This window comes from Gastrolobium bilobum, unplaced genomic scaffold (assembly GCF_033153095.1).
Source record: "Gastrolobium bilobum isolate Gb01-03AN ecotype WA unplaced genomic scaffold, APGP_CSIRO_Gbil_v1 utg232898, whole genome shotgun sequence".
In the NCBI taxonomy this organism is placed as follows: domain Eukaryota; kingdom Viridiplantae; phylum Streptophyta; class Magnoliopsida; order Fabales; family Fabaceae; genus Gastrolobium; species Gastrolobium bilobum.
The window spans coordinates 1-55,261 of NW_026898675.1; the positions used below are offsets into that span (position 1 = coordinate 1).

At 37.1% G+C, this 55,261-nt stretch overlaps 2 protein-coding genes across 2 annotated transcripts; both read right to left on the reverse strand.

Annotated features, from left to right (window-relative positions):
• Positions 1 to 11,437: 11,437 nt before the first annotated feature.
• Positions 11,438 to 28,489, reverse strand: LOC133318235 (receptor-like protein EIX2). Its single transcript, XM_061520225.1, has 10 exons — positions 27,912 to 28,489; positions 27,343 to 27,587; positions 25,807 to 26,136; positions 25,026 to 25,189; positions 24,642 to 24,801; positions 14,253 to 14,506; positions 13,672 to 14,062; positions 13,385 to 13,452; positions 12,058 to 13,153; positions 11,438 to 11,958 (listed from the first exon to the last, which is right to left on the reverse strand). The coding sequence occupies exons 1-10, from the start codon at positions 28,487 to 28,489 to the stop codon at positions 11,438 to 11,440; spliced, it is 3,807 nt and encodes a 1,268-aa protein (XP_061376209.1).
• Positions 28,490 to 47,187: 18,698 nt separating this feature from the next.
• On the reverse strand, positions 47,188 to 50,943 carry LOC133318236 (receptor-like protein EIX1). Its single transcript, XM_061520226.1, has 2 exons — positions 50,911 to 50,943; positions 47,188 to 48,780 (listed from the first exon to the last, which is right to left on the reverse strand). The coding sequence occupies exons 1-2, from the start codon at positions 50,941 to 50,943 to the stop codon at positions 47,188 to 47,190; spliced, it is 1,626 nt and encodes a 541-aa protein (XP_061376210.1).
• Between the last annotated feature and the right edge of the window lie 4,318 nt (positions 50,944 to 55,261).

A 55,261-nucleotide genomic window follows, 5' to 3' on the forward strand; every position in this document is an offset into this window, starting at 1 on the left:
GATCAATGCCTCCTTTATAATTTGGTGGTGCATGTTTTCGGAAGGCATTTAGCATTCTTTCTCTTTGCTCTCTATTAGTGGCTGGCTGTGCCACACCACCCCTGTGACTAGATTCTTCATTCACATCATTATTTCCTTCACCCTCCACAACAATGGGATTATGAGGAGGAGGAACAGGCTGTTGTGGTTGTGGCTCAGGCTGTGGCTGTTGCAAAGGTTGTGGCTGTGGACCTTGCCCACCCGCCCTCACCTCAACCAAGAGTAATCTCATCATTTCAATATTCGCCATTCTGCTTGCTGCCATCATTTCTTGATTGGCCAACCTATTAGCCTCTAACAGATCTTGATTTGCTTTCATCATCACTTCTAGCTCTCGCTGCCTAGCTGCAGCCATATTTTGTTGCATCTCAGTTAAGGCCATTATCATTGGATCTGGCTGTGAAGTATTTCCCCGCTGGTTTAGTCGGGGTCTAGCCAAATCTGCTAATATTGGATCGGTCGGGTCAATAGGAGGATCAGAAGTCCTTCTTGGGCGAACCATAATTCTGCATATTTCACACAAAGGAATGAGTTAGCTACGCTCACACTCGGTGATCAGACATGCATATCATAGTATTCCAAGAAAAACTCAAGAATATAACAACCCGAACAGTTCATGCAATATTTCACAGGCTCTTCTAGAGAAACTGCTCTGATACCATAAATGTAACATCCCCGTCTCGAGCCGGTTCAATTAACATACATATGATAAAACAGAAAACAGCGGAAGACTTAACTTCTGAAAATACGAGCTAACTTTTTCTTTTTCTTTTTAAATTCTCATTCGTCGTAAACGAAAATCGGGCAGAGTTTCCTCTATAAATCGGACAACTGGGGATTTTCCAATCCCCCTCACAGAAGCATTTCCTGATAAACAGTTTATACAAATATAATCAAATGCCCATCCATGGGCGCATGCATAACTTGGCTCAGTGCCACTATATCTAACAGCATGCAATCCAACACGTAAACATATCTGAATACTACATCATCATATAACGTGCCTGAATACCCAAATGTACATGCATCAAAGCGACAGACATGTACAAAACATATACAGGCCATATACACAATAAAGGATCAATATCATGATCCATCAAATGCGAAAATACTAAAATACATCAAACACTCCAAAAAGGTAGTAGCCTACAGCCACTCAAAATCCAATCTGTCAACTGCCTCAGCCACGTGTCGTGTCCCTGCCTAGTGAGGACTCACCGGGAATCTGGGCACCTGAAAATATGTCCCCAAAGAGGGGTGAGATTACAAATCTCAATAAGCTCCAGGTTTATAGAGAATTCTCCATACCCCTGGCTCACTCCTGCATGAAAGTCAGATACAGAGTATACAAATACAACATATAACAGATATCATAACAGAACAGAGCATATATCCATATCATATCAGAGATGTGCGCCGTCATTCCCAAGGGAGGACCCCAAGCGGAAATCAACGCACGTGTTCCCGAGGGAGGACCCCAAAGCGGAACCAGACATATCAGAGGCGTACACCATCAGTCCCGAGGGAGGACCCCAAAGCGGACATCCGGGTACTATACAATCAATGGCCAGAGATTGTTACAGAAATCATATTACAGAAGTCATATCAGAGCAAAACATATCATGTTATCAAATAACTCTATATGAATGCATCTATACAAAGCATCTAAATCACAGTCATACAGTCCAACCATAGTTCACTAACCATGGTGGAGCACTCAAGCAGGAAAAGACTCCTTAAACATAGAGCTTACCTCTTGAAGCTTTACCAATACGCTTACTTGTGGAACAAGTTACTTTTATCGCTTCAAGAGATTTCCGATCCTTCTCAATCCCTAGGCACACCTAGAGAATAATTTACAATGCATCAATAAAATGATGCAATACCATAATTATTTCATAAGCATACATTTTATCGCTTATTTTCCTTTCTTTGCATTTTTGCCAATCCTATGCCAATACACAAGTCTAGACCTCTTTATAACCGTTGGTGTTCTTTAATTTAATCAACCATTCCCTTAGGAATTTTCAACATAAATCATGCTATTTTTCTTCAAAACTCATCACCTTTATACAATTTATTACAACACATTTTATTTAAAATAAAATGTACAAAATATATCCCTAAATACCCTATAGGTCGAATCCTACAAGGGGAATTTCCAAAGATCCTTCTCTTTTACAATACATTTTCGTTACTTCATTACAACTTGCAAACACCTAGGAATGCTTCCACTAAATTCCTATTTTGAGTTTAGACACCAAGTCCTTTTTACTTAGGCATTCTTACTAACTCATCCATTTTCCACTTAATTCCTACACATTAAACCTTCCAATACATAAGATAAAATTGTGCACAACATCCTACTCTTCACCTATGATGGCCGAACATGTAGAGGAAAGCATAGCATTTTTTTCTAATTTTTTTACATACACACAAATGCTTATTTTCATTTCTTAAATCCAAAACATCAAAATTCATCATTAATTTCAAATTTTAAACACAATGCTTTCCTACAAAACATGCTCATAATTTTATAACTTAAATCATCAAAATAATACCATGGAAATAGAGGTTTGTTACCTCAAATCAACTACCCAAAGCCTAGAAGACCTACACCAAGAGAATCTCCATCAAAAACTTCATTTTGCCCTCTTGATGAATAGTGCACGAATTTGGGGTGAGGAATATCTCCCTCCACAAACGAAATCAGCTCAAATGGAGGGTGGAATGGCTTCCTTGGTGATTTCCTATGAATTGGTATAATGGGTGAAAGATTTGGTTGCTTAATCATGGAGAAATCAAAGAAAAAAAAAACAAACCCTATCCTTTTGCCATGGCTGTCATCCTTGGGGAAGAGAGAGGGAGAGAGAAAGTTTAATGTGAATAGTGACTTTTGTAAGTGACTTAGGGGTTTTATAAGCACATGTGGCTTTTTAACCGGATGTTTTTCTATCGCGTATTTTAACTTAACGGACCCGGAACTAACTTATATCTACGGAAATATTTTTATTTTTCTAAAATCATTTACATTAATTTTAATTTGTTACTAAACAATATTCATAATTCACAGTATGGTTTTTGCACCGTTTTAACGAAATGCACTGTGAATCACTAACTGTACTTCATTCACTTCTGAACTTAAAACTTATAAACTTATCATTTTCTTGGGCCTATATTGACTTGCTTGGCATATATTGGACTTTCTTATTCTTATTTCATCAATTATTTATTTCTGGACTCTACCGGTTGCTTAAACAGCAGTACAAAATACCCGGTAGAAACACTATTCACGAGATTTTCACGGAAAGTGCCAGACTATACAATTTTTCGTTCTGAACTCATATTTGTCGTCAGAATTATCAAATTATGTCTCTAAAATTATTTTGCTCTTTTTAAGCTCTACCGGTTAATTCACAAAACTGTAAATTCTCCGGCAGAACGCACTGTTCATAACATAGTCATGATTACAGTCAAAATACTCGAAATCGCTCACTGAATCTAATTATGGCATTTAAATCCTTAAATTAAATCTCTAACTAAGATTTACCAGTTAGGGTCATTATATTCACCCCACCTTTTAAGGATTTTGCCCACAAAATCAAATATCAAATATACATATACCTGACATCAAACTCAGGATATCGCTGGAGAATTTCATTCTCCCGCTCCCAAGTGGCGTCCTCAGGAGTCAATCCTTCCCATTGTACCTTGATCATGGGAATAGTCCTGTTTCTCAACACTTTTTCATCACGTGCTAGAACCTTAAACGGTCCCACAACAAACTTCAAGTCTTTTCTTACTTCGATATTGTCCGGCTGTACAATGTGGGATTCATCCGGCACGTATTTTCGAAGTTGACTGATGTGAAAAACACTATGCAAATTTGACAGATGTGGAGGTAAGGCAAGCTGATAAGCCACAGGTCCGACCCTTTTCATAATCTGGTAGGGCCCAATGAACCTAGGACTCAACTTCCTCACTCCTAGAGCACGCCCAACACCCGTAGTCGGAGACAAACGGATAAATACATGATCCCCTTCTGAAAATTCAAGGGGTCTATGCTTTGCATCATAATAACTCTTTTGGCGACTCTGTGCTTTCTTCAATCGATCCTTAATCATCATAATTTGATCGGTAGTCTCTTGGACCATATCAGGCCCAAATAACTGCCTCTCTCCAATTTCTGACCAACAAGTAGGCGCCCTGCACCTACGGCCATACAAAGCTTCATAGGGAGCCATGCCCAAACTGGCATGATAACTATTATTGTAGGAAAATTCCACCAGAGGAAGATATTTATCCCATGCATTTCCCTGCTCTAAGGCACAAGCCCTCAACATGTCCTCCAGGGTCTGAATAGTCCTCTCAGTCTGACCATCAGTCTGGGGATGATAAGCCGTGCTCAGCCTCAACTGTGTACCGAAGGCCTGTTGCACTGCATCCCAAAGTCTAGAAGTAAATTTAGGGTCCCGATCACTAATGATACTTTCAGGAACACCATGAAGTTTCACAATCTCTCTTACATATATCCGAGCCAACTGCTCTGTGGAGAAACTCGTTTTAACTGGTATGAAATGTGCAGACTTTGTCAATCTGTCAACAACTACCCAGATGGAATCAAAACCAGCCTGAGTTCTCGGTAATGCCACTACAAAATCCATAGAAATACTGACCCATTTCCATTCCGGAATATCCAAGGGCTGCAGTAATCCAGAAGGTCTCTGATGTTCAATCTTAACTTTCTGACATGTCAAACACTTACTCACAAATAGAGCAATGTCTTTCTTCATTCCCGACCACCAGAAATTTTGTTTCAAGTCTTGGTACATCTTGGTAGCACCAGGATGGATAGTGTACTTACCCATGTGACCCTCAGTCAATACCTCATCTACCATCTGACCTTTTGGAACAATGATCCGATCCTTGTAAAACTTAAGACCGAACCTATCAGTGGACACAAAGTCCTGCTCTTTCATAGACTGAATCTCTTCATCAAGCAATTGAGCTTCTTTAATCCGCTCAACTAATGAATTCAGGACTACCGTAGTAGTCAATAAATGCGGACTATCTTCTATATTCACAGGAATGTGGAGATCCCTGAATTTCTCAATCAAATTATACTCGGAAATCATCAAATTGGCCATACCAAGCGTCTTTCTGCTTAAAGCATCAGCTACTACATTGGCTTTACCAGGGTGATATTGCAATTCAAAATCATAATCCTTCAGAAATTCCACCCATCGGCGTTGCCTCATATTTAGCTCCTTCTGATCAAACAGATACTTTAGACTTTTGTGGTCACTGTAGACAATAAAATCGGCCCCGTATAGAAAGTGTCGCCAAATTTTCAATGCGAACACTACGGCTGCCAACTCAAGATCATGTGTCGGATAATTCTCCTCATGCGGTTTCAACTGCCGAGAAGCATAAGCGACCACCTGACGGAACTGCATTAACACACAGCCTAACCCAAACTTAGAAGCATCACAATACACCACAAACTTACTTGTAGGATCCGGCAATATCAATACCGGAGCTGTAGTCAACTTCCTTTTTAACTCTTGAAAGCTCACTTCACATTCTTGGGTCCACACAAATGGGTTCCCTTTACGGGTTAACCGTGTCAAAGGTAAAACCATCCGTGAGAATCCCTCAATAAAACGCCTATAATATCCAGCCAAACCAAGAAAACTCCTGATCTCTGTAACATTTTTAGGACGTTCCCATTCTACCACTGCTTCAATCTTGCTCGGGTCCACTGCCACTCCTTCAGATGAGATGACATGGCCCAGAAATTGTATCTCAGAAAGCCAGAATTCACATTTTGATGGTTTAGCATACAACTGATGCTCTCTCAGAATCTGCAAAACAACCTTTAGATGCTCAGAATGCTCTTCTTTACTCTTTGAATATATCAGTATGTCATCTATAAAGACCACCACAAACTGATCCAGATAGGCTTTAAAGATCCGATTCATATAACCCATGAAAACGGCTGGTGCATTTGTAAGCCCAAAAGGAATAACCAGATACTCATAGTGCCCATAACGGGACCTGAAAGCTGTCTTCGGAACGTCATCCGGCTTTACCCGGATCTGATGATACCCGGACCGGAGATCAATCTTAGAAAATACAGTCGCACCCCGCAACTGATCCAACAAATCATCTATCCGCGGCAAAGGATACTTATTCTTAACAGTAACCTTGTTCAACTGCCGGTAGTCTGTACATAATCTCATAGACCCATCCTTCTTCTTAACAAAGATCACCGGGGCTCCCCAAGGAGACACACTCGGCCTAATAAAATTTTTTCTGGATAAGTCTTCAATCTGCTTCTTCAATTCAGATAATTCTAGAGGTGACATCCGGTATGGGGCAAGAGATATAGGTCCCACACCAGGCAATAAGTCAATTGCAAATTCAATTTCCCTCTGGAGGAAAGTGCGGAATTTCATCCGGAAAGACATCCTCAAATTCAGAGACAATCGGAATAACAGAAATTGGCTCCTTGTTGACGCCAACCAGACCTCCCAATAAAACATACCCGGAATCTCCTTCCTTCAAGGCCTTTACCACCCGAAGTACAGACAAATAAGGAGACTCCCTTTCTTCATCATGAGATGAGACAGAAATGGTTTTACTGCAGCAGTCAATCTTCACACAGTACTTGGACAACCAATCCATCCCCAGAATTAAATTCACAGAAGCAAGGTGCAAGACAATAAAGTCGGCAGAATATTCCCTGCCTTCATACTTGAATTTCACATTTTCACAAACATAGTCTTCATTAAAAACTCTTCCCACAGCCGTAACAATACGCATAGGAGTTTTCATTTTTATCACATGCAGACCAAATGCTTCAGCTACATAATCAGCAATAAAAGAATGCGTGGCACCAGAATCAAACAAAACACTAAGCATTTCATCACGAATAGAAATCATACCTCGCACCAAACTAGCTGACCTCTCAGCCTCTTGCTGAGTCACTGCATATACTCGGGCAACTGGAGGTGGGAGAGGTAGAGATGGTTCCTCAACCACAATAGGAGCCGGAGTGGCCTGAATAGTAGAAACCTGTCCCCCATTAAAGGGGCAGTCCCTAATAAAATGCCCAGGTTGGCCACATTTGTAACACAGTCTTTGCTCTTTTCTGCAAACCCCTGCATGAACTTTACCACATGTAGCACATAGAGAAGCAGGCTTAATATTTCCAGGCTTAGAATTTCCCGCCTTTTTGAACTTACCATCAGACTGTCTAACCTGCAACCCTTTTCCTTTAGAATTCCCAGAGGTGTTTTTAGGACCAGAATTAGGAGCAGATTGGTCCTTATGCTTCCTTCTGTAATATTCTTGAATATTTTTACACTTTTTAACAAGTGCAGCAAAAGTATCAAATGAGTCACCTGCAAGTTTTTCAGAGATGTTATCATGTAATCCTCTATGAAATTTAAAAATCAAGTCATCTTCTGTAGGTGGAGCTCTCTGGAAATGAGAGTATTTGGCCAGCTTATTGAACTTATTCAAGTATTCATCAATAGACATCTGACCCTGCTTTAGTTCTTCAAATTCACCCTTCTTCCTTATCCGGGCTTCAGCCGGAAAGTATTTCAGCAAGAATTGCCTTTCAAATAAAGGCCAGGTAATAGCATAACCCTGACATTCCAAGGGCAGACGGGTATTTCTCCACCAATCAGCTGCATCATTCTGCAACATATAAGAAGCATACAACAATTTCTGCTGATCATCACACTCCATGACAGTAAAAATGCGATCCAATTCTTCTAACCACTGAATTGCAGCAATAGGATCAATGCCTCCTTTATAATTTGGTGGTGCATGTTTTCGGAAGGCATTTAGCATTCTTTCTCTTTGCTCTCTATTAGTGGCTGGCTGTGCCACACCACCCCTGTGACTAGATTCTTCATTCACATCATTATTTCCTTCACCCTCCACAACAATGGGATTATGAGGAGGAGGAACAGGCTGTTGTGGTTGTGGCTCAGGCTGTGGCTGTTGCAAAGGCTGTGGCTGTGGACCTTGCCCACCCGCCCTCACCTCAACCAAGAGTAATCTCATCATTTCAATATTCGCCATTCTGCTTGCTGCCATCATTTCTTGATTGGCCAACCTATTAGCCTCTAACAGATCTTGATTTGCTTTCATCATCACTTCTAGCTCTCGCTGCCTAGCTGCAGCCATATTTTGTTGCATCTCAGTTAAGGCCATTATCATTGGATCTGGCTGTGAAGTATTTCCCCGCTGGTTTAGTCGGGGTCTAGCCAAATCTGCTAATATTGGATCGGTCGGGTCAATAGGAGGATCAGAAGTCCTTCTTGGGCGAACCATAATTCTGCATATTTCACACAAAGGAATGAGTTAGCTACGCTCACACTCGGTGATCAGACATGCATATCATAGTATTCCAAGAAAACTCAAGAATATAACAACCCAACAACAGTTCATGCAATATTTCACAGGCTCTTCTAGAGAAACTGCTCTGATACCATAAATGTAACATCCCCGTCTCGAGCCGGTTCAATTAACATACATATGATAAAACAGAAAACAGCGGAAGACTTAACTTCTGAAAATACGAGCTAACTTTTTCTTTTTCTTTTTAAATTCTCATTCGTCGTAAACGAAAATCGGGCAGAGTTTCCTCTATAAATCGGACAACTGGGGATTTTCCAATCCCTCACAGAAGCATTTCCTGATAAACAGTTTATACAAATATAATCAAATGCCCATCCATGGGCGCATGCATAACTTGGCTCAGTGCCACTATATCTAACAGCATGCAATCCAACACGTAAACATATCTGAATACTACCTCATCATATAACGTGCCTGAATACCCAAATGTACATGCATCAAAGCGACAGACATGTACAAAACATATACAGGCCATATACACAATAAAGGATCAATATCATGATCCATCAAATGCGAAAATACTAAAATACATCAAACACTCCAAAAAGGTAGTAGCCTACAGCCACTCAAAATCCAATCTGTCAACTGCCTCAGCCACGTGTCGTGTCCCTGCCTAGTGAGGACTCACCGGGAATCTGGGCACCTGAAAATATGTCCCCAAAGAGGGGTGAGATTACAAATCTCAATAAGCTCCAGGTTTATAGAGAATTCTCCATACCCCTGGCTCACTCCTGCATGAAAGTCAGATACAGAGTATACAAATACAACATATAACAGATATCATAACAGAACAGAGCATATATCCATATCATATCAGAGATGTGCGCCGTCATTCCCAAGGGAGGACCCCAAGCGGAAATCAACGCACGTGTTCCCGAGGGAGGACCCCAAAGCGGAACCAGACATATCAGAGGCGTACACCATCAGTCCCGAGGGAGGACCCCAAAGCGGACATCCGGGTACTATACAATCAATGGCCAGAGATTGTTACAGAAATCATATTACAGAAGTCATATCAGAGCAAAACATATCATGTTATCAAATAACTCTATATGAATGCATCTATACAAAGCATCTAAATCACAGTCATACAGTCCAACCATAGTTCACTAACCATGGTGGAGCACTCAAGCAGGAAAAGACTCCTTAAACATAGAGCTTACCTCTTGAAGCTTTACCAATACGCTTACTTGTGGAACAAGTTACTTTTATCGCTTCAAGAGATTTCCGATCCTTCTCAATCCCTAGGCACACCTAGAGAATAATTTACAATGCATCAATAAAATGATGCAATACCATAATTATTTCATAAGCATACATTTTATCGCTTATTTTCCTTTCTTTGCATTTTTGCCAATCCTATGCCAATACACAAGTCTAGACCTCTTTATAACCGTTGGTGTTCTTTAATTTAATCAACCATTCCCTTAGGAATTTTCAACATAAATCATGCTATTTTTCTTCAAAACTCATCACCTTTATACAATTTATTACAACACATTTTATTTAAAATAAAATGTACAAAATATATCCCTAAATACCCTATAGGTCGAATCCTACAAGGCGAATTTCCAAAGATCCTTCTCTTTTACAATACATTTTCGTTACTTCATTACAACTTGCAAACACCTAGGAATGCTTCCACTAAATTCCTATTTTGAGTTTAGACACCAAGTCCTTTTTACTTAGGCATTCTTACTAACTCATCCATTTTCACTCATTTCCCACACACTATACCTTCACAATACATAATATAATTTTTTCCACAATAACTCCTACTCACTCCATGATGGCCGAAACCTAGGAGGAAGATGCAATAGGGCTTTTAAATTTTTATATCACATGTGGATGCTTACTCAACACTATAACTTCCTAAACAACAATAATCCCTCATAAATTTCACATTCTAACATCAATTATTTCCCAACAAAATATGCTCATCATTAACAAGACTCAAATCACCAAAAATATAACCATAGGGTTAGAGGTTTCTTACCTATAGTTGCCAACCCAAGCTCCAAGGAACAAAACCCAAGCTTTTCTCACTCAAAAACCCCACTTTTCCACAATGATGAATAGTGTCACGAATTGGGGGTGAGGAATATTTCTCTCTACAAGCAAAACCAGCCCAAACAAAGCGGTGGAATGGATTCCTTGGTTGATTTCCTATGGATTTCGTGTATGGACTTAAGGATTTGGTTGAGTGTGGAGGGAGAAATCAAAGGAGAAAGAAAACTTGAAAACCTAGCCTTCCATGGAGGAGAGACTCGGCCTTGAGGAGAGAGAGGGAAGGTGAGCTGATGTGAATAGTAACTTTTGGAAGGAAACTTAAGTTATAAGCACATGTGGCTTTCTCAATCGAATGTTTTTTTATCGCGTATTTTAACTTAACGGACCCGGAACTAACTTATATCTACGGAGATATTTTTATTTTTCTAAAATCCTTTACATTAATTTTAATTTGTTACTAAACAATATTCATAATTCACAGTATGGTTTTTGCACCGTTTTAACGAAATGCACTGTGAATCACTAACTGTACTTCGCTCACTTCTGAACTCAACTTATAAACTTATCATTTTCTTGGGCCTATATTGACTTGCTTGGCATATATTGGACTTTCTTATTCTTATTTCATCAATTATTTATTTCTGGACTCTACCGGTTGCTTAAACAGCAGTACAAAATACCCGGTAGAAACACTATTCACGAGATTTTCACGGAAAGTGCCAGACTATACAATTTTTCGTTCTGAACTCATATTTGTCGTCAGAATTATCAAATTATGTCTCTAAAATTATTTTGCTCTTTTTAAGCTCTACCGGTTAATTCACAAAACTGTAAATTCTCCGGCAGAACGCACTGTTCATAACATAGTCATGATTACAGTCAAAATACTCGGAATCACAGACTAAATCTAATTATGGCATTTAAATCCTTAAATTAAATCTCTAATTAAGATTTACCATTTAGGGTCATTATAAAATCCAAATGTCATACTCACAAAAAACCCATTCACATTATGACCATCATTCTTTTTGCCTTTGTGATCATCATCAGGAATTTGCCGATTGGAACTACAGTTGATGGGCAGTGGCGGACCACACAGATTGTTGTCAACAAAGTTAGATGCTTCAAAGCTTTGCAATTGAGTGCCTATTGGAATTTCCCCCCTCAAGTGATTATAAGACAAGTCAAGCTTGCTAAGAAAGCTTAAGTTTGACATGGTCGAAGGGATTTCTCCTGAAAGTCGATTCCTTGAGAAATCAATGGATTCTAATGATCTCATATTGCCAATGCTTTGTGGAATTTGGCCAGTCAACTGATTCTTGGACAAGTTCAAATAAATTAATCCATCTAGACTTGTAATTTCTCTGGGTATCCCTCCAGATAAATTATTATTAGAAAGATCAACATTTGTCACCATGCCAAGAAGATTCCTGTACTCTATACCTCTTCCTTTTGCCCATATGAGTGTAGTAACCACACTGCTTATTCCCATCGAGCTGCTTTCTCTATTGCTAAGAATGAATCCATCCATACTCCTGCTGTCTACATCGGTATGGATGAATGAATTCATACTCCTGTTCTTTAGCAACATGGCATTTAAGTGGTTGAAACATTTTGGTATATTTCCAGACAAATTATTTTGGGCAAGGTCCAAATCCTGAAGAAAAATCATATCACATATTTGATTTGGAATATGACCCAAAAATCTATTTGACCGAAGGCGAAGAATTTTCAAATTTATGAGCCTTTTTCCAACCCATGCTGGAATAATTCCTGTAAGTTTATTTTCCCCAAGGTCCAAGGAAATCAACTTTGTAGTGTTCTTCAAAATGGGAGGAAATATTCCAGATAGTGAGTTGTTATGGATGTTCAAAGAGTCTAGCTTAGCTAAGGAACCCATGGATGGGGGCAAGTACCCAACAAAACGATTTCTTTGTAAATTCACGTCCATGAGATCTGGCCATATTATCCAACAATTAGGTATTTCCCCTGATAAATTATTTGCTCCAAGATTGAAAAATTCTAAAAGCATTGGCTCATCTTGTTTTTGACATAATAAATCAGTCAGGGATCCAGAGAATGAATTGCTTGAAAGATCTAACCAAATAACACCATGAGATAGATGGGGTAATTTCCCGTGCAAGTGATTTGAGCTTAGATCAATGATTTCAGTAGATATCGGATACTTTAATGTATTAGCAAGCTCACTGTGGATATGATTATGAGATAGGTTTACATAAACAGAAGCATGAGAAACTGTTTCCCAAAACCATGTGGGGATAGAATCTGAAATCCCTGTGTTGGACATATCCAAAATGCGAAGATCCTTTTGTGACTGAATCCATGAAGGAAAGTTGGAACCTAACTGCCACGACCTCGTTCTCAATTCAATAACTTGAAAAGTAGGATGCCAATTGGGACCAACTTTTAAAGTCAAATTGTTCCCTGATGCACAAAATTCTGTTAAACTCGAAAGATTTGCAAGGTCATCTTCCTTCACAACTCCTTGAAAAAGATTGTCATCAATATTAAGATATGACAATTTAGATAAGGATTTAAGAACTTCAAATGGGTTTCCATGAAATTGATTTTTTGACAGATCAAGATTTCTTAATGATGAAAGTTTTGCAAATGATGTAGGAAGTGCACCACGAATTGAGTTGTTGGAAAAGTCCATTGTGAAAATATTTTGAAATACTCCAATTTGATCTGTCAAATTGCCTGAAAGTTGAGAACCAAAAGCTTCTAGTTGGGCGAGTCCTTGTGAAACACATGGAGCGAGAATATCTAAAATTTCATTAACCCGTTGGTTGAGTTTGAGAAATGAGAAATCTATCTCCCTTAAGTTGCAAAGATTTCCCAAAGAAGATGGAATTTTTCCTTCAAGTTGATTATGTGACAAATCAAGTCTAACAAGAGAAGTCAAATTTCCCAAAGAAGATGGAATTTTTCCTTCAAGTTGATTTACTGAAAAATAAAGTCCAACAAGAGAAGTCAAATTTCCCAAAGAAGATGGAATTTTTCCATCAAGTTGATTTTGTGAAAAATCAAGTTCAACAAGAGAAGTCAGATATCCAAAAGAAGTTGGAATTCTTCCTTCAAGTTGATTTAGTGAAAAATCAAGTCCAACAAGAGAAGTCAAATGTTGTCCCAAAGAAGTTGGAATTCTTCCTTCAAGTTGATTACCTGACAAATCGAGTCCAACAAGGGAAGTCAAATTTCCCAGGTCATCAGAAATAGTCCCATGCAAGTTGTTCCATCCTAGGTCCAAGAACTTGAGATGATGAAGACTGTATAACCAATCAGGTATAGAGAATGAATTTTCAGACAAGTCGAGATTTTCAAGTAATGTGAGGTTTTGAATACCATCAGGAATTGAAACTTGAATGTTATTTCCTCTTAGATTAAGAGAAACAATTTTCCTCAGTTCAAATATCCACTTTGGGACAAAAGAATTTGTATCTGAAAGATCAAGAGTGATGAGAGATGAGAAATTTACTGTTGATGGCTGTTTATAATAATTGAGCGTACATGCTGGCAAGCGTAACTCCATCAAAGAAGGAAGAGCTTGCAGAGTCTGTAACCAATTAAATGACTTTAATAGATTTGCATAGAGGAATCTGTCCACTGAATCCAGCATCTGAGAGGTCAAGGTAAGTTAAATTGGCCATTGCACCAAGGAAACTAGGAATTTGCATACCTTCAAAATAATTGCCACTCAAGTCCAAGTAATTCAAATGCTTCAAATCAACCAAAGAAGGATTTACCTCACCACTAAACCTCGACCTCTCATAAGCATCATGAAAATCAGGATACAAGTAATAATCAGGTACTGAAGTGTTGAGGTGAAGCTGAAGAATGTGGGCAGTTAGGTTGTTACTGCAAACAACTCCTTCCCAATGGCAGCAATTGGGATTGGAAGCATTCCAAGAAGAGAGTCTATTTGAAGGATCTTGGAGATGATGTTTGAACCTCAGAAGCGCATCACGTTCACTTGGAATGCAGAGAATCTCAGAGGAGCCTATGCAAATGCCAAAATGAAACGTAAATAAGGCAAGGCAAAAAAAGTGAACACAGAGAACAGTAAAGATGGAATGGTCCATGACTATTGCAGGCATACCAAACAATTTGTATTAGTGATTGTTGTTTCTTCTGATAAAACTGCTGTATTTATATTGGCGCCGTGCACTCTTTAGTGGCTAGTTCCCACTTGCTGATTTCCTATATTAAATTGCTTGCTCTTATATTGGCACTCTACCTAATTGCCATTTTCTGTTAGTTTAATAGTAATCGGTCCTCTTTGTCTAACTTTAACTTTATTTAGGGGTGAAAGAAGAAAGGTTTAATTGTAAAAGGGTTTTACTAATCGGAAAAAGTGTTTGTCATTTTAAATGACAAAAAGTTATGTCATTTTAAGAGGGATACAGACACAGAAAATTTGAATTTTAAATTAAAAAAAATCATCCACTTTTTCTCTCCCGTGATTTTCGTTTTTCTGTGTCTATCTCTCTCTTAAAATGACATAACTCCAAACCCTTTACTAATATGTAATAATTTTATGGTTTTGATAACACGTGCGACAGGTGCTGAAGAATCAAAATAATATTTATTTTACAATTTTTTTTTGGATAACATATTTATTTTACATTCTAATTATCTACAGAATAGAGCAATAAATATTTTTTATATTATTAAGATATTTTATGTTTCTAAGTGAGCTTGTCTTGGAATTGAATAAATAAGGGTGTAATTTACAATTAAAATTTAGTAGAACATTGAGATGACGATACATTTTAAAGTAAATCCGTAGCAGATGTACTTTTATTCGTTCATTTTAATAGCGAACTGAATTTAGACAAATATTTTCCTTTTAAACTTATGTTCTAAAAAAAAGTTAATATAACCTTTGATTTTAAAATTATAAAAATACATTTGGAAAGTTTTAAAATGTACATAAGTCCTACGCATTAACTGCACCTAGTGTATAATATGATTTATTGTAATTTTAGAGATAAATATAACTACTTATTTTTTATCATTTTTTTTTTTCTAAAATTCAACTTAGTCCCTTTATAAGAATACTTTTTGAAAGGGTTACTATAATCTCCAAAAAATGCAAATAGTCCATATGTTCTCAAAGAATGCCTTATTATGATTTTCAAAGAGTGCGACTTCAGGGTTAAATGAACAATTCGACAAAATAAAATATAAACTTTTCCATACAAAAAAAATATAAATTTTTAATAATATTCAATATAATATTGAAATTAACTTCAACTACGTAAATTTTATTTTATCTAAAACTTTTATCTAAATATTTTTTTATTTATTTCTTAAGTCAATTCTTTCGCGGGCGTGCGTGTGTGTGTCTATATATATATATGGAAAAATATTTTTCAAACAGCTTGAGATAAGTTTATCTCTGAACACTCCAAAAGTACGTCCTTATATTAATTGATTCACCTTTGAATAGTTATGATTTCATTTTTCTCTCTCTTCCTTTATTACCATTGATCCATCTTTGTACGATTATGATTTATCAGCCGGAGATAAAATTATCTCAAGCAGCTTGAGATAAGTTTATCTCCGATTACCCCAAAATTACATCCTTATATTAATTGATTCACCGTTGAATAGTTATGATTCCATTTTTCTCTCTCTTCCTTTATTACCATTGATCCATCTTTGTACGATTATGATTTATCAGTCGGAGATAAAATTATCTCAAACAGCTTCAGAAACAATAAGTCCATATATATATATATATATATATATATATATATATATGAAAAAACATTTCTCAAGCTGCTTGAGATAAGTTTATCTCCGGCCACTCCAAAACTACGTCGTTTTGATTATTTATTTTCTTATATTTATTGATTCACCTTTGAATGGTTATGATTCCTTTATTTCTTTCTCTTCCTTAATCATCATTGATCCATCTTTGTACGGTTATAATTTAGTAGCCGGAGATAAAGTTATCTCAGGCAGCTATATATATATATATATATATATATATATATATATATATATATATATACGGTTATAATTTAGTAGCCGGAGATAAAGTTATCTCAGGCAGCTTGAGAAATGTTAAGCCCTATATATATATATATATATATATATATATATATATATATATATATATATATATATATATATATATATATATATATATATATGAGGTAGGATCCTTTGATATCGGTGTCAAATTTTAAGTTTGACACCTCATTTGAGAGCAGTTAGATCAAAAAAGATCAATGGTGTCAGATGCTTACAAATCAAAGTCGTTGATCTTTTTTGATCTAACGACTCTCAGATGAGGTGTCAAACTTGAAATTTGACACCTCATCTGAGAGCCCTTAGATAAAAAAATATCAATGGTGTCACATGCTTACAAATCAGAGTCATTGATCTTTCTTGATCTAAGGACTCTCAGATGAGGTGTCAAACTTCAAATTTGACACCGGTGTCAAAAGATCCTGCCTCATATATATAGATATATATATATATAAATATATATATATATATATATTTATATATATATTTATATATATATATATCTATATATTTATATGTGGGAATATTATATTTATAAATTTTTATTTATAAACTCTTGCAAATCATATGATGTCTTACTGGTACGAGACTCTTGAGCGAAGTCTTACCGGAAAGACATAGTATAGTTTGTAAAAAAAAAGTTTGTCAATATTAGTGGTGTTCGCGGTCTGATTGGATCGATTTTGGAAGAAAAAATTATTCGATCTAATCCCTTCGGTTTGATAATGTAATCATCCATTCGGTTTGGTTTTTTTTTCAAATTCGATCCTATCTAATCCAATTTTTTCGGTTTGGATTTGATTGGTTTTTGACTATTCGAAAAACTTAAAATTTGATTCATAATTATTGTGAAAACAATATATCTTTTGTATATATTGGTTGTAAAGTTTTTTTAAAAAAAAATAATACACAAGCATCAGTAAATTATAATATAATTTTTTTTTGGTGCAGTAAGATATGAAGCTCTACACAGATAAAATTTACCGATTGAATATGACTAGATTTTTGCTTGGGTTTAGTTGATGAGTTAATGGGTCTTGAATTTAGAATTTTTTGGGCTATGATTAAGGATATGCTCAAGTAAGTATATGGGAATTAATATATTAGATCGATTTGGATTGAATCGGTTTTCATTAACCAAACCAAAAATCGATCCAATTCAATCAAAATTTGTGATTTTTTTTTTCGGTTTTCAGTTTTTCTATTATCGGTTTATTCGGTTATCAAATTTTTGGTTCGGTCACCGCGGTTTGAATCGATATGAACACCCCTAGTCAATATAATCCTCATATATATATATATATATATATATATATATATATATATATATATATATATATATATATATATATATAGGTAGGATCCTTTGACACCAGCGTCAAATTTAAAGTTTGACACCTCATCTAAGAGCCGTTACAATCAAAAAATATCAACGACTTTGATTTGTATACATGTGACACCATTGATCTTTTTTTATCTAATGGCTCTCAGATGAGGTGTCAAACTTTAAATTTGACGCCGGTGCCAAATGATCCTACCTCATATATATATATATGGGTCAGGATCATTTTACACCTATGTAAGTTACACTCTCAATCTTGTCTGTTGATCCCACTTATATCTAAGGGTTCAAATATCTAACGGCTCTCAGATGAGGTGTCAAACTTTAAATTTGACACCGGTGACAAAGGATCCTACCTCATATATATATATATATATATATATATATATATATATATATATATATATATATATATATATATATATATATATATATGGGTCAGGATCATTTTACACCAATGTAAGTTACACTCTAAATCTTGTCCGTTGATCCCACTTATATTTAAGGGTTCAAATTTTTTAATAACGTGAGCCATTGAATACAAGTGGATCAATGGTCAAAGATTGAGTGTAAGATTTTTAACTCTTACACCGGTGTAAGAATATCCTATATATATATGAGGTAGGATCCTTTGACACCAGTGTCAAGTTTCAAATTTGACACCTCATCTAAGAGCCATTAGATCAAAAAAGATCAATGGTGTCACATGCTTACATATCAGAGTCGTTGATCTTTTTCGATCTAACAGCTATCAGATGAGGTGTCAAATTTAAAACTTGTCAAAGGATTCTACCTCTCTATATATATATTACTATTATTACTTGACTATCTTTTTTACCAACATTTATTTTAAGAAAATTGTTTTCTTTTTTAATTTCATTATTCTTTGATTTTATTTTAAATAATAATACAAATTAATTTTATATATAATTATTTTAAGTTTTTTATTTTATATATTATCATTTTAACTTTTTTTAATTCTCAAGGAAGTTTTATTATATAGTATCAATACTATTTGAAAAAAAATTATATTATTTTTGTTATCCTAATACAGTTTGTTTCTTTAATTTCTGCATTAATGTAATTTGTTACTTTAATTAAAATTCAACAGAATATTGATTATACAATTTCACCTTTAATTCTTATCTTTTAAATATTAGCATGCATTTAATGATATTATCAATTGTTTCTCAAAAAAATTGCAAAGTAAATATAACTATTTAAATAATTGTTAATAGGTAGCAATATTTATTGCATATCAAGATATTTTTGGATAAAATTATTGATATTCTTGTGTTATATACAATATTTAGAATTGGATTGTGATGATTAATATCACATGAAACTCATTAAATGATGTACAAATTGACAATAACATCATTCGCAAGTGTAAGGTGTATTGAAATTAAAGTAAAATTTAATTTTCATGTGATTTAATGTAAATAGAAGTAAAAATTGTCGTAAATTATTTTTTTTTTACCAGAATAGTTCATCAAAAATAAATTATTAGATAAAATGTAAGTTTAAACTTATTGAACCACGATAAAACTTAATTTTTTTTAAAGAAACAAACTAAAGGAAAATTCTTTATTTTTTCCTTTTTGGTAGTATTTCTCTATAATATTAATACAGTCTATAGTCTACCAAAAAAAAAAAAAAAAATACAATCTACATATTTTTGTCATTTTTAATTTTTTTTTCAGAAATAATATACATCATATATTTTTAGGGATAAGTTATTTTGCCTACTCTCATTTTACCTACCTTTGTCTACTCCTTTCATTACCGTTCAATTACAATATAATCTAATGGTTCATAATTACGAAATAAATAAATCCTTTTTCACCCTTTCTTTCTCTTCAATTTCTCCCGCACCCTTTCTCTTTCCTCTCCTTTCTCTCTTCCTTTCCTTGACGATCCTTTATTTTTATTTTTATCGTTTGATGGTTTATTCGTTTTATTGATACGTTCTAATTTTTTTTATTTGTTTTGAGGGTTTATAATTACAATTTTCAGATTCATTGATATTTGATGGTAATCTGACTGATATGAAATCATATAATAACTTGATTGTGTGGGAATCAAATAAATATATTTTTATTGTTTATTTTTTCTCATATGCAATGTATTGTCCTAAAAGTCCTCTTTTTAAAAAAAAATATATTTTATTTGTTATTATTAATTATTGTCAGTGATTCGGTATTCTACCTTTTGAATTTATGGTGTTATGTTGGTTATTTGTGAAACAGGAGGTGGAGTTGCTGGAATTGTGCTCCCTGAAAAGGTTCTTCGAAGTGCAGTAAACAAATCGGATTCAAAGATATACTTTGTGTTCATAAGCATGGAAAAAAATTGATAAATTAAAATTGGGAATATATGTAATTAACCAAAAAAAAATCAAAAAACCTTATAAGGATCGTTGGATTAGTTTTGCGAAAAAACCTGATAAGTTCCAAAAAAAGAAAGAAAAAGAAGCTACACTGCCGTGCATTCGCCTGGCGACAGAGATCAGCAATAAAGGTTGTGAAAAAAATAGATATAGCAGAAAGGATGTGGGAGGAATTGAAGAGAAAAGAAAGAAGAAAAAGGATTTATTTTATTTCGCATTGTAGTGAAAGGGGTAGGCAAAATAGGAGTATGCAGAATAACATATCCCATATTTTTATTAGAGATCTGTATAACCAATCCCTAACTAAGTTTATAGTTGTTTTCATTCGTTTAAACCCTCCAATTATAACTACATACACCTAACACATAGGTATGTTAGGTACAACTAATAGGATAGGGGTGTAAATAGGTTAGGCCGACTTACAGGAGCCTACGGCCTAGCCTATATTAGGCCAGACTTATCTTATTATAAATCGTAAAATAGAACATACCTAGACTTTTAGAAAAACCCATTAAAAAATAGGTTCTAGCCTATATTTGTCCTCACATGCACAATTTGAAGACCACTATTAAATTAGTGGCTTTTTGAATTTTGAATCACATAATATAAACTATTCAAATTAAGGAAATTAAAACCAATTGAGTGACCAAATTGTGCAGCACCCGAATTCATCCCAAATTTTCAAAACTAAGAGAGAGAAAACTCAAGTATCTCTTTCGAGTGTTGTTCTGAGTGAGATGCATTTTCTTAATTTAAGAGAGTCATATTGTTATTTCCTTATATTTAGAGTTAGTGAAAATCTTCTTTAATTTTTCATGTGATTTCTTCTAATGGGGGTTTTTCATATAAATATTGTGTGTCATTCTAATTGGTGTATTTGTTGATATTTTGATTAGCGAAATTAAAATAAAGTTAATTATATTATGAATGTCTAGAAAAATGAGTGATTATTTAATTAATTACTGTTGTGTAGCACGAAAAGCCTCCCACTAAATTTATGCTTACCTAACCAATTGTTGTAGTTACCAATGTTTTGAAATTTCAGTTTCTCTCAACTCTATTTTAATTGCATGCTAACAAATTTGGCATTAATATAAGGGGGCGTTTGATAGAGGAGATATTTTTTTTATCGGGAAAAAAAGATTTCCGAGAATATAGTGAAATTTTTTTCCCCGGGTAAGTTACAAAAAGATGTTTGGTAGGTTTAAAATTTTTCCGGGAATATTGAGTTAATTTTACTAATTCCCTGGGAAAATAAAAATATCATGTATCAGATGGTATTTTCGTTTGAGATTCTGTAGTTAAAACTGAAATGATAAAAATTTTTTTTTTCAGAAAATATTTTCAGTTTCTCATATCAAACATTGGAAAAAAATTTGTCCCACCCCATTTTCTCAAGATTTCTAAAACAATCTTCATACCAAATAGCGTCTGTATCCTAATTGTTACGATTTGATAGATCGATATGTCCAATCATAGATTGGTATGTTAATATAGGATCTGTTTTTCCTCTCTCAGGTACCTATAGGAGAGGTACCCTAAAGATAAGCGGATCACTGTGCACTATAATATAACGACATAGTCAAGGTGTGAGGTGTGTGCACAGTGATAAGCTAAGAGAGGGGGGGGGGGGGTTAGAGAGTGTGTACCTTATTGATTTAACTCCTTATTTATAGAAGGGTTACCTGATAGGAGTGTACTGCCAGGCCTCTTAGGAATATTGAGGGCCCAAGTCCAACTGCTTAGTTGATTGGATAGAATTGTCATTAATAGAAGATTCCCTTCCTTTTGTGCTGTCCTTTATTGGTCCTTCTAGAAAATGAACCTATGTCAGGTCCATAACAGTAATAGTTGTGAAACATGTTCTATTATTTAATCGTCCCATTCAAGAATATAACTTAATGTTTTAAAATTCAAATTTTTATTAGTTTGTGTTTCATTTTCATTATTTTGTCAATGCTTGGTGGTTCGTTGGATAAAATTGCTTCTATTTGTATTGGCGCTCTACCTGGGTGCTTCATTTTTTTATTCATAATTGTCACGCGAAATTTGAGTGCTTTATTTTTTAATTCCATTCACATAGCAATGGAAGATTTTTTATTTTATTTTTAAAATTTTCTTTAATTATTCGTTCTGCGTATTAATATATCAAAAGGTTAATCATTGCAATATTCACCCTAAGTTTTCGTCTTTCTCCCGTATTATCCAAATTTTAAAAGCCCGATTTTAACCCCATCTGGAAAGATCTTTTTAGTTGTGGAAAGATCATCCCCCATCATATATCATCTTGGCACTGAAAATAATTTTAGTAGTTTCATAGTAATTAATATTCGGTATTGAGTTTCAAACTTTGAAGCCTAGATACCTGACCTATAGAGTTTTGGAGTCCGCAGACCATAAAATATATTTTGACCGAATGTTGGCAATTTGGCATTTGAGAGGAAAATATGATATTTCGATGATTAATTGATTATTGAGAAGTGTTCACAATGCAATGTGTTACATTTATACTTTGGAAGAATTTCGTAATTTTTTTGGAAATATTATATTTATAAACTTTTTATTTATAAACTCTTACAAATTATACTATGTCTTACCGGTAAGATACTCTTGAGTGAAGTCTTACTGGTAAGACATAGTGTAGTTTGTAAATTTGTAAATAAAAAAATTTGTCAATATAACCATCCTCATCTTTTTTTGTTTACATTTCAACTAATACATCAGTGTAAAACTAAAACCCCGCAAGTCTGCAATTACAACTGGCAAATAAGCATTTTAATATATGATTTGTTTTTTCTAAAGTTACTTTAAACAACTTTGTCTAATGTTTTCTAAAATGATGTCGTTTTGAGGCGAAAATCATAGTGTATTTGTAATTTTAATTTATTTCAGGGTTATAATAGTCTTTATCCTTCCTATCCAAGCTTAGCCACCTATATAAATTATTTTACGCATAAAAGTGTTCTCACTTGGCGAAATAGTAACTCCAAACGTATACCTCCTTTCAAAATGGCCAAAACTCATTTTAAGGCCATACAAAAGAGCTATCTTATTTTCTTTTTTATTTCACCAAAGCAAAGGTTTATACACCTTAGAATATTATTCCACGCATAAAAGTATGCTCGCTTTGCAAAACAGTAACTCCTAGCACATACCTCCTTTGTAAATGACTAAGAGGCACATAAAGGAAATCATGTCAATTTCATGATTCCAATGCTTTAGTCAATCAAATTTAACCTTATCATACAACCATAATCATCATTAGGTAATAAAACCCTTTTTACACATTAATTCATCCATTTATGCCTCAAAACATAAGACACCATTAAGCGTCATTCAATTAATTCACTCAATTCACAACTTGCATATACATATAAACTTCACAAAGTGTCAATTATTTTTTGAACATTAAACCCTAATTTTTCACACCATGGCTGAACCTAATGGGAGGGATTCAAGGGAATTTTTCAAATTTTAAGCACATGTTAATGTTTATTTCACATCCTAACTTCATTAACAATACTAATCCATCACAAATTTCAATATTCGAACTCAATAATATTCCATAACATATGATCATAATATTCAAAACTCAAATCATGACATCTTCTCCAAAAACACAAGAGGGGAGTTAGGGCATTTACCTTAGAAGCTTCAAATCACTAAGAGAAAGACAATCCAAGCCTTCAAGCCAAGAAAAATATCATTTTTCTCCTCTTGTGAACAGTACCCGCGATCTAGGGATGCAGAAATCTCTCAATATAATGACTCCCAACTAAAACTAAGCTATGGGTTTTGTAGAGGATGAAATTTGACACACTTTAGGCTTTGGAATGGATTGATTTCATCAATCCTAGCTCAAGTTATCAAGGATTGAAGCTCCCTCAAGCTTTTTTTTCCTTCCCTCTTTACTCTCTGTATCGTCGCGTGGAGAAGAAGGAGAATACGAGGCTTTTAGTCAAATTTCACTTACATAGGTTAAGTGAAATTTAACTGGGTAAGAGCTTATCTATCTAATGACCTCTATTCTTTACCAAACTTTACCCAATGGACTAGAATATTTTTTCAGTCATATTTCTAACTTTACTTTCACTTTTTAGGTAACTTTGCTTACCCGCATTTTTACCCTTTAACTGTCATTTTAACTCCTTTTTTTTTACCAAAGGTGACTTTATTTCTTTTACTTCTAATTATTCTTCAATATTAAATCCACAATAACTAGTGAGGGTTATTATATTCACCCCACCTTTTAAGAATTTTGCCCACAAAATCAAACGTAAGACATAACACATACCTGACGTCAAACTCAGGATAACGCTGGAGAATATCATTCTCCCGCTCCCAAGTAGCGTCTTGGAGTTAAACCTTCCCATTGTACCTTGATCATGGGAATAACCCTGTTCCTCAATACTTTCTCATCGCGAGCCAGAACCTTCAGTGGTCCCACAACAAATTTCAAATCTTTCTTTACCTTAATATCGTCCTGCTGGACAATGTTGGATGCATCATGTACATATTTGCGAAGCTGACTAATGTGAAAAACACTATGCAGATTTGACAGATGTGGAGGTAAGGCAAGCTGGTACGCTACAGGTCCCACTCTCTGGATAATCTGGTAGGGGCCAATGAACCTAGGACTCAACTTCCTCCCTCCAAGAGCACGCCCAACACCTGTAGTCGGAGACAAACAGATAAATACATGATCCTCTGCAGAAAATTCTAGGGGTCGATGTTTTGCATCATAATAACCCTTTTGCGGCTCTGTGCTTTCTTTAGTCGATCCTTAATCATTATAATCTGATCAGTATTTTCCTGGACCATATCAGGCTTAAATAACTGTCTCTCACCAATTTCTGACCAGCTAGTAGGTGCCCTGCACCTACGGCCATACAAAGCCTCATAGGGAGCCATACCTAAACTGGCATGATAAATATTATTGTAGGAAAATTCCACTAGAGGTAGATACTTATCCCAAGCAGTCCCCTGCTCTAACGCACAAGCCCTCAACATGTCCTCCAGAGTCTGAATGGTCCTCTCTGTCTGACCATCAGTCTGAGGATGCTAAGCCGTACTTAATCTCAGCTGCGTACCGAATTCCTGCTGCAATGCTTCCTAGAGTCGAGAAGTGAACTTAGGGTCCCGATCACTAATGATACTTTCAAGAACACCATGAAGTTTCACAATCTCCTTCACATATAATCGAGCCAACTGCTCTGTAGAGAAACTCGTCTGACTGGAATGAAATGTGCGGACTTTGTTAATCTGTCTACCACCACCCATATAGAATCAAAACCAGCCCGAGTTCTCGGTAATGCCACTACGAAATCCATAGAAATACTGACCCATTTCCATTCCAGAATATCCAAGGGCTGCAGTAATCCAGAAGACCTCTGATGCTCAATCTTAACTTTCTGACATGACAAACACTTGTTTACAAACTGAGCAATATCTTTCTTCATGCCTGACCACCAGAAATTTTGTTGCAAGTCTTGGTACATCTTGGTAGCACCAGGATGGATAGTGTACTTACCCATATGGGCCTCAGCCAACACCTCATCCACCATCTGACCCTTGGAAACAATGATCCGATCTTTATAAAACTTAAGACCGAACGTATCAGTAGATACAAAGTCCTGTTCTTTCATAGACTGAACCTCTTCATCAAGTAATTGAGCCTCTTTAAGCCGCTCAACTAACGAGTTCTGGACTACCGTAATAGTCAACAAATACGAGCTATCTTCTGTATTCACAGGAATGTTGAGATCCCTAAACTTCTCAATGAAATCATACTTAGAAATCATCATATTAGCTATACAAAGCGCCTTTCTGCTTAAAGCATCGGCCACCACATTGGCTTTACCTGGGTGATTTTGCAATTCAAAATCATAATCCTTCAGAAATTCCACCTATCGGCGTTTCCTCATATTCAACTCTTTCTGATCAAATAAATACTTTAAACTTTTGTGGTCACTGTAGACAATGAAATCGACACCGTACAAAAAGTGTCGCCAGATTTTCAATGCAAACACTTCGGTTGCCAACTCAAAAACATGTGTCGGATAATTCTCCTTATGTGGCTTTAACTGCCGAGAAGCATAAGCAACCACCTGACATTGCTGCATCAATACACATCCTAATCCAAACTTAGAAGCATCACAGTATACTTCAAATTTATCTGCAGGATCAGGCAATATCAACACGGGAGCAATAGTCAACTTCATTTTTCTCTCCTGAAAACTCACTTCACATTCTTGGGTCCACACAAATGGGTTCCCTTTACGGGTTAACCGCGTCAAGGGTAGTACCATCTGTGAGAATCCCTCAATAAAACGCCTGTAATATCCCGCCAAACCAAGAAAATTCTTTATCTCGGTAATATTTTTAGGACGCTCCCATTCTAACACTACTTCAATCATACTCGGATCCACTGTCGCTCCTTCAGACGAGATGACATGGCCCAGAAATTGTATTTCAGAAAGTCAGAAATCACATTTTGACGGCTTAGTATACAACTGATGCTCTCTCAGAATCTGCAAAACCACCTTTTGATGCTCATAATGCTCTTCTTTGCTATTTGAATATATCAGTATGTCATCAATAAAGACAACCACAAACTGATCCAGATAGGCTTTAAAGATCTGATTCATATAACTCATGAAAACGGCCGGTGCATTTGTAAGCCCAAAAGGAATAACTAGGTACTCATAGTGTCTATATCAGGACCTGAAAGCTGTCTTCGGAACATCATCCGTCTTTATCCGGATCTGATGATACCCGAATCGGAGATCAATTTTAGAAAATACAGTCGCACCACGCAACTGATCCAACAAATCATCTATCCGCGGGAAAGGATACTTATTCTCAACAGTAACCTTGTTCAACTGCCGGTAATCCGTACATAATCTCATAGACCCATCCTTCTTCTCAACAAAGGTCACCGGGGCTCCCCAAGGAGACACACTCGGTCTAATAAAAATTTTTCTGGACAAGTCTTTAATCTGCTTCTTTAACTCAGATAATTCCAGCGATGACATCCAGTATGGGGCTAGAGAGATAGGCCCCACACCAGACAACAAGTCAATTGAGAATTCAATTTCTCTCTCTAGCGGAAAGTGTGGAATTTCATCCAGAAAGACATCTTCAAACTCAGAGACAATAGGGATATCAGATATTGGCTCTTTATTGATACCAACCAGACCTACAAATAGAATAAACCCAGAATCTCCTTCCTTCAAGGCCTTTACAACCCGAAGAACAGACAGATAAGGAGACTCTCTCTCTTCGTCATTAGAGGAGACATAAATGGTCTTACTGCAGCAATCAATCTTCACACAGCACTTAGACAACCAATCCATTCCCAAAAATAAATTCACAGAGGCAAGATGTAAGAGAATAAAGTCAGCAGAATACTCCCTGCCTTCATACTTGAATTTCACATTTTTGCAAATATATTTTTCATCAAAAACACTTCCCACCGCCGTAACAATGCGCATAGGAGTTCTCATTTTTTTCACACACAGATTAAATGCTTTGGCTACATAATCAGCAAGAAAAGAATGTGTGGCACCAGAATCAAACAAGACACTAAGCATTTCATTGTGGATAGAAATCATACCGCGCACCAAAATAGCGGACCTCTCAGCCTCTTGCTGAGTCATTGCATACACTCGAGAAAATGGAGGTGGAAGAGGTAGAGATGGTTCCTCAACCACCATAGGAGCCGGAGTAGCCTGAATGGTAGAAACCTGTCCCCCGTTAAAGGGACAGTCCTTAATGAAATGGCCAACTTGGTCACATTTATAACAAAGTCTTTGTTCTTTCCTGGAAACCCCAGAATGAATCTTACCACATGTAGAGCACTGAGGAGAAGATTTAAAATTCCCAGACTTTGAATTTCCAGCCTTCTTGAACTTGCCATCAGATTGTTTAACCTGTAAACATTTCCCTTTAGAATTCCCAGAAGTGTTTTTAGGACTAGACTTAGAAGTAGCTTGGTCCTTGTTCTTTTTTCTATAATACTCTTGAATATATTTAAACTTACTGATAATTTCCATGAAAGTGTCAGAAGAATGTCCTGCAAGCTTTTCAGAAATGTTATCATGTAGTCCTCTTTGAAATTTAAACATCAGATCTTCCTCAGTAAGCGGAGCTCTCTGGAAGTGAGAATATTTTTCCAGCTTGTTAAATTTATTCAGATATTCGTCGATGGACATTTGACCCTGTTTCAAGTCCTCAAATTCTCCATTTTTCCTTAGGCGGGCTTCTTCCGGAAAATATCTCATCAAAAAGTGTCTTTCAAATAAAGGTCATGTGATGACATAACCCTGACATTCCAAGGGTTGACGAGTATTTTTCCACCAGTCAGCGACATCACTCTGCAACATATATGAAGCATATAATAGTTTCTGCTGATCATCACACTCCATAACTGTAAAAATACGATCCAATTCCTATAACCACTGAATTGCAGCAATAGGATCAATGCCGCCTTTATAATGTGGTGGTGTGTGTTTTCGAAATGCATTTAGCATTCTATCTCTCTGATCTTTATTAGTGACTGGAAGCCCCACACCACCCTTGTGACTGGACGCTTCATTTAGATTATTATTCCCTTCATCCTCCTTTACATGGAGAGGATAAGATGGAGGAGTAGGCTGCTGTGGCGGTGGATGTGGCTGCTGCTCTGGCAAAGGCTGTGGCTGCTTGTAAGAGCCCGTTGTACACCGATATTGTTAACATTAATTATGATATTAAGTGTGGTTACAATCACAACAATTCATTTATAAAAATGCGAGTAAACTTTTTCTGTTTATTACGCGAGCATTTAAAACAATAAAAAGCGTAATAATTAAAAGCTGTGACCGTAACTGTAAAATCTTTGTGAAATAATTATTTAAACTATTTTTATAACATATATTACTTCTCTCAAGTCACTAAGGGGTTCCCATAAACCCACTTAGCTAAAATCTCACTTTCACATTTTCTACCTACCCGAACATGGTTCGGTCTTTAATTTTCTGCGGACAAACCGCATACGAAAAGTCTCCCATATTTTTGTATGTTATTATAGACTTAATTACCTTTCTAGGAAGCTATCACACGAGTCATAAAGTTCTCGTTTGCTCCGGATATCGCCGTTTGAAGTTGGACAAGCAAATCTGAAAGCCAACCCCAAAACAGCTCCAAACATCCTTCACTCAATCCATTATTCTCGAAAATCCACTCGACCAATTGCTCTGAAATTTTTATACAACAAACTATACACCTCAAGATTAAATTTTACATATTATACACCTAATTTTACCACGAAATGAAGCAGGAATAATTTTCCCGAACTCGGTCCAGATCAGCCCCATGTGCAGGGGCCAACAGGGCAGTCTGTGTTCTCAGCCTTCTACAGGACGACTCCAAATCTAGAAAAATCCAAAATTTTACCACAAGATAGAGGACATCTCAAGCATCAAAACGGAGTATGGCACGTTCCTATCGGACCACTGTGGAGGGAGATATGCTCTCCCAAAGTTCTCCTAAATTCTGCCAATTTCTAGAAAATTCGCGAGAGTTTCCTTTATTTTTCCAATAATCTCCAAGTTTGCAAAAATGTTCTATGGCCTCAATTTGTACCTAATAATCATTGGGTGGCACACAAGGATCAACAATGCCTTGGTGCTCTTACAACCCTTCACAGTTTATATCCAATTTAATCATTATGCTCAATTCATGCTTACTTTCTCAAGTTAATCCATTTCAATCACAATAATCATTTGTATGCTTCTTGCAATATAAAACATAAATCAATCCTAGAATAGGCCTATTGCCCTTTCATCATATTACATACTTCCATATTACATCAAGTCTTCATGTACAAATTACAAGTCTTCCAAATGACATATTACAATTACAAACTATAACCTTCAAATAAAACATAATAAATACTCCAAAATAAACATGATAAATCAAGACTAAACTTAGACAAAATATATCATGAACAAAATGATACTCATATCCTAATCATATGCATTGTTCATGACCTAAGTCTAGCCTAGGCCCACTGGCCAACAAAATTCAAAATAGGTAGTCCTACGTCTAAATCAACCTACGGGCTTCTTGTGTGCCGCTCCAACTCCATTGCTACCTCATGAAATAAAGCCCCCAAAATAGGGTGAGATATAAGAATATATCTCAGTAACCCAAAGATTCTAGAGAATACTCCGCCCAATGGCTCACTTCGATGCATATAAATAACATAACATAACATCTGAAAACGGGATAAAGCAAGGGGATTTAGTGAAATAGTGGAGCATAAGGATACAAAATACGACGAAGCTGGAATGGTCGATGCCAAAACCACGCAACGTCTAGCATATAAGCCTACAGGTTTCAAACCATGGCGTGTTACCAGAACATCAAACCAAGGCACCTTCCATCCATAACCACCCGAGACTTCCTAGTGTGCTCCTATCCGGATCACACACCACGACCCCAGGTCAACTGGAACTCCCTCACGGAGACCTATCCAGTGGAAGTTCGTAACGCCAAAAGGCAAACAGTCTATTGGCTAGAGACACGGTACATCCTATGTACCAACACACATACAATATGCATGAACATGTTATCCTATATTATTTACATACACTTCCTACCATTACCCTTAACGAGCATGGTGGAACACACAAGGGGATCAAACCCCAGTACCAAGAGGCTACCTGTATAATCCTCTCCCACAGCTCCAATGCAGTATATTTCCCGAGCTAGGTACACAACAGAAATGCCTACGCAGAGGACATTCCCAATTAATTACCATTCATACGAACACTGCAAGTTATTAACTCTTCAAGCATGGTTTCAAATACTCACCACAATCCCACTTGGTCCGGGACCAAGGGAAACCCTCCGAGCTCACGGTTCGGGGTTCAAATCCAAGAAAAGCAACCTACAATGACCATATACGGATCATCAACACACGGTAAATCTATCAAAATCCAAAAACGTCAAATTCCTCCCCTACACCGTGGTAGGTTCGACCATTGTAGTGCAAAAACACAAAATATTTTTCTTTATTTTCTTTTCATTTTTCTTAAGCATCCCAATGTCATTTTAGGTGTCAATTTGCATCCTACATCATTTTACCAATTAATTTGCTCTAGGTTCAATTACATAATTCAACACTATCCAATATTTTTCCATTGATTTTCAAACCTTCCAACCATCACACAACCCTTCTAATTACCATTTAACACATAATACATCATCCAAATAATTTTAACAACATCAAATCCTCATTTTTTTCCATTAAGGCCGAATTGTCCCAAGCCTCATACCAAAGGTGATTCAATTCAATTCAACTATTTCACACCTCATACAATCCCATTATTACATCATACAACGATACAACAACCCACTTACACAATCCTAACACAATTCAAAATCACAAAGTTCATGGCATCATCCAAAATTCCACTAAGTTATGATCACATTTCCTCAATAAATTTTATTGCATTTATGGGTCCAACATATCATTCTAAGACATATTTATCTAATACACATTTTTCATTTGAGCTCTATAACAACACAAATCATACAAAATACCTCTAGGCTCATGAATTAAATCCATAAATTCTACCAATAAAATGTGATGAAACTTACCCAATATCAAGGCCTAGGGCTCCTCCAAGACATACTAAACCATTAGAGCTCCAAACAATTCCATGAACACAAATCTCACACAAAGGGTCGCGGGTTTGGGGGGGGGGGGTTCTCAAAATATAGTGGGTTTCATGGCTTAAGACTACCACCAATGTGTTTATGAGGTGATTTCCAACAAATTTCAAGAAAAACTCACTTGATTTGATGAAGTATAGTGTGAGTTAGAGGAGAAGGAAAATTTGAATGAAAATGGGTTTGGGAGGGGGAGGGCCGCGGGTTTGATGAAGGTGAGGAGAGAAGGTGATGATGAATAATACCCATGCTTATGTGTCTTAAGTGATTTTAAGTAAGGTGGGCCCCACCGCCACCTCACGCGATTCCAAACTAATTCGAATTTCCCTCTGATTCCACTAAACGTCCATAAATTCATAACCTATTTTGAAACTCTAATTTTTAACATTAACCATTGTCCTTTAATTACCCTTGATCAGATAAATCCGGAGTTTTCCGGTCGTTCGGAGAAAATGCAGTTTTAAGCTGTTACGCGCGCCGTAGGCACGCTTCCCCAAACTCACTAATTTCTGTTAATTTTCATCAAAATTCATATTTCCTAGTCCTATACACCATTTATAACTTACATCCAAAACCTAAAGCTCAAAACTCAATTGGCACGTTTTACGGTGAACCTGTACCGCAGTATTTTTACCCGGTATAAACACTATTCACCAAATTTTCTGAAACTTGCCTAACCACTCAATTTTTCGTTCTGAATCCATTTTCAGGGTTCTTTTATCAGTTGAGACCTCCTACTCAATTTTACCTTCCTAGGGTTGCGTGTTTAATTAATTACTCTTTTACCCTTCCTTTGTATTTTGACCTGATTTTCAAGATTTTCACTAATCCTTCCCTTTAATCCATGTCTAATATATTAATATCTAATTTAGAAATGTGAGGTGTTATATTCATCCCTCCTTTTTGAAATTTTGTCGGCAAAATTAAATTATACCTGTTCGCTAACTCAAGATACAACAGGAGAATCTCATCTTCCCGCTCCCAAGTAGTCTCCTCAGGTGTACGTCCTTCCCATTGAATCTTTAGCATCAGAATATTTTTGCTTCTCAGCCTCTTCTCACTGCGGTCGAGGACATCAATAGGACCTACATGAGTCTTTAAAATCTCCCGAATCTCAATATCATCCGGTATCACCACATGTGATTCATCCGGAATATAACGTCGCAGCTGCGATACAAGAAACACATCGTGCAAATTCGACAACTGAGGAGGCAAGGCAAGCTGATAGGCCACTAATCCCACTCTTTTCATTATCTGATACGACCCAATAAACCGAGGACTCAGCTTCCTCACACCCAATGCACGGTCAACACCCGTAACTGGAGATATCCGCACAAATACATGATCACCTTCTTCAAATTCAAGCGGTCTGTGTCTATTATCATAGTAAATTTTCTGCCGATTCTGTTCCTGTTTAAGTTTCTCTCTGATCATTTGAATCTGTGCTGTAGTTTCTTGCACAAAATCCGGCCCAAATATCTCTTTATCACCGATCTCAGTCCAACAAGTAGGAGTACGACATCTCCGTCCATACAATGCCTCATACAGTGCCATGCCCAGAATGGAATGAAAATTGTTATTATACGAGAATTCCACCAATGACAAGTACCTGTCCCAAACAGTGCCCTGCTCCAATGTGCAAGCTCTTAGCGTATCCTCAAGTGTTCGTATGGTCCTCTCAGTCGGACCATCAGTCTGCGGGTGATGCGCAGTGCTCAGCTTGAGTTGAGTGCCAAAAGCCTGCTGCAAGGCTCCCCAAAAGCAAGATGTAAATTTCGGGTCCTGATCACTAACAATGCTAACTGGTACCCCGTGGAGCCTTACAATCTCCTTTACATATAACTTTGCGAATTTCTCCGTAGAGAAATCCACTCGCACTGACAAAAAATGTGCTGACTTCGTAAGCCTGTCCATTATAACCCAAATTGAATCGTAACCAGCCTGAATCGTAGGCGAACCAACAACGAAATCCATAGAGATCTGCTAAAGTAGGATCTAGCCATATCTGCTAAAGTAGGATCTGCCTGGTCAACTGGAGGATCAAGAGTCCCGCTTGGACGAACCAAATTCTGCATATTTTACACAAAGGAATGAGTTAGCTACGTTCACACTCAGTGATCAGACATGCATATCATAGCACTCCAAGAAGACACTCAAGAATATCATAACCCAATATCTTATGCAATATGTCATGGACATTCCTATCAAAACTGCTCTGATACCATATATGTAACATCCCCGTCTTGAGCCGGTTCAATTAACATACATATGATACAAACAGAAACAACGGAAGACTTAACTTACGAAAATACGAGCTAACTTTTTCTTTTTCTTTAATCTTTTTTCACAGGACATAACACATTGCATACTTCTTCTAATTTAATTCTTATTTGACGGAGTCAAAAATCGGATAGAGTAACCTCTGTAAATCGGACAACTGGGGATTTGCCAATCCCACTTTCAAGGGTGCCTGATAAATAGTTTATACCATATATGATTTCAGAATACTAGATATCTATATAGGACTATATACCCATCAATGGGCGCATGCATAACTTGGCACCGTACCACTATGTCTAATAGCATGCAAGTCCAACATGTAAGCATATAACTGAATACTACATCGGAATAAAAACATACCTGAATACACAATTGTACATGTATCAAAGCAGAAAACATATATATACAAAAAATACACAAAATAAAGGATCAGACATCATGATCCACAAAATAATGGAATACGAAGCAACATAAATATACTCCAAAATGGCAGTAGCCTACATCTATTCAAAAATCCGGTTCATTGTAGCACCTCTACCCACAGGTCGTGTCCCTACCTCGTGAGGGCTCATCGGGAATCTAAGAACCTGAAAAGATGTCCCTTAAAAAGGATGAGATAACAATCTCAATAAGCTCCAGGTTTATAGAGAATTCTCCACACCCGTAGGCCCACTCCTGCATGAGAGTCAGATACAAAGTATACAAAGCAACATATAACAGATATCATCACTATACAAAACATATATACATATCTTATCAGAGGCGTAGACAGTCATTCCCAAGGGAGGACCCCAAGAAAAATCAACGCACGTGTTCCCAAGGGAGGACCCCAAGCGGAACCAGAACATATATCAAAGGTGTGCACAGTCAGTCCCGAGGGAGGACCCCAAGCAGACATCAGTGCACCAGAAGTCAATCTAGAAATCATATCAGAACAAAATATATCATGTGATTAAATAACTCTATATGAATGCATCTTACAAAGCATCAAATACACTCATAAAATCCAACCATAGTTCACTAATCATGGTGGAGCAGTCAAGTAGGAAAAGACTCCTTAAACATAAAGCTTACCTTTTGAAGCTTTACCGATTTGCTCACTTGTAACACAAGTTACCTATTTAGCTCCAAAGGAAATCCAAAGACGCTCAGTCCCTAGGCACACCTAGAGAAAGAATCCGAAACAAAACTCAATAAAATATGCCATGTTATTACAAGACATACACTTTATTGTTTCCTTTTATTTCTTTACATTTATGCCAATCCACAAGTCATAACCAGTTTTCTTTTTACTTAATCATATTAGGTCATGAGTGGTGGTTCTTTGTTCAACAAATCCCCACAAAACTCCACATATTCACTTAGTCTTAGGATAGTCCCAAAAGGCCTTAGAACACTCATTACTCCTCTTAGCACCTAAAAGCCTATTTTTCCCAATTTAAGGCAAGGTGCCCTTTACAAAGGAGCTATAAGATTTCTCTTTGTCTAGTGCCTAAACCCAAGCTTAGCCACCTATATAAATTATTTTACGCATAAAAGTGTTCTCACTTGGCGAAATAGTAACTCCAAACGTATACCTCCTTTCAAAATGGCCAAAGCTCAGTTTAAGGCCATACAAAGGAGCTATCTTATTTTCTTTTTTATTTCACCAAAGCAAAGGTCATACACCATACAACTTATGCTCGCTTTACAAAACAATATTATTCCATGCATAAATCATGTATGCTCGCATCATTACGTAATAAAACCCTTTTTTACATTAATTCATCCATTTATGCCTAACATAAGACACCACTAGCCATTCAATTAATTCACTCAATTCACAACTTACATATACATATAAACCTTCACAAAGTGTCCAATTATTTTTTGAACATTAAACCCTAATTTTTCACACCATGGCTGAACCTAATGGGAGGGATTCAAGGAAATTTTTCAAATTTTAAACACATGTTAATGTTTATTTCACATCCTAACTTCATTAACAATACTAATCCACCTTAAATTTCAATATTCCAACTCAATAATATTCCATAACATATGCTCATAATATTCAAAACTTAAATCATGACATTTTCTCCAAAACACAAGAGGGGAGTTAGGGCATTGACCTTAGAAGCTTCAAATCACTAAGAGGAAGACAATCCAAGCCTTCAAGCTAAGAAAAATATCATTTTTCTCCTCTTGTGAACAGTACCCGCGACCTAGGGATGCAGAAATCTCTCATTATAATGACTCCCAACTAAAACTAAGCTATGGGTTTTGTAGATGATGAAATTTGACACACTTTAGGCTTTGGAATGGATTGATTTCATCAATCCTAGCTCAAGTTATCAAGGATTGAAGCTCCCTCAAGCCTTTTTTCCCTTCCCTCTTTACTCTCTGTATCGTCGCGTGGAGAAGAAAAAGAATACGAGGCTCTTAGTCAAATTTCACTTACATAGGTTAAATGAAATTTAACTGGGTAAGAGCTTATCTATCTAATGACCTCTATTCTTTACCAAACTTTACCCAATGGACTAGAATATTTTTCAGTCATATTTCTAACTCTTTCACTTTTCGGATAACTTTGCTTACCCGTATTTTTACCTCTTAACTGTCATTTTAACTCCTTTTTCACCAAATGTGACTTTATTTTTTTTACTTCTAATTATTCTTCAATATTAAATCCACAACTACTAGTGAGGGTTATTATAAAAATCACGATCCGGAAATAATCAACATGAATATCAATGCTTAAAGAAATACTCTTTTTTGAGCGGTGGTGGTTTTTGTTGTTGTAATCGTGTATATTACAAGGTTATTTTTGTAAAAGTATCACATACTCCCAATAAAATTTTATCATCAACCAAACAACTCTCAGGAAATTAACCAAAATTTTCGATATATTTTTGCCTACCAAAATTCAATAAATTTATATTACCATATATACGGATACTTTTTTCCCTTTAATATAATAGTGAAATGGTTTCGATTAAGCAATATTGAAATGCATGGAATCTCTACAGTACTATTATTAATTTATTCAGTATAATGTATACGACATTTTCACTATTTCAATAGCCACATTCAGTACAATTGCAACAGTGAAGATTAACCAACCTTTCCGTTTACAAATGCAGCTATTGCCAAAATGAAAACCATTCACAAATGATAAGATATGATCCAAAACCTTTAGCAGGAAGAAAGGCTTTCCAATATTGCAAGAGTACCTATACTTCAATCTATATGGTGGTACCATTTGAAAAAAAAAGTAATTAAATATGCTTAGAAATAAAATCCCTTAAGGAGGCACAGAGCCAAAGAAAAACGAGTGACTAAAAAGCACACAATAAACAAGTCAAAAAGAGCATATGTCGAGAACAACGTATGAATGAGGTTGGGTAAATGGTTCTCCTATTTTCAGTGAATGTGAACCTGAATGCAATGGCGAATGCTACAACAATATAAATTAAGTTAACAAAAGATATGAAGTTTTAGAACAATCATGCAAATATTAATTCTAATCCACGTTCCAACGTAAAATTCATTTAAGTTCAATTTCTATGGGTTATGTAGGATAAATCCATTTATATAATTCATCATAAAGTATATTTAATTCCTTAAACCATTTCAGACATTGTTTTACACAGGTCTAACTCAAATTCCTTTCTGATAAACCTCAGTTGCAAATATTACAGGATTTTAATCAGTAAACCAACAATATGATCGGTGAAAATAGTATACCATAAACTGAAACTATAGTGATAGCAATTGACTATAGAGTCATGTGTCCCTTGACATCAAGAGGGTACTAACTTTCCAAAACCAATACAAATTTAGCTAATGTTCAAAGATACAGAAAACAGATTACATGATTCCTTGCTTAACATAAAACCAAAAATACAATAGCAAATGAAAGAAATGAACTTAGCAACTTCCGATGATAGCCCCTTTAAGCAAATACAGACTCTAATGTCTTATTTTACAGTAAATACAGAAATTTGTCCCCTTCTTTTACTCTCACTCTGTCTATTTCCCTTCTGTCATATGCAAATGGGAAGTTTTTGTTTTGAGTCGTATCTTTATTTTCTTATTTGTGACATGTAGATCCGGATACATCAAAGAGGAAGACAAAAAATGGTGTATGCTAGCTCCAAGGACAGACTGTAAGGGGAAACTTGTTGGTATTCAAATTGAATTGCAAGTACCAGATCCTAGTGAAATGAACATTGGCATAAAAAAAGCACGGACAATATAATAACATCATCTAGTTATCCATCGTGTATTCTTTCACTTAACAGGTACTTCTAGCAGTAATTTGGATTCTCTCTTTTTGATAAAGTTTTCATTCTTCCTTTTGTTGAATGGCTTATATTCTAAAACTTTAGTTTAAAATAAAACTATGAGAAACACTTTGTCCTGCATCTAAGACAATGTTAGAGTGGTAGGCTTAATGTATACAGAACAATCTTTTGCTTTCTGAACATTCAACTGCGTTACACAGGACCTACCTCTTCTCCTTTTCCTCTTGTTAAATTTGCAAAGGGTCAAAATTTAAAATAGAAGAAACTGCTGGCCCTAGAATTGGTGTCATATATAATAACCCTTGATGGAACGTAAATTCGTTCCCATCTAAGCCCATTTTGATGGCAAAATACCACACGTTCCCTCATCTGATGAGCAACTTCAGCACGAAAATCACTTGTTTTACACATTTGTGACAAAAACACAGTGGGAGAATGTATGGTAACGTATTCCTTTAAAATATATTAAAAAGGGAACAGACTGAGACGCATTTAATGCACCTGCTCATTTAATGCCTCTGTACACTTTGCAGGTAACGTGGAGTTAAAGTCTTCTAAAAGCAAGGCGGTGCACCAATTGAGCAGTTGGAAACGTGAAGAGCAGAGAATCAAGAGTTCTCATTGGCTGAAAAAGAAAGCAAGGCATGGGGCAGAGTGCAAACAACGGCTAATCATCACCAAAACCTGTTCCATCCAGCAATCTGCGCAGTCTCCCCACTCTGTTGCCACCATCCCGTCCCCTAATTCAAGCAACTTACTCTAAAGAATTTATAAGACTGCCACTCTTCTTCCATCTATAAATAGGACGACCCACACACAAAAACATCATCGAATCCTGGAGGGTTTGAAGTCCGAAAGGAAGAGATCACCTAGTAGTAGTAGTAGTCAGTAACTTAGATTTATTTTAAGTTGTAACTAGAGTTAAGTGACAACCCCTCTTCTCTTCTCTGTATCAACCATTAAGACTCCTCACGAGCAATAACCCATTTTTCTCCATTTTCTGTTTCTTCTGTAAATTGTCTTTTAAATTAATATAAGTGTTTTTCTCTTCGTTCCATTCGTTATCTCTTAACTGAATCTCGGGTCTATGGGACTTCAGTTGGGAATAATTATGTTTAAAATATCATCCATGAGCTGAACTATCTGTGGAACGGGTAATCTGTGAAACTATTAAAGAACTGTTTTCAAAACTCTTGACTGAAGCTTTTTGTATTTCTTTGGCTAAGTGAGCTATATTCATTGTGTACCAATGGAAATTGGGCACATACTGAGAAAAGAACTTCCATAAGGAAGGAATTTCAGACAGCTTAGCCATTGGGGGAAGGTAGTGTTATGGCAAAAACACTACTGGTCACCTTAGGAATAAAGGGCCAACTCGTCCATTTTAAGGTTCTGTACTAAGTACCTTTTGGAGTCAAGGGAGCCGTAGGAATATGGAATTTTGTGAGCCATCTAGTCTATGAGCTGAGGAATCAGAGTTGGCAGACAAGAAACTGGGACAAAGCCAAGAAGTGCTAAGTCTTGAGCAGAGAAAACAACTATTTAAGAGTGAATCAGTGAATCCGTTCCTTCTGTTTAACTGTTATAAAACATCACCCTGTTGTCTCTTGATTATAATTATTTCTGCTTTAGTAGTTGTTTTTACTTTATATAATTATAACTATTAACTCCAATGATTATTATCTCACCTTCTTCTAAACAGGAATGATTACATACATAACGCAACGAGTAATTGTTTGTCAACAGATTGAACCTACTGTTCCTGAGGAAAGTTGTCAAGACAGTAGGGAACGTTTGACCAGACAGTTCATTTACTAACTTTTCTTCTCATTTTCATTCTTTATAAAACAGTGTAAGACAATAATTAGGATTCTATCCTCGTGGGAACGATAATTTGGTCATTAATACTCCCTTTATTACTTGATGCATGCACTTGCGCACTTAGGTTGGAACTTAAGGAACGAATCTGTGTTCTGCAAGAACAGAGGAATGTAACATCCCGGGCGCTGATGAGGGCGGGGAGTGATCGCCGGTGCGAAAGGGCATGGTGCGAAAGGGCACAAACAATGAGCGGCTCCTGGCAGGCTTCTAGGGATGGGGGTACATGAATGAATCGAATCAACACCCGAAAAAAAGGGATTCCAGAGACTGTGCTGGTATGGGACGGTACAGTTGGGAATAACTTATAAGAATTAATTGGTACTACCTATACTAACAAGATGCATCTTCTTTTCGGTAGCTCGGAACAGAAGAACTCCATAGTTAAGTGTGCTTGACTTGGAGCAATTCTGGGATGGGTGACCTCTTGGGAAGTTTTCCCGGGAAGTGTGCGAGTGAGGACAAAGCACGCTGAAAAGTCTCGTGTTAGTGTCTGGGGACACTCGTTGATCCTTGCAAGTTGCCAGGCGTTACAAGTGGTATCAGAGCAGGGCCTCTCTTCCAGTACGGTGTGGTTCAAGGACGAACCAGGGGGAAGCTTGTGGGCATGTAACATCCAAGGCGCTGATGAGGGCGGGGAGTGATCGCCGGTGCGAAAGGGCATGGTGCGAAAGGGCACAAACAATGAGCGGCTCCTGGCAGGCTTCTAGGGACGGGGGTACATGAATGAATCGAATCAACACCCGAAAGAGAGGGATTCCAGAGACTGTGCTGGTATGGGACGGTACAGTTGGGAATAGCTTATAAGAATTAATTGGTACTACCTATACTAACAAGATGCATCTTCTTTTCGGTAGCTCGGAATGGAAGAACTCCATAGTTAAGCGTGCTTGACTTGGAGCAATTCTGGGATGGGTGACCTCCTTGGAAGTTTTCCTAGGAAGTGTTCGAGTGAGGACAAAGCACGCTGAAAAGTCTCGTGTTAGTGCGTGGGGACAGTCGTTGATCCTTGCAAGTTGCCAGGCGTTACAAGGAACGTCCCCTATCAGAACTTATGATTTTCCACCATCAGCAAACCACCCAACAACCCTCACTAGTAATTATGGACTTAATATTGAAGAATAATTAGAAGAAATAGAAATAAAGTCACCTTTAGTGAAAAAGGAGTTAAAATGACAGTTAAAGAGTAAAAATGCGGGTAAATAAAGTTACCCGAAAGTAAAAAGTAAAATTATAAATATTACCATAAAAATATTCTGGACTAGTGTGCAAAGTTTGGTAGTAAATGGAGGTGCGTAGATAGATAAGATTTTACCCAACAAACTAACTTAAATACTTAAGTTTTGAAACAGCAACCTCACTTCCTTTTATTTCTTCTCACGCGCACGCCTCGTTCTTCTTCTTCATTGTGCGTCGAGAGTAGCCATAGATGGAGAACTCAAATTCCAACTTTTCCATTTCTTGATGAAATCAAGTGAGGTAAAAAGCAAAGTTGCTTAGAATTGGGAGACAAACACAACCCCTAAACCATAATCTATCAAAAAGCCTTGTATTGAGAGAAAAATGGAAGGAAAAGTGGCGCCCCTTTGTTGATTGAAGCTCCAAGAAGGCGTTTTGATCTCATTTGAGGTTGGAAATCCACTCATTGGGTGATTCTAGGTAAGTCTATGTTAAGAAATCTTAGTTTTCTTTGAGTTTTGAGAAAGATTGATTTAGGTATTCTTTTTTAAAGTTTGGCTTGATTGAGCATGTTAGAGCTTGATTGAGGCTTAGCTCATGTTGAGAAAAGTGTTTAGATGAGAATTTTAACGGTGAAAATGTATTTGGAAAATTAAAGATACCGTATTTTTGAATAGTGTCGTATACGTGAATAGTGACGTATACATGAATAGTACTGTAGAGATGAACAATACCGTATATATGAATTAATGAATATTGGATTAGAGATGTGTGATAAGCTTGAATTTGATGGACTAAAGCATTGGAATCATGAAGTTGGCATGATTTCCTTTATGTGCCTCTTAGCCATTTTTAAATGAAATATGTGCTATGAGTTACTGTTTAACAAAGCGAGCATACTAGTATGCGTGGAATAATATTCTAAGTTGTATGGACCTTCGCTTTGGTGAAATAAAAAAAGAAAATAAGGTAGCTCCTTTGTATGGCCTTAAAATGAGCTTTGACCATTTTCAAAAGAGGTATATGTTCGGAGATATTGTTTCGCAAAGTGAGAACACTTATATGCGTAAAATAATTTATATAGGTGGCTAAGCTTGGGTTTAGGCACTAGACAAAGAGAAATCTTATAGCTCCTTTGTAATGGGCATTCTGTCTTAAATTGAGAAAAAATGGCTTTTAGGTGCTAAGAGGAGTAATGAGTGTTCTAAGGACCTTTTGGGACTATCCTAAGACTAAGTGAATATGTGAAATTTTGTGGGGATTTGTTGAACAAAGAACCACCCACTCATGACTTAATATGATTAAGTAAAAAGAAAATAAACAATAAAGTGTGTGTCTTGTATATTTACATGGCGTTATATCATTTTATTGAGTTTTGTGTTGAATTCCTTCTCTAGGTGTGCCTAGGGACTCTGAACGTTGGATTCTCGTGGAGCAAGATAAGTAACTTGTGTGACAAGTAAGCGAATTAGTAAAGCTTCAAGAGGTAAGCTCTATGTTTATGGGGTTCACTCCTACTTTGCGTTCCGCTATAGTGTACGGACTGTGGTCAGGTTGCATGATATGTATGAGATATATGATATAGATGCATTCATATAGAGCAATATGATGATGTGATATGATATGTTTTGATGTGTTAAATTTGATATATTTTGATGTGTTTAATTTGATATGTTTTGATGTGTTTACTTTGATATCTTTTGATGTGTTTACTTTGATATGTTTCGATATGATTTCTGTAACGATTTTTGGACATTGATTTGTTTATGCACTGATGTCCGCTTGGGTTCCTCCCTTGGGACTGACTGTGTATATATCTGTTATATGTTGAGTTCCGCTTGGGGTCCTCCCTTGGGAACATGTGCACTGATTTCCGCTTGGGGTCCTCCCTTGGGATTGATTGTGTACACTCTGTTATGTGATGATCTTTGGCCATTGATCCTATGTGCACTGAAGTCTGCTTGGGGTCATCCCTCAGGACTGATAGTGTACATCTCTGATATGTTTTTGGTTCCGCTTGGGGTCCTCCCTTGGGAACATGTACGTTGATTTCTGCTTGGGGTCATCCCTTGGGAATGACTACGTACATCTCTGATATGATATGCTTTGTTCTGATGCGATTATTGTGATGATTTTTGTATATGATATTTGTTACGTGCGTTGATTTCCGCTTGGGGTCATCCCTTGGGAATGACTGCGTACGTCTTTGATAAGATTTGTGTATATGCTTTGTTTAGTTATGATATTTGATTATATGATATGTTATACAATATATATTCAGTATAGTATGATATGTGATGTTCTGTATATTATGTATCTGACTGTCGTGCAGGAAGTGAGCCCAGGGTATGGAGAGTTCTCTATAAACCTGGAGCTTGCTAGAGATTCGTCTCTAACCCCATTTGGGGATATGATTTCAAGAACACAGTTAATTGGAGAGCCTTCATAGGACAAGGACACTACCCGTGGCTAGAGGTACTAGTATGAGGATATGGATTTCTGGGTAGCCGGAGGCTACTATTTATTATAGATGTTATTTTTGGAGAATATGTACTGTTGTATAGTGTTCTATTCATTTGGTGATCATGATGTCTGATCCTTTATTTTGTATATGGCCTATATATGTTTTGTACATGTCTTTCAGTTGGATGCATGTACATTTGAGTATTCAGGCATGTTGATATGATGATGTAGTATTAAGTTTATGTTTATGTGTTGGATTGCATGCTGTTAGACATAGTGGCACGGAGCCAAGTTATGCATGCGCCCATTGATGGGTATATGATCCTATATGGATAGCTGGTATGTCTGAAAGTATATACTGTATAAATTGTCTATCAGGGTACCTTGAGAGTGGGATTTGCAAATCCCCAGTTGACCGATTTACAGAGGTTACTCTGTCCGATTTTCGTCTCCGTCAAATAAGAATTAAATTAGAAGAAGTATGCAATGTGATATGTCATGTGAAAAAGGAATAAAAAAAAAAAAAGTTAGCTCGTATTTTCGTAAGTTAAGTCTTCCGCTGTTTCTGTTTGTATCATATGTATGTTAATTGAACCGGCTCGAGACGAGGATGTTACATCATAATAGCTTCATCATGCAATGGATGAGTATGGTAATTGAAGGTTAAGGTGAATCGACTTCATATATGGCATCATAATGAAAACACTAATAGTAACTGATAGATAATTAGTATATTCCTTCCTCTATATTTATGCTAGTTTTCTAAAATCTAATTTGGTATAAAACCATTTTTCAGTTTCATTTTATCTAATCTATTGTAGCAAAATAATGTATACTTATGATAGGACACAAATGGTTGATTCAGAGTGTGTTAGAACTAAAAGAAATATATAAATACTATTGAGATATATAAAATCATTAATGTAGCCTCACCTAACAACTTAAGCTTTTGGGTTGAATTAGTTCTTTACATGGTATCAGAGCCTCGTGTCCCGGGTTCGATCCTCACCGCCCCTCACTTTCTTTCTAGTGGAATTTCTTTCTTTGCACAGGTAGGTGGGCCTGTGCATTGTTCACCCTTCAAGCCCAGTGGGCTGTCTTTGTGAGGGGGCGTGTTGAGATATATAAAACCATTAATGTATCCTCATCCAATAGCTTAAGCTTTTGGGTTGAATTGGTTCTTTACATGGTATCAGAATCGAGGCTCTGATACTCCTTCTCAAGCTGAGGAATAGATATTTATCATTCCCAGCTTGCTAGTAAGCTCTTGAAATCTGTTTGAAGGAAGTTCATTTTTCAATACATCAGCTAATTGACGCCCAGTGGGAATGTATGGAGTGGTAATCAACCCGCTATCAAGTTTCTCTTTGATGAAATGGCGGTCGACCTCAATATGTTTAGTCCGATCATATTGAACTGGATTATGAGCTATACAAATAGCGGACTTGTTATCGCATAACAGCATCATAGGTCGCTCACATTTTATTTTGAGATCATCAAGTACAATATTCTGTCACAATAACTCACAAATACCTTAAGCCATAGCTCGAAATTCAGCCTCTGCACTTGATCTAGAAACTACATCTTGTTTCTTACTTCTCCACGTCACCAAGTTACCACAAAGAAACATACAATAACCAGTGGTAGAACGACGGTCAGTCACAGATCCAGGATAATCAGCATCAGTGTAAACTTCTAAAGAGAGATCGCCATCACGCCAGAATAATAGTCCTTTACCAAGAGTGAATTTAAGATACTGAAGAATTTTCTCCACTGCCTGCATGTGTTTCTCCTTTGGATCGTGCATAAACTGACTGACAACACTAACAGCATAAGCTAGGTCTGGCTAGTATGAGCCAGATATATCAGTTTCCCAACTAGCTGTTGATATTGTCCTTTATCAACTGGATGACTCTCCTCTTCATAACATATCTTGTGATTATGCTCAATAGGAGTATTCGAGGGTTTACACCCAAGCTTTCCTACTTCTTTGAGAAGATCAAGAACATATTTCCTCTGACTGATAAAAATTCCTTTGTTTGAATGAGCTACCTTTATTCCTAGGAAATATCTCAGTTTCCCAAGGTCTTTAACTTCAAACTCAGAGGCTAGTCGTGTTTGCAGAATATATCTCTCCATAAAATCATCAACTGTTATAATAATATCATCAACATATACAAGGAGCACAATGAGCTTCCCATCTTGAGAGTGCTTAAAGAAAAGAGTGTGATTTCTTTGACTCTGTTTGTATCCTAAGGTCATCATAACCTTAGTAAACCTCCCAAACCAGGCACGAGGTGACTGCTTCAATCCATACAAGGTTTTTCTTAATCTACAAACTTTATTTTCTCCATCCACATAATCAAAACTAGGCAGGATTTCCATGTAGACTTCTTCTTCTAACTCACCATTAAGGAAAGCATTCTTCACATCAAATTGATTTATATCCCAATTGTAATGGGCAGCAAGGGATAACAAGACTCTCACCGTATTCATCTTTGCAACTGGAGCAAAGGTTTCTTCATAATCAATGCCATAGGTCTGAGTGTAACCCTTGGCGACTAATCGAACCTTATATCTCTCAAGAGTGCCATCAGAATTATACTTTAGGGCATAAACCCATCTGCACCCTACTGCTTTCTTTCCATTGGGTCTATCAATAACTTCTCATGTTTTATTTTTCTCCAACGCATTCATCTCCTCTTACATGGTATCAGAGCCTCGTGTCCCGGGTTCGATCCTCGTCGCCCCCCACATTCTTTCAAGTGGAATTTCTTTGTTTGCACAGGTAGGTGGGCCTGTGCATTGTCCACCCTTAAAGTCCAGTGGGCTCTCGTGTGAAAGGGCATGTTGAGATATATAAAATCATTAATGTAGCCTCACCCAACAGCTTAAGCTTTTGGGTTGAATTGGTTCTTTACAAATACATTTCGATGGATACCTTAATGAACAATGATAACAGGAACAGTTTGAAAGGAAGAAAGCGAAGAAGATAATAATACTAATTAGATTTATTTCTATATTCTCAAACTAATAGGTTGCACTAACGGTTACAATCATGATTTTATTTTCCACAACATATAAAATAGTAATACTACATTACAAAATTACAATCTCCAAAAACATTGCACTTTGTTCCACATGTCATCAAGAAAACGAAAATAGGCATACCTCCATGATCTATAAATGAACAATGGAGCGACCACTGCCCAGAATCCCACAATAAATCCAAATGTCATACTCACAAAAAACCCATTCACTTTATGGCTATCACTCTTTTTGCCTTTGTGATCATCATTAGGAATTTTCCGACTGGAACTACAGTTGACGAGCAGTGGCGGACCACATAGATTATTGCCAACAAAACTGGATGCTTCAAAGCTTTGCAGTTGAGTGCCTGTTGGAATTCCCCCCCACAAATGATTATAAGACAAGTCAAGCTTGCTAAGAAAGCTTAAGTTTGATATGGTTGAAGGGATTTCTCCTGAAAGTTGATTCCTTGAGAAATCAATGGATTCTAATGATCTCATATTGCCAATGCTGGGTGGAATTTGGCCAATCAACTGATTCTTGGACAAGTTCAAATAAATCAATCCATCTAGATTTGTAATTTCTCTGGGTATCCCTCCAGATAAATTATTATCAGAAAGATCAACATTTGTCACCAAGCCAAGAATATTTCTGTACTCTATACCTCTTCCTTTCACCCATAGGAGTGTACTAACTATACCCTGTGTACCGACCCAGCTAGTTGTAATGGTATAGATGAGTGAATTCATAGGCCTGTTTTTTAGCAACATGGCATTCAAGTGGTTGAAACATTTTGGTATATTTCCAGACAAATTGTTTTCTGCAAGGTCCAAGTCTTGAAGAAAAATCATATCACATATTTCATTAGGAATATGACCCAACAATCTGTTTGACCGAAGGCGAAGAATTTTCAATTTTAAGAACCTTTCTCCAACCCATGCTGGAATAATTCCTGTAAGTTTATTTTCCCCAAGGTCCAAGGAAATCAACTTACTAGTTCTCTTCAAAATGGGAGGAAATATTCCAGATAGTGAGTTGTTACGGATGTTCAAAGAATCTAGCTCAGCTAAGGAACCCATGGATGGGGGTAAGTTACCAACAAAATGGTTGCTTTGTAAATTCACCTCCACCAGATATGGCCACATTATCCAACAATCAGGTATTTCCCCTGATAAATTATTTGCTCCAAGATTGAGATATCGTAATGTCATTGACTCATCTTGTTTTTTACATAGGAAATCAGTCATGGATCCAGAGAATGAATTGTTTGAAAGATCCAACCAATTCACATAAAGTGATAGATGAGGTAATTTCCCATGCAAGTGATTTGAGCTTAGATCAATGAATTGGATAGATATTGGATTCTTTAATATAATAGCAAGCTCACCGTGGATATCATTATGAGATAGGTTTACATAGGAAGCATCAGAAAGTGTTTCCCAAAACCATGTAGGGATAGAATCTGAAATTCCTGTGTTGGACATAACCAAAGTCTCAAGATCTTTTTGTGACTGAATCCATGACGGAAAGTTGGGACCTAACTGCCACGAGCTCATTTCCAAATTGCTAAGCTGACAAGTGGGATGCCAATTGGGACCCACTTTTAAAGTGAAATTGTTCCCTGATGCATAAAACTCTTCTGAATTTGTAAGATTTGCAAGGTCATATTCCTTCACAACTGTTGCATAAAATCGGTAAGTGCACCGATCGTACCAAGTAATAAAGAGTGAGTAGAGTATCGTCTCCACGAGGATTGAGGCACCTAAGTTGTTATAACTATTCCTCTCTTGTTGGATTAATCAAAATAGGTTGAGAATGATTGTAGTTCATGAAACAAACTAAAATAATTAAAGTAAAAATGTAAATGATTCCAAAAGTGTTTTCAGAATGCAAGAACAAAAGATTAAGGATTGAGAAAATATTTGAGAAAATATTGCGGTAAAGAGAAACAAACACCTTTCCGATCCCCACCTTGCAACTTGGATTACGTTTACATTTACCTATTCAATTGATCGAACAATTCATCATCTTTTATATGAGTAGTTAAGCCCTAATCCCTTAGTGACTTTAACCTTGTTAACTCTATTAGAATCCTAATCCCTTAGAAATCCCTTTTCGAGTTAACCCTTAGAATCAATGAACCTTTAACGTTCGCTGTTCATGTAGCCTATCCCTAGTGCGTACATGAACAGCTATCTTATTCTTTGTCAGGAATTAGAATTCCAACATCCCTGTTGTAACCCTAACCCTCGCAACCCTACTAGATTGATCAGTTCCAATAGAATTATAGAATGAAGAACAAGAAAAGATAAATGCAATTAAAATAGATAAACATAAATTTCAACCAAGGAACAAGGGGTTCACATCAAGGGTTGTGACCCTTACCACAATGATAAAACTAGCCAGACATGTTCATGTCTGACAAAATAACAATAAAAGAAAGTAGCATTTAAAACCTAGAAGAGAAAGGGAAGATGAAGATCTTCCGTCTGGATCGATCGAACCCTTGAATCTCCGAGAAGCTCCAAGGACTCTCTGCTTTATTTGTTGTTTTTCTCTTCTTGATTCTCCAAAAAGTCATTTTTCTTATGTTTTTGATCCTTTTATTAGGTTTTGGGAAAACCTATTTCCCTTTGCACTCCAATTGGGCCTTATTTTAGCTGATTCGCACTTAAAAATATATCGCCCGCGCACGGGGCGCCAAGCCTGGCGCCCCAAACTTGGGAGAAACAGAAGCTGAATCTGTAAACGGCGCCCCGGGCGCCAACTCTGGAGTGCCGTGCGCCAGTCCCGCGCTCCGTGCGCCAACTCCCGCGCTACGGGCGCCAGGTTGGAGCGTCGTGCGCCACCTCCCGCGCTTCGTGCGCGACCGAAACAGAAGCAAATCTTCGATTTGGCGCCCCGTGCGCCAAGTACCGCGCCCTGTGCGCCAGTTTGGCGCTCCGTGCGCCAACCGCCGCGCGTCGTGCGCCAGCGGGAAATTTGGTTTCTCCGTTTTTGCTCCTTTTTGCGGTGTTTCCTGCTATTTAAACATATAACTCGAGTGAGAACATGATTGAGAAGGAATAATCAATATTTCTTGCATTTAATGACTATTTTCACTCCTTTATGATTAATTCCTTGCTTCTTTCAAGTTAGAAAACATCATATGCTAGACGCACATCAAACAATTCCCAGATTTAGATGTTGCTGTCCTCAGCAATAAACAGAATTTAAGCATGGGAAGCAAGGTTCAATCAATCAAGCACAACATTGCACAGACAATCATAAAGATCACTATACTAAGCATGAATGATTTCCACGTCAAACTTAAGATGATGCTCATCAACTACATTCAAACATCAGAGTCTAACTTGATTACCCCTCACAAGACATGATATTCACTCATCACTCAGTGTTTAGGGTCATTCATCATCACTCATTTCATCACAGCTGTTGTACTACCATAAGCTTGATCTTTTTCTCAAGTTCCTAAAGATGAGGAACATTAACACATGCCTGATTGATCAAAAGGGCTTCTTAAGGTTATAACTTGGCTTGGCTTAAGGTTAGAATCTTTTGGAGAGTAGCTGAATAATTATTGAGATTGAAACACCATTTTCATTAATACTCAATCATCTCTCAATTCAAGTTTCAGTACCACTTTTTATTCGAATTCATGATTCCTTCCTTTTTCTCACTTTTTCCTTCATCATTGCTTGTCAATTTTTGCAATTTATTTTTCTTTCTCTTTATATTCATGTGAGAACTATTCTTTTCTTTTCCTTTTCAACTGCTTCTTAACTTCTAGTGGAGCTTACCTCAATTTCTTCTAACTTTTTGATTATTGACATTTCAATCTCAATAAAGGTAAGTTTTGATGGAAGTGGTCTAAATAGTTTAATAAGGTAATTAAAAAAAAAAAAAAAAATTGGTCTCAGGCTCAACATGGCTAACAATGGATGATTTCTCAGGTAGCTATTTGGCCATAAGCTTAATAGAACAAAATGCCTCAATCACTTCAATCAACACATGCATTGGAGAGAATTAGATCAAGTTCTAGAGTACCACTGCAGTGAGGACTATCAAAAAAAAAAAGTAACTGTATAGGCACAAACCTCACAAGCTGTGGTATCAAGCTAGACTCTTCTTAATTTCATTTCAAGCATCATTATCATAGAAATCAAACAAACGAGCAATCATAATCTCTATTCATGCTCTATGCAATGTCATGACAATCTTGCATATCATGCAATGCTTCCTCATATTCAACCATGGAATTGACTGAGTAGCACATCTAAATCAGGACTGTGCTTTCATATAGCAGGAAATGAAACTAAAAACACAAAATTTCTACCAAAATGAAAAAATAAAAAATGAAAATAACGAGAAAGGTTAAAAAAAACTCCCCTGAAGTAGCTATGAATCCGCTGAATCTTTTCTGTGTGTGATACCTCGATTGCCGTGTATGCGGCCCCAATTCCCAGATTTAGAATATTGCTGTCCTCAGCAATAACTAAAGTAGTCGGAGAAAATACTGCTGCACAAGTATAAACATCACACATGTGAAATATCAGGCCGAAAATAACATAACCAATGTATTGGAGAATTACAACCCAAAATACCAAAGAGGTTCAAATGACCCGAACAAAAGCCTAGATGGTCAAACAAAAACAACGAAAATTGAAAATAAAAATAAAATAAAATAAAACAAACAGCAAAACAGGAAAGTAGGTGATGTCTTCCATAATCACTCCTCATCCATGGTGTCGTGTTGGTCCGCTGGTGGTGGAGGTGATGCAGGTGGACGATATGACTGTGGGACTGGTGGATACTGTGGCTGATAGGCAGTATAGTCAATAGACATGCTCCTGCAAATGTCCTCAAACATATGAGTATGGTAATCTCCCTGCATAATCTGTCTTTCGCTCTGAATGACCAAACGGTCCAGCTGAGACTGCATCTGTAAATAACTGGGAGAATCCTCGTAAACGAGGTCGTGTCGTGGAATTCGGAATGTGGAAGAAGAAGATGCCCGTGCACGGATGGGTGTCTCTGGACGTGGCTCCTCTGATGAAGCGCGTGGTGCTCTGCGGGGGCTTCGAGCAGCTAATTCTTCAGAAGTTAACTTAGAAGCTCGGACAATCTGCTCAATCTCAGCTTCTTTGACTAGATCTGTGTAGTTTTTAAGTGTCATAGTCTTTTCCACTAGGACATCTAAGGGTTCCTCAGGCAAAATGACAACTCCAGCCTTAACACACAGATGCATAATCAATGATGAGTGTGCAATCCGATTCTTGCTGTTGCCATCTTGAATGACTTTGAGGATCCGATCAGATAGCACTCTACCAATGTCAAGGGAGTCCTCTCTCATCAGCACATAAAGCAGAATAGCTCTTTCCACATTTACATCACTCACGTTTGTAGAAGGGATCACTGTAGCATTATTAAAATTGTGCCAAAAAGCTGCCTCACCTGTCAGCTCGTTTCTTTTTAGTTTCTCCGGAACATGAGCGAGGCCAACTTTGGGCTTCCATGTAGCATACAGACATGTAATCCCACGCCTTATAGTGTCAGCCAACTCAGGCATTTCCTCCAGATAAACATTTTTAATGTCAGTGGGCCTCCAGCCATTCTCAATGATCGCTGCTGGCATTCCAGTGAAAGAAATCTAGTAGCATCAAAGCCAAGCCCGCTTGCTACCAGACGTAGCAGTGAGTGTTCTTTGTGGAGAGATTCAGAAAGAGAGAAGAGTATGAGAGTTGTTCCTTCCTTGAAACTTAGTGTGTGGAATGAAATGAGAGATGTAATGTGTGTTGGTAAAAGTGAGAGAGATATAAAATGAGAGATGAAGTGGAATGAAAAGGTGAGAGAATGTGGGAGATGAAGAGTGGGCAACGGTTAAGGGGAAATGGGGGGTTTATTTTTTTTTGTATTTTAAAATTTTCTATTTTTTTTTTTTTTTAATTGGCAACGCCTCCGCGCCCTCAGCGCCAGGTGTGGCGCACGGGGCGCCGTCGAAACAGAACCGACGGGCTGTTAAGGCGCCTTTGGCGCATGATATAGCGCACCAGACGCCAACATGGCGCTTACGGCGCCTCAACGGCCGCTCGGAGCGCCGGTGATTTGGCCCGACAGGGCCAGCGGGCGCTTGAGGCGCCAGACACGGCGCACTAGGCGCGAACTTGGCGCCGCCGACACCGTACTAGGAGCTAGGAGCGCCGGTTGCCTAAATGGGTCAAGACTGAACTATATATATAAAAAAAAACTGACAGAGTGAAATAATGAAAATGACTCAAAACTATTGTGTTGCCTCCCAACTAGCGCTTGTTTAACGTCACGAGCCTGACACGGACTCTTTAAGTTTCTGGAGAAAGTAAAGGAACAGAAATTGTGTCCCTATATATGTCTCCGCCATGATAGATCTTCAATCGACACCCATTGACTTTAAAAGGTCTTTCAATGTTGAGAGGGGAAATCTCAACTGTACCATAGGGAAATACCTTCTTAACAACAAAAGGACCGGACCAACGAGACTTAAGTTTACCTGGGAACAACCGCAGTCGAGAGTTGTATAACAATACCTGTTGTCCCTGCTCAAATTCTTTTGGCTGAATTTTCTTGTCGTGCCATTTCTTTGTCTTCTCTTTGTAGATCCTGGCATTCTCATAAGCTGCTAACCTGAACTCATCTAACTCATTTAATTGTAGCAGTCTCTTATTATTAGCTTTTGATGGTTCAAAATTTAAAAATTTAATCGCCCACAAAGCTCTATGCTCTAATTCTACGGGAAGATGACAAGACTTACCATACACCAGTTGGAATGGTGACATACCTATTGGTGTTTTGAATGCTGTCCTGTATGCCCAGAGTGCATCATCCAGTTTCTTAGCCCAGTCCTTTCTTGAGTTGCCCACTGTTTTCTCTAGTATCCTCTTCAACTCTCTATTGGAGATTTCAACTTGTCCGCTGGTCTGAGGATGGTATGGTGTAGCTACTTTGTGAGTGACACCATACTTTGTAAGCAAGCTCTCAAACTGTCTATTGCAGAAGTGCGTACCACCATCACTGATGATTGCACGAGGAACTCCAAATCGGGTGAAAATGTTTTTTCGCAAGAAATTGACCACGACTTTGGCATCATTTGTGGGCAAAGCAACCGCTTCTACCCACTTGGACACATAGTCCACAGCCACCAGGATGTATTGGTTGGAATATGATGTAGGGAATGGTCCCATAAAATCAATCCCCCAAACATCAAATAATTCTACCTCCAGTATGCAGTTGAGGGGCATCTCATCTTTGCGGGATATGTTTCCCGTCCTCTGGCACTTATCACATCGCTCTACAAAGTCTCGTGCATCCTTGAAAATTGTGGGCCAATAATACCCACTTTGCAACACCTTCTGTGCAGTTCTGTTGCCTCCAAAGTGTCCTCCATAGTCAGATGCATGACAATGCCACAAAATATCCGACATCTCGAATTCCGCTACACACCTGCGAATAACACCATCAGCACATTGAAAATAGAGAAAAGGGTTATCCCAGTGGTATCTCCTTGTATCATGAAGGAATTTCTTCTTCTGCTGCCACGTTAGACCTTCGGGCATTGAACCAGCAGCTTTGTAATTTGCAAAGTTTGCAAACCATGGATGCATAAGTACTGCCATCACTTGCTCATCAGGAAAAGATTCATTGACCTCAATTTCAGGTCCTTCTTGTAAGTTCTTATCTTGAATCCTAGACAAGTGGTCTGCCACTTTATTCTCCACTCCCGCTTTGTCTTTGATTTCCAAATCAAACTCTTGAAACAAGAGCATCCATCGTAGCAACCGCGGCTTTGCATCCTGCTTGGTCATCAAATACTTAAGAGCAGCATGGTCAGTGAATACAATAACTTTAGAACCTATCAAATAAGATCTAAATTTATCTAAAGCATAAACTACTGCTAGCATCTCTTTTTCAGTAGTGGCATAGTTGTGCTGTGCCGCATTAAAGACCTTGCTAGCATAGTAAATAACATGCAACAACTTGTTCTTACGCTGACCCAATACTGCACCCATTGCGTATGCGCTCGCATCACACATAAGTTCAAAAGGAAGACTCCAGTCTGGGGCCGTCAAAACAGGCGCTGTGGTAAGCTTTCCTTCAATACATTGAATGCATTGAGGC

Bases quoted from the DNA above. Each gene is read 5' to 3' on its own strand.
- LOC133318235 (XM_061520225.1), bottom strand. From the start codon at position 28,489: ATGTCCATCGACGAATATCTGAATAAATTTAACAAGCTGGAAAAATAT. The intron at 24,802-25,025 runs GTTATTATGATG...CACATTAGTCAG, and splicing joins AAGCACAGAGCCGCAAAAGG to CTTCGCAAATATGTACATGA. The intron at 13,453-13,671 runs GTAATCAACTTG...TTTATTTTTCAG, and splicing joins TGTTGGACTCGATTTGTCAG to TAAATCAACTTGAAGGAAAA.
- LOC133318236 (XM_061520226.1), bottom strand. From the start codon at position 50,943: ATGTCAATAATCAAAAAGTTAGAAGAAATTGAG. The intron at 48,781-50,910 runs GTAAGCTCCACT...ACAGTTGTGAAG, and splicing joins AAAAGTTAGAAGAAATTGAG to GAATATGACCTTGCAAATCT.